Raw genomic sequence first — 72,089 nt, forward strand, 5'->3', positions numbered from 1 at the left:
AGTAAGACATCAGATCTCAGAACCAACCAGGAACAGTCATACTCGCAATGGCTGGAGGTCTCACTGGGCGGAACTCTGAAGGTGTTCCAGACCAACTCAGTGGAGATAAATTCTCAGTGAACTCAAAGCAGTGCCAAGGAATGTAGCAGTGTTCCACAGCAATGACAGAATATAGGTTTTAAAACAACAAAATTCAGTACCAGTCACTCATAACCCAGACTCTCTAGCTTCCAGTCAACTACATGTTCAGCAGTGTTGTCTCATAGAAAATATTTAATATACTTGAAATACTAACAGAAAAGATTTGACAAAAGTAACAAGCTGCATACCAAAATTTCTAAACTACTACCAAAAGAGATTCAAGTCTATGTAGACTGGCAAAACAAAGTGTCCATAGATGAGAGCACCCAATGTTGCCAAGAAGTCAAGACAGCCTACACTGGTCTACAAAGTCAGGGTGTATCTATCAGAGCCACTGCTGGGTTCTGGATTGAAATGATCACAAAGTTTATATTCAATTTTAGGGGACACTGACTAATACTCATTCTAAAACAAACAAACAGAAATCAATAAAATTTAGAACAAAATAAGAAGAGACACAGCTCCAGAGTTTTATAGCTTTCTGTAGTTATAGTGATGAAAACAGTATAGCACTGGCCTAGAACAGACACTCCAGGCCCACACGTGGATCTGTCTGTAGGATTTCACAAATAGAATGATAATAGTTAAAAATCAAACAACAACAACAACAAATACCATTCAGTGAAGGCTTGGCTCTCGGCTCAGTGGGACTGTTAAGCGTGGTGTCTTCTGGGAGAGTTTTGGGTCCTAAGGGAAGAGTTCATGACTGACTTTCTTTCTTCTCTGCTTCCAGCAGGACCTGCTGTCTCACAGCAGCGCCACACAGAACCCCACCTGCTGTGGAATGCACACGAGCCATTTTAGAGCATGGGGGAAATGTGGTAAAATCCTTTAAAATCTTCCTGACGAGTAAATTCCTGGAAAGCAATTAATGTGGAAGGCTTTCAGGGACCAGAGGGAGTGGCAGATAGCTTGAATCCTGTTTCCTGAGTGGTCAGCCACGGACATCACTCCAAACCAGGTAGCAAAGAGTGTGCTTTTTACATCTCTGTTCTAGGAAGAACATTTGCACAACTTCTAGCAACATTCTTGGGTCAGTGGCCATGACCCTGAGGCAATGCTTAGCGCTACAGTGATCGTTTGACTCCACACGGTACTACAAAAAGTGAAGCAGTGAAAGCCCTGGGCCACACCAACAAGCACGTGACAAGAGAGACGCTTGCTCATACGACAGAGGCCTGCATCCCTTAGGCAGAGTACTGACCATGATTGGATGCGAATGGAAGAATGTCAACTAAGGATTGTGTCTATATAGAAAATCATTAGCCAAACACCACAGGGCTAATTAATGTCATTTGAAATACTTTCTGTGTATGTTGAATAGAGTGCCGCCATTATCATCTGGCCAAACGAAATGCCTGCCCATAAACAACATGGAGCTATTTAACAGGATAGCTAATTACATCTCGTCTCACAGCCCCAACTGATCCTAAGCAACAACTCCCTAAGCTGTGTTGTAGTGCAAGGTAGCCTAAGGCTCTGGGGCAGTTACTGAATCATGAGATTTTACTGTTAGAACTTGTTCGGTGTGTTTAAAAACCACCAAAATATTGAATGGAGTAAAGTTACTAGGGAGACCGCAGCTTGGAAAGAGGCAGAGGAGATCAAGATAGAGAGGGACACTTCAAAAGCCACGCTCGGGCTCACAGGCACCTGGCACGAAGCTAAGAATGCTGGGGGAATGGGAGGGAAAGTACCAAGCCCTGTGCTTTGCTCCAGGTCACCTGGTTCTATGCGGCACCCTTGTGGGTGGCCTGTGGCATCTATGGCTGGAGGCAGCTGCATGTGTTTCCATGGTCTTCAGGTGGCAGGTTCTCTTTTTACCAAGCACTTTGTATAAACTGTTCCCTTCAGCCTTCCTTCTTCACATACATTCTATAGGAGGTTTATTTTGGGCCCAAGGCGTGCTTCTCTCTGCATTTGATCTCAAAGCAAGCTCGTTGAAAAGAGGACCAGAGACCTAGACAAACCTTATGGACTTGTGTCATCCTTCTATGTATGCAAGAGACACATTCCAGGTCCCCCCATAGGCACCCAAGTTCTCACATGCTCCGCTGTGGCATTGCCATAGATCTGTACACATCCCAGTGTGTGTATTTTGAATTGTCTCTAGACAAGTTTTGATGATATTGCTGTGTCCATGCCAGGGAGACATTTGTTAATGCTGCATTGTGTTGGGGATAAAGACAAGGGGAAAGCCACTCATGCTCTGTGCAGAGGCATTTTCAGTAATCCCCCACCATGGGGGAGGGAGGTCAGTTAAACCCTAGTGTCCAGGTTGGCTTTTTACTGCTGTGATAAACACCATGACCAAAAGCAAATTGGGGAGAAAAGACTTCATCTTATGGCTTATCGTGCATCATCCAGCAAGGCCAGGGCAGGAACTTGAGACAGGGACCTGGAAGGACGTACGAACTAAAGCAGAGACCATAGAGGAATGCTACTTACTCTCTTGCCTCCACTGCTTGTTCATACAGCTCAGGACCACCTCCCACAACGAACTCCATCCCCCAACCCACGTCCACCTTTAATCAAGAGTCTTTCCTACAAACCAATCTAATGGAGGTAGTTTCTCAGCTGAGTGCTACTCCTCTACTAGTTTGTGTCAGGTTGACAAATACTAACTAGCACCCTGGATACAGCAGATGTCATGGATACAAAGGGCTGGCTGCAGTGATGGGACACTGGCCACCTTACTACCTTACTTCCTACCTACGATGTGTCAAAGTCCATCTCACTTTAAACCTAAAGGAGAAAATAATTTTGAATATTTTTCTTGATTTTTTTCCCCAAATGGGATATGGGAAAAAAGTACAACATTACTGGGTCATTATTGTTCGTTTTCAGAACAATGACAGAATCTGAAATCATATGGGAAATGGACTCTGGGTTGGAACCCAGAACCTTGTCCCTCCCACTTAGGCATGTGCTCTTACACTGAGCTACACCCTTGGCCTCATACCTTCATTTCTAAAAATAATGCCAATGTGTAATTGTGAGGATTAAAGTAACATGGAGACAAATGAGTACACACTTCATGTGCATCAAAGCGGAGTCATGCTAGGAATTGCCTGGAGTGGACATCTGTCTTAGGAGTTGCCAGGGATGCTCATAATGACTCACAAAGTCTTCAGTGTGCTCCTTGACATACAGTTTGTGTCACTGGTATGGTCTTGGCCAGCTGCTCTCCAATGTTTCCTCTAACTGGCTGCTCTCTGGACATACCATGAACCCCTCTGAGAACAAGCTTTTGCAGTGTATCAGGGCCAACACCACTTGGCTTTTGAGATGCTATCTATGTTTTCCAGCTACAGTGGTTTGTGACATGCCTGGGCCTGTCCCAGTCTATCCTATGGAGACTGTTTACCTGCCTTTTTAATGCTACATACATATTCAGGTAAGCAGCCTGACGATGAATGATGGCTGTAAGAAGCCATTTCCAACAGTAGGTTGGGGTCTTGGTGGATCTCATGATGCTCTTCTGTGGGGCTTCTGTAGACTTCAAGGACCAGTAAGCAGTTTTCACCCACATGGGGGTATGAGATGTGAGAGGTGTTTTCTTGCTTTGTTCTCTTACAACTTTTCAAATTATATGAATGTAATAAAAAGCATACATTATTAAAAATTTTAACTAGGTATTTCACATATGGAGCTGTGAAGAATTTCTTTTGGTGCCAAAATGTCATAAGGAAAAAAAGTATGAGCTTTGTGATTTGTGGACCTGCTATGTAGGCAATCTTTTTCAAAGTTGTATTTTTCAAGAGGTGTTGGAACATTTTTCTCCATAAGGATCACAGGTGGGAAACTCTTCATATACTGCTTCTACAAGTTGGAAATTTTCCTTGTTTGAGGATAATGCAGAAAACATTCAGTCCTCCATGTTTGGTTGCTTTATTTCTTCCTTTAGCCACATTGCAGAGAACTTTCTAGAAAAGAATTAAGAATATGCACCAAGAAACTCATCACCACAACTGAGCACACAATGGTGAGCAAGGTTATCTCTAAAATTGTACTCTATACATTTTTAATACTCAAAAAGAAACATCAATGTGTCTCATTTTCTAATTTGTTAGAGAACATGTCTGGTAACTGATTAAACAAGCTATAAAACACGGGGACCAAAGAGCCTCCAAGAACTTGAAAGACATATTACTTGGATAAGCAAGTAACTCATGAAAGTGATGCTATAGGAAAGAATTTCTGTACATCCTCCATGGCTTGGTCCAAGTGATGAGCCCTTTTCCAGTCCTTCTCAACAGACTTTATGACCTACGTCGCCTATTCCTCTCCTTAATTCATTAAACTGCATTAATTCAAACTAATTATCATTTAAGCCTTTGACTCTAAATTTCCTGGATGAAAATTTTGGAATCTCTGAGTCAGATGAACGTATTACATAAGTGCGCCCCAAGGATTCACAAGCAGAAAACACATCTTAGCGCTCAGTAATGCCAGGGGACATTCTTTTAGGGCATCATTCCTCCCTGATTATCATTTTATCTTCGCTCTTCAGTTGCAAGTCTTTCATGAAGAATTTGGGCAACGTTTTAATTTAAAAAAATTCCACCATGCTACTTACAAACATCATTTTAAAAAACCTTTTATTCAATGGTATACACATTCAAGTAACATTTGAAATTTTTAAAATATATGCTCAGAAGCATGTGAACCTGCTGCTCTTGGTTATTTACCTCACACACCCGGCTCATGGTCACGTGCCCTTCAGGAGCCTATTCCTGGAACCCCATTTGGCAGTTTACCCAACAGAGCAAAATTAAAATTTAGATCCTAGCCCCAAAATGTTATGTAACCAAAGCTTTGGTTTTTTGTGACCTTGAAGCGCTAGGTCAAGCCAAACAGCTTGAATGTAATTGTGTTTAACTGGAAACTCTGTGTCTGTACATTTTTAATGTCCCCAGATTGCCACATGAGACTCAGTCTTTAAATGGGATCCTTCTGAAGAGCAGATTTCTTTGGGAGACAGGATGAGGTAAATATGTAGAGACTAATATGACACATGACTGTTTTGCAGGATGACGCAACCATGCAGTTGTTTTGTGATTACCAAGCTCATGAAGAATGAACAATAGACATTGGATGCATTGGTTCATGCTGTAGCCGCTGTAATCAGGAAGCTGTGGGAGGAAGAACCCAAGTAGGAAGCCAATCTGGATACATAGGGATAGCCTGTCTAAGAAAACTAAAAAACTGTATTCTGAATACAACCCAATGGCTTAAAGTATCACTTATAAGGAAACTGTAAACTTGCAAAACACTTAGATTATTTTTCTAAGGTTCCAAAGTAAGTGTAATCGGTAAAGTTAAAAACTGTGGAGACAATTAAGAGCATGTATGAGTCAGATACTGGAAGCCTAGAAAGGATCAAAATTTAGATCAAACATGGGTTCTACTAAGGATATGCCCCCTAGCACTGTTTGGTCAAAGACCCACTAATATATCCACCAATAATAAAGAGAACCTGTTCAAGTGTGTGTGTGCTGGAATGACGCTCTTTGCTTTTCCATTTTTTCCTGTCCATTTGCCAGTACCATTCCTTCTTAGTATTTGTCGTGGTGGAATGATGTTCTGAGGACGTCTGAGGTTGGTACTATGAGAGTTATTTGTAATGCTCAACTTGACACAGTGAAGGGAGGGTCAATGTGGAAACTTCTGGGCTAGGATGGCCTATCAGGGGTGTTTGTGGGCAACTGTCATGGTTACCTGCACATGTGGGAAGATCCGTGTGCAGCATCTATCTGTGACTTTGGATCCTGAACTGTTGAGTGATCAGAAAGTAGCTCATTGATTTCTGCTCCCATTACTGCGTCTTCTCAGCTATGTTGAACTGTGACCAGGAATTGTGAGCCAAAATAAAAATTGCTTTTTAGGGTTCTTTATCACAGCAACAAGAAATAAAACTAATCTAGAAACTGAACTTTAAGAATTTATTTAAACTCCACCTAGCCCAGAAGTTTCCACATGGATCCCAGCAGCCAGGAAATGGAAGGAAAAAATATTCATTCATGGGGAGACAATTATACTTTCTTGAGCCACTGTACTTTCCGGAGTTATGTCATTTTACTGAAATGGAGCCTTATAAATGGCATAGCCCTGGTGTTTAAAAATAATGTAATATTCTTTGCAGCATTCTTACAGAATGAATGAAGCACAGATCCTGCTCATTCTTCCTGTGTCCACTATCCACACCAAAAGAAGATCTACCCAAGTCGAAACCATCACTCCATCTGTTACTATCACTCTTTGGAGTTCAGGACCCCATCTGCTCCCAAGAGAGCATGGTTGAAGGTCAGGGGTGGAGTCAGGAACATTGGTTAGCATGTTCAGCCCGAGTAGCTGCTGAGTCAGCATCCATTACATCATTTCTGCTCATTCCCCAGGCCCTTCTCCAGGTCATGCTGGACTCCTCCCTGCCATGTGTCCTGCTCTTGGTGTCACCCTGTTCTTTGGCCCCAGTCTCCTCCTGCCGTCCTCAGATGGAGGCAGACTCCATGGTAAGAGTTGTTTGCTCTGTCCAGTTTTTGGAGTTTTTTTTTTTTTTTATTTAACCTTTCAGCTTAGCAAGATGCCATGTTGGGCTTTGTCCCACTAACTGCCAACTAGAACAGAACAACACAGTGGTAACCAGCTACGTTTTTGGCAATGGTATTAGAGCTAGTGATACTTTCTAGAAAGGGTCCCTGAGACCCTCACTTGGGATTCCAACTATTATTTTCTTCCCAGCTATTGGGAGATGCTAGATAATGCAGAAAAGGAAGCCTGTCCTTCCCTGAATACATTCTTGCTAATAAGTTTTACTTTTGCTTTGGAATAATATTCTCTGTTATCTTTAATTCTTTAATTGACCAAATAGACAAACTCAAACCCTATATGGTAACATCCAATGCTCCTCGATTCCCTGCTGTTACTACCACCTGAACCCACTGCCGTGCTCATAGACTAATAAACTTAGTCTAGTTTATTAGAATTGAAGTCCTGTGTGTGTGTGTGTGTGTGAGAGAGAGAGAGAGAGAGAGAGACAGAGACAGAGACAGAGACAGAGACAGAGACAGAGAGACAGAGACAGAGAGACAGAGACAGAGAGAAACAGATAGGCAGGCAGACAGACAGACAGACAGACACAGACAGAGTTGTTCACCTGTCCCTCCCTACTCAGTTTGTTAAGAACCACAGGCTGGTTTCTCTTCTTTCAAGATGAATTTTAGTTCTTTGTATCCTAGGAAATACTGGAAAAAATTCTTTCCCTTAACTTTCACTTGAAAATGAGAGCTCTATGTCTTAATCTTTCTCCAGGATGCCTGTCTTCTGTATCTGGTAAACAGACACAGGAAAATTGCTAGTTCAAAGTCAGCTAGAGCCACAAGGTGAGAACTTCTCAAAAACATTTTTTTTCACCAAATGCTTGAGAATTTAAAAATGGTTTAGTTTTAGGCCATTCTGTCTCCACTAAGTTAAACCAAAACAGTGGTCGTCCAACTTTCCATATCTATAAATCAATGTTTTGAAAATGTGAGGGAAAGTGGTAAGAGGATTTTTGACTGTGGAGTCAGGGATCAGCTCCGTCACTCCCACCTGTGAAGGAGGCTGGCAATAAGTATCGCCATTTTAATCAACCTCTCTCTTACATGGGATGGATATCACATTGAGGGACAGGCACCCAAAAGGAAGGGATACAGACTGTCCTTATTCTGAAGAGCTCAGCACAGGATGAAGACAATAGTCTTAAGTCACTTAGGTATGACCCAGCAGTGATTGTCTTAAATACATGGCAGAAAGGCTAAAGGCCACCTTCTTAAACATGCTAGACATTTTCTGGAGCTTTAACAAATCCCACTGTCCAGCCCACTGCCATCCCTAACTGGGGCAGGACACTAACAAGGAGGAATTCTGAACACCCAGATGCTTTCATGGCACATCTGGGCTTGGGAACATTTCCTTGGTCAGAGAATATTGCTGATGGTAGCATCAGAAGGAGGTGCCATCTCATGTGACACATAACTGTGTGAGAGGAGAGGTGTTTCTGTCACATAAAGAAAGATGTGGTTCGTGGAGGTCATATGTGTGAGTCTACTGAGTTTGCTTGGCTGAGAAACATGTCTCCAGATTAAAGAAGAGCTGCAAGCTGTCTTGTGGTTCACATAGCCAGGAGGACCTTGTAATATGCCACTCAAGGGTAGGCAAGTACGTTCCCAGACTCTCTAGCCAGCCGTGAGCTGAGCACGTTTTCTCATTCTCTTTTAACTACAGAGTCCACAGTCACCTTTATTAAATATGCCAATTCTGCTACTAGCTTCCTAGGGGTATAATTTTTGTCTTGCATTTCCCATGCCTTTATCATTTGTTAGCTATCTGTGTGGACAAACTATTTCTTCCCAAAATCCATGTATAAGAATCCTAAACTCTTAGTGCCTCAGAATGTGACTGTCATTAACCCAGTAACTAAGTTAAAATGGATCACCAGAATGATCTCTAAACCAGTCCAACTGCTGTCCCTATCTGAAGGAGATATAAGGACATACGCAGAGGGATGCCCCAGGGATACAATGCCATCTTCAAGTCAATCAGACAGGTCTTGGGGGAAACCAACCTCGGTTCTCAATTAACACTTGCGTTGTTGAAGTTTCCCAATCTGTGATCCTTGTGCAATAGCCTTCCTTAGCAACCTGTTATATATTCCTTTAAAAAAATTAATAGACTTTAAATGAGCATTTCCTTAGTGCTTCCAAACATAGCAGGAATTTGGTGGAGAAACACCTAATTCCCTTCGGCATTGATGATTGTAATTCCTGGAATATGATTTCCTCAAGACAAAATCAGATGTCTCTTTGTGGTTTTTCTTCTCTAGAACCTATGCTGTACACAGGACTGTGTTTTCTAATTTCCAATACTCACTGCCATGTGATGTCAATTAGAAATGAAAATAGACTCTTTCTGTGCATCACTGTGCCCACATTGAACAGCTCAGTGCTTAGTTGGGACATGTGTATGCCTGGGGCATTGTGAGATTGTTTACAAATTATTTTATACATGTCACTCATTTAATTACAATTTATCTGGCTTGTTTTATCCACATGGTTTCTTAACTATAAAACCCTTTTAAAGAGTACTGACTTTGGTTGCCTCCAGGGAGTTTTCACTGTGTGATATTAAACTAGAATCCCACACAAATTTCCCTATGAAAATCACATTCTTTTATCAAAACAATAAAATTGTCTCCCAATCCCTAGGTGCAGTGCTCAGTGCCATGCTTCTAAACGTAGAATGTCTGAAGTGCCACGTTCAACTTGCTGAATTTGTTGGACGTTTTTCTCACACAGGTCCCACTTCACATTCTGAGTAACTGTCCCAGCTTCTGGAGAGCAAACAGAACATGTAAGTGAGGAAACTTCCTTTTATGGGTTTCTGTAATTCTTTAGAGCAGACCATGTGAGTTTCTAGATTGAAGCAGACACTAAACCCAACATGGTTAATGGGAAGTGTTTCAAACTGAGTCATTTGAAACTCCAAACAAATGGGGACAAAAGCGATTCTAAAAGCTTTTGAAAGAACAAACCCAAATGACAACAGCAGCAAAGTTAGAAGGAATCCCAGACAGGAAGGAGATGGGAACCTAGGATAGGCAGGAGATGGGAAACCAGTATGGGCAGGAGATGGGAACTCAGTTTTGTCTTTTCCACACAGGAGCATTAGGAGGTCGACTGCAAAGAAAGGATTCTTTTAATCCTTTAATTATTTTAAAGGAAAAGTATTCCCAACCTGGAACTATTCGAAGCAAAATTTTCAAGTAGGAGAATGCAATATTGGTTTATAGTCTTTCTTAAGAAGGTAGTAGAAATTAATGGTAGTGATGGATATGTATTTCAGAAGTTAAAACCCAAAACCCAGTGAAGACAAATACTGACTGAGAAGCTGGATTGAGAAAGAATGGAGAATAAAGCCACAAGAAGATGGTGGATGGAGATCCACCAATGGCTGCTCTACAGCAGGGATGAGGAGCGGGTGTAGAGATGGGCGAACCTGTGACTGACAGACGAGGAGAAGCATGCTGATCTTTATTCTCTACCACCTTACAGGCTAAGGACCGTGACATGGGAAGGTCAGTAGAGACATCTATTCTCCCAGTGATGCTCATACGGAAACAATGTGTGACTGAAGTCAAATGGAAATACAAAAGCGTATTTATTCCTGGTCTATGCAGTTCCTTGGACACCTGATACCTCTCTCCTGCTAACAAGAGTTTCAACAATGTTCACACACACAGATGCCCCCAACTGGAGACATATCTATAAAAAAAATCTATGTAAGTTGAAAGCACCATTAAATCATGTGTTGATTACATCTCACCCACTGAATATCTGCTCAGCCTAGTGGCCCTCCACTCTCCTTAGAACATTCAGTTAGCCTACTCTTATAATAGAGTATTGACTACTTCCTGTGGTTACCTAATATGGCACTGACAGCAAAGAGCATGGTTGTGCAGATATGCACATCACAAGGTTAAAGTTAGAACAGAATGGCTGTAAGTTAGGAATGCTGATTGGTGGGAAACCTCATCAGAAACTGGCGCCCTGGAGAGGAGAGAGCAGCATGGTTGGAGGAAACTGTGCTAACATATTCTTCACATATATATTTTTTAGGATGAATTTTACTTGGAGCTATAACAGCAAAAGTTCAAACAATATGCATTCTTGAAAAACAGAAGAGTAAAAAATAAAAGATTACTGTAATATCCCAAACAAACAGAGAAGTGGTTGATATATTTCTCTGAAGACTCTGGCTTGATTCATGTGTCCCACAGAGCACCAGGGATCAGGTACCAATAGGCTGGGTCTCAAGACTTTAGAGTCCCGAGGGTGCAGGGCGTGAGGAGACAAGGTTGAGCTGTATGAAACATAATAGAAAACTTAAAAATGAAACGAAGAGCGAAACAGCAGAAGTCAAGCAAATGGCGGACACGGAGAGACACAGTAAGAAAATGGCAACATATTTAGATGTTGCTGCCTGCCGTGTGCTGTGGCTGCTGTGGCTACTGCTGTGGGACCAAGAGGTGAGTGACCTTCCTTTGGAACATGGAAGCTTTGGCTAGATGCCAGTATCCAAACATGGTAAACATGAGACAGACACTGTCACTGCTATTGTTGCAAAGGACAGATTTTCAGCACTCGCTGTTGTAGAATTTATTTAATCCCATTCTAGGGTTCCTACCCTGCCTTGATTATTTAGGTTTTGGATAAAAGACATATATAACTTTATATTTATCATAAGCTTTAAACTGCAAAAGAGCCTGGCAGATATCTATCCTCTATGTTATTAGAATTTTTTGATAAACCTGAGTTATTATTTGTTGGGTTTTATTTAGGCTGTTTTTAATTTCAATTGACCAGCTCTCAGGGCCTTACCTAACCCATTGTGGCTATTCATTTATTTATTGTTTTTTTTTAATCCTCCAAAGCCCAGGAACACTAAACCCTAAAGGGGGTAGATATCTGCTTAGCTTATGTGCTGTTTCAGGTTTATTATAAAAATGAAAGGTATATGTTTTCTATCCAGGAACTAAATGATCAAGGCAGTGTAGAAACCCTGGATTGAAATTAAAATCTTGTATAACAACTTGCCATTCAGTCATCAATATAGTTTACTTTCCTCTTGCATCTTGCATCTTGTTCATAATTTTTAAGATTATATTTTATTCTAAAGAGAATTCATTTCTTTCTTCACATGAACATTCTTTATCTTTGTGGTGCTGGGGAACTGAACTTGGGCCATCCATATGCTAAGCAGTGTTATACTCCCAGCCAAGATCCAATATCTGAATGCTCTTAAGGAAACACTGCTGGAAATTCCTGCTTGTGAGTCTTGAACAGGTTGGCTGGTCAGGTACCTCAGAAAGATAGCCTATGGGGATGGGACTCTTGGGCAGAAATCTCACCAGACTTCTGAGAACAAGTTGAAAAAGAAGTTGGCATCTCATTCTTTGGAATTCCATACAGACAGATAAAAACCACCTCAAATCTAGTATATGGAATTCCATACAGACACATAAAAGTCACCTCAAATCTAGTCTGGAACAGAACTTTTTGCGTAATGTGATTCATACCTTCCCTGAGGAATTTACAATTCCTGGCCAGTGTTTAAGCAGTTAGCTGACAAAGTTGGATGGAATGAAAATCTCTGCTGGGACATGAATTTCTTATTTCTCCTTCTGTCAGGAACCTTAACATTAAGAACATCTCACCAAATAGCCTTTCCTTACAGTCACAGACAGTTCTGAATAATTGTTTATCCCGAAACTGTTCCTACTGTTACACTGAATTAAGTTTGGCCTAAATTTCTTTCCATACTTTGATGATAATACTTGGTCCAAAGTGGTTTCTGTACTTCGTGAACTGGACTCTAGCTTGATCCATAAACACTCTAAAGATTAACCCAAAACCGTGTACCTAAGCATGAAGTACCCTGCCAGTCATACCAACCAAACGCAAAGCCAATCCTAATCTTAAAGCTGCTAGATGATGGGTAGCATGAATATGCTACACTATCGGGAGACCTCTGTGTCAGTGTCTCTTTTCCAGCTAGAGAAAAATATCCCAGCAGTTGAGGAGGTGCATTTGGGAGCATGTTTGGCCTAGAAAAATATGATTCTAGACCATTTTCTTGCTCAAATAATTTAAAAATAACAGGTCTCTTGAGATGTTTATGCTTTGTTTTGTTTTGTTTATTGTTTATCTTCTTTTTTTAAGCTATAATCAAGAGTTAATAATTAATAGGTAACTAATTACTGGTCTTTCTCCTTAGAGAAAGTTGGAAAGAATTAATTGGTTTGTCAGTATCATTAAGGAGTGTGAACATTTGAAAACAATGCTTCCAGTTAATTTCCTTGTTTTTGGTGTAAACCAACTAGGTTTGTAACCGAAGAAATTTACTGTTAGCACCATAAAGGACAAAAACCCTCCAAAGTTCTGTCTAGTTATAGAACCCTCCAAAGGTTCCAAAGCCCATTTTTATTTTGGCCACAACTTCCTCATCTCTGTCTTAATACACTCAAGTTCTGTCAACTTTGCATGTTCTGGTAGTAGCCCACCGCCATCTGAGACTTTCATCTCTCTGGTAGCCCACTGGCACCCTGCGGTGTCCCACATCTCTGGTAGCCACTGCCACCTGAATCTTTTCTGTTTCAGGGCAATAGAATGCACTGTTCTCCACCAGGGCTTACAGGGCCCTTCTTCTATCATCCCTCCCAGTGTTGACTGCTTCTCCCTCTTTTCTGTGGGCTGGTAGATGTGGGAGAGAAGATTAGCCACCTAAAGACTCTGAACTTACTCATATGTATCATGTTTTAATTCCCATGCTCTACTCTAAAATCTGATCAAGTTGAAGGTAACAGCACCAACTTACATCATGGGAGCCTCTTTTCTCTCATTGTGTTCTATGTTCTCCCATTTTCCTGACAATATTGCATCACCATTCTGTCCAATTGCAGCATACTTAGTAGGCTCGTCTGTCTCTCTCTTCCTTGTTTAGAACCCGCTCACACACTGCCACTGTGACTTTCCAATCTCCATATATGACTCTCTCTAAAATCTGAGAAATGTGTGTCTCCACTCACACACTGCTGCCCCTTCAGTGGCCGATTGGCAGAATAGCACACTGTCCTTCTGTACTCAAAGATGCTAAGACAAGACTTCACTGAAACCTGTGTTCACCTGAGCCAAAGGATGCTGAAGTCCTCAGAAGAACACACCTTCTGGAGATCTTCCTAACTCTTTGCAACAGGAGGTTTAAATACTTCAACGATGTGGTGATGGAGTGGCTACTTCTGCTGTAAAGTGTTAAGTCATACTCTAATGCCTATGAATTAAAGAGAAGAAAAGACAACAGTCTTAAGTCACCGCAGCCACAGTGGTGGCTCACACTCCACAGGCTGTTCTAGTCACACAGAAACTGCACAACCTCCCTGGATATTTCAACTATACTTCATTGCAGCATCACAGGGAGTTTGAGCCACACATTCAAGTCTAACAGGCAGGTTCTACATCCAATTTTGGGTTTAGCATATTACAATGCCATCAGTCATTTCGGCCACATTGGTCATACCAGTCTTGCATGGTTTCAGCTATGGGCAGTTATAGCAACATGGTCTGGTTTTGCTGAGCATTTCAGCAGCCTGGCTACTGAACTGGGTCTTATGCATTCCAGTCTCACTTTCGTTGCTGAGGTGGCCCGATTAGGCCTGACCAGTCATCAGAATCTTTATCCCTCCTGAGTCAGCTGCTAGAGCTCACCGGAAACTGGGCTCTGTCTTTAAAACTCCATTTCTTTCTGCGTCTCTATCGCATTACACTTAATGTGAGTGTTGTGGGCGCCTTAATGTTCTTCCAGCATCTCATACCATTTCTCAAATGTTTTCAGTTTGGCTAAACCCCAGATGTCTTCTTGCCAAACTCCTTTCTCTTCAATCTGTCTGTGTTTCAAAGAAAATTTGAGCCATCTGTTTCTATTCCGTTGGCTTCACTACTTACTGTTCTCCTTGGTAGAAACAGAGTGCAAGAAGTCTTTTAAATCCTGGACCCAGCTTTCCATGCCCTTCTCTGAAACACCTCGTAATGAAGTCATTCACAGGATCAAGGTCTTTTTAGAACTCTTAGCTTTGGCTAAATGTCCTCCCACCTCTTCTGAAGTTGCGCTGCTTCCGTAGGAAAGACCCAGAGAGCTGGCACTCCCTTACCGAGTATGAACTCTTGATCCAAATTACCCTCCTTTCTCCACACATTTGATCTATTCTGTTTGGTTCAAGGGATTTACTTTACACCCACACGGAATTTCCTTTTTGCAGTCTTTTTTATATTTTTGATAAATGCTCTAAAATATGGGTCATTTATATTATGATACTAAATAGGAACGAAAAGAATAAAATGGCACAATTGTTTCTTATTTTAAGCACCATCTGCAGGGGAAGTAGTTTGTTTCATACCAGATTAAGCAAACTTACTGAAAATGTTATAAGTGTGTGTGTGTGTGTGTGTGTATGTGTACACATGTGCACACATGTGCATGCACATGTATGACCTGCAATCTTTTCATAATCACTTTTAAGAAACCTAGTTTCTAAAAAAATATTTATGACTATATATAGCATTTAATGAAATGGTTATCCTTTAATCTCCATTATTATCTTCATAAATCATACTCAGAAATACCTTCTAGGGAAGAAGCCTGCCTAACTCTGATCATTTCCTTAGGACAGATTCTTGGAACAGGGCTTGCTAGATGAAAGTTTGGAAACACTACAAAAATACTTATGCCTGACTTACAGTCACCATAATACACAGCTAGGTAACATATCAACAGTTCTTCCAGAACACCATGCATTTAGTCCTCATAGATTCTCTTCTATAAGCAAGAAAATGCTTGGGACATAAATTTTAATGCACATCTATTTTATTCAACCATAAAGATTAAATGAGTACAGAGATGTCTTCTGATCTTCCTTGGAATACTTGAAGAGCAAACAAAAGAAATACCCTCCTGTGCCACTTAGATTTCATTCACCCTGCACACAACAGAGCTGTACTATGTCACCTCAGTGTGTCTAGACTACGTTACCCAGATTGTATTGGTGTGTGCACTGAGGAGACCCTGAGAAGGAAAATCACCAAGTGCATGTTCTTCAGAATGGGTCCTTGCCATTAAACAACATGTCGAGGTGGATTCTGCTTAGGAAGCTAGCCTGAAAAGACAATGAAAACTTATTCATTGAGATTAGCCAAAAGAGACAAATCATATAACAATAAATGAACATGTTTGTCTATTAATACATTTCAAAGCTGAGGTAGAAATAGCATAGCATGGGCATATGATACAGAGACAATTCAATAAACCTATCAAGGTAAATGATAAAATGAAGACAAACAAGTATTAATTCATAACCAAGATGATGTGTGGAATTTAAAAAGCAGATGATAATGGTGGTGGTGGTGGTGGTGGTGGTGGTGGTGGTGGTGGTGGTGGTGGTGGTGGTGATAATGATGATGATGATATCACAGTGATTTATAAAAGGCTCATTTAACAAGATGCAAATGATGACAGAGGTTGACACAGTAATGAGAGACTGGAGGGTAAGAGTCAACTGGGGCTGAATGTGAACTGACTGTTCTGTTGGATAATTTACATGGACAATTCACATTTTTACAATATAGCCCTAATGGGCAACCTAAAGCTGTAATGATTGAAGAAGAGATGGAAGTTCTGTGGCAGGAAATTAGGCAAAAGATTTTCTGGAAGGTGAGCTGACAAGAAGCCAAGCACAAGCCTCTGAATTGTTTAAAGAGCTGCACGCATGGCCCTGGATTAAGAGGAGGGAGGGAAGGAGGGAGGGAAAGAGGGAGGGAGGAGGAGAGGGAGGGAGGAGGAAAGAGAGGAGGAGGAGGAGGAAGAAGAGGAGGAGGAGGAGGAAGAAGAGGAGGAAGAAGAGGAGGAGGAAGAAGAGGAGGAGGAGGAAGAAGAGGAGGAGGAGGAAGAAGAGGAGGAGGAGGAAGAAGAGGAGGAGGGAGAGGAGGAGGGCGGAGATCATTGAGAAAACACTAGACCAGTGATCTCAACCTTCTTAATGCTCAGACCCTTTGATACAGTTGCTCTTCATGTTGTGGTGACCCTTAACCATAAAATTATTTTTGTTGCTGCTTCATAACCAGTTATGCTACTATTGTGAATCGTAATGTAAATAGCAGATATGCAAGCTATCCAATATGTGGTCCCTGTGAAAATGTTGTTTGTCGTGGTCCCCTCACCCCACCCTCAGGTCCTGACCTACAGGTTGAGAGGCACTGCGCTACAGCGTGGGACTTGGCTCTCCTAGACTTGCAGTATGGACTTGATAGCACCTGCCTGAGTGCTGTGAGGGGCTGTGCGTGTGTGCTCTGGGGTTCCTGTCGCTCTCCTGAAGGCCTGGGGGATTCTTGGGGGTCAGCTCTGAGAGGTTGGTTTTAGGTGAGAGGCAGGACAAAGAGTAAGCTTCCTGGCCTTTGTCTCAAGAGAGACAACAACTCACTCTGACAGGAGTGGAACTGCCAGCCTTATAGAAGACCCTCATCAGAGAGATGGAGGCGAGCTACACATGCTAAATCCAAGAGTCTAACAAACCTTGCTGTGCTATTTCCCCCAAATTCTGTCTCATGGCTCACATCTTACCCTTCCATGGCACAAAGCTGACCCTTCCATTGTTCTTTGACCCCATCCTCTTAGGATGTCCCCTTCCCTCACTCCTATGCATCATATACAGCTGTCTGCTTTCTAAATTCCAACCCACAACATTAGGAGCAAAATTCCCTAAATATCCCCAGGAGCACCTCACCCTTCCATAACGGGACATGCTTTCTTTAGACCAAGGAAGAGAAAAACAAAACAAAACAGACAAAGAGACACCCTTACACAGAAAACAAAACTAGAATTGTTAAATTATTTTATCAGAATATTATGCAAACAATCTATTCATTTAAAATTATTATTGGGTGGGGGCATTGTAGAAAGAATGAAATGAATCAAGTAGTAAAAAACAAAAACAAACAAAACAAAACAAAAAAGAACACCCCCCCCACAAAAAACCCACAACACTTGAGTTGAGCCTTTACTATTCAAAACGAAGGTGCCAGAGTCAGGAAATTCCAAGTCATACAGGCAGCACTGAGCACACATCTCGGCAGCTACTTTGCCTAGTTTTCCTGAATGAGTCATACCAACCTGGAGACTGTCTGCTGGAACTTTCCATCTATATTTGGAAAACCCTTATGTGTTGGTAAGGTGTTTTTGTTGTTTGTGTGTTTGTTTGTTTTGTCAATTTGACACAAGCTAGGTCATTTCGGAAGAGAGAGTCTCAACTGAGGAAATACCTCTATCAGATTGGCCTGTAGGCAAGTCTATGGGGCATTTTCTTGATGAATGATTGAGATGGGAGGACCTGGCTTCCTGTGAGTGGTACCACACCTGAACAGATGGACCTGGGTTGTATAAGAAAGCAGGCTGAGCTAGCCATGGGGAGCAAGCCAATACACATCATTCCTCCATGATTTCTGCTCCAGTGCCTGCCTCCTACTTTGAGTTTCTGCCCTGAGTTCCCTCAGTAATGGAAAGCAACCTGAAAGTTACAAGATAAAATAAATCCTCTCCTGTCCAAGTTTGCTTTGGGTCACAGTGTTTTACCATATTAATAGAAAAACCAAACTCAAGCACCCACTACTGCAAGAAGAAGACTTCTCAGAAAACAAAGTTGATGCTGCAAAATCCAGTTGCTGTCTCAGGGGCTATGACCCAGGCAGTGGGTGGGTAGGGACTGCCTGGAGTGCTTACAGTTGGGCAATCTGGGGAAGTTCAGAAAGAGGTGTCATTGCTTTCTGTTGAGTCCACCTTTCCAGCAGCTTCTCCCCATGGAAGTGCTGAAGCAAGCAGAGGGAAAAAGAAGCTACAGGGAGTTCACCTCTAGGTGAAGTGAAGACGCATAGAGCACTCACCATAAGATGGGGAACCTGAAGGCAGTGCAGAGTCACTAGCTCCTGGCAAAGCCACCATTAGCCACAGTCCTCACACTGGGGAAGCCAAACCAAGAGGGTCCCGAGTTTGAAGCCTACATGACCTATATAATGATATCCTGTTTGAAAAACCAAGCCAAAATGAAGAAAAACCTCGATGTGTTCCTCCCTAACATGGGTTTAGACACTCTGTAGGGTTTTAGTAAGACTTTTGGGGCTTGTAATCCAGTTTATTTTGAAGAAGCTTAGACACAGGCCAACAGTTTTCTGAAAAAGTCGTCATTGGTTCCTTCTCTGGAGAAGTCCTATGTCTGTCCCTTCCCAGGGAGTCAGCCATACAACTTCATCAGCTGAGCCTGCAGACCTTAGAGCATGTTGCCCTCCTGGCATACCCTTGGCCATGGAAATCACACGGGCAGCATTCGGGCTGCTTCAAGCATGGCTTCTTTAATGAGGAAGAAGTCTATGCTTGTAAATAAGCTCAATTCATTGCTGTAATGTTTCTAGTCCACAATGAGAATAGCTACTGCTTAACGGGGCATTTATAGTTGTTTTAATGAGTAAAGCATAACCTTTCAACAAATCAGGGGATGCCTTGTGCTTGCCATTAGTTTTTTTTTAACTAATCATATTTATTAAACTGACACTAGCTTTCCCTTCTTTACTCTGTCTTCATTTAGTGTTGTCTGGAAGGACAGAACACAGCACTGAAAAATTTTGGTTTCATGGAGGAAAAGAAGTTAAAGGAGAGATGGTGTGGAGGAGAGATGTGTGAAAATAACAAAGGAATATAAAGAGTCATCAACAAGATCACGGGTGAGACACTGAAGTAGGAAAGCAACCCATTCATTCTAGAATAAAAATAGCATCACACAAGTATAAAGAAGACTCACCCCAGTGGAGAAATGGGCCCTCTGGGCATCAAGAAGGGGCAGGTACTTGGGAATGCGCCCCCCCAACCCCCGAGCGCCCCAGTCTTTGTACCTTTCTGTTGACAAAGGCCCAGCTTCCCTGCAGCTCAACGAACACTTGCTGTTTGAGGCTAAACTGGGAACCAGATGAAAAAAAGAGGAGTAACCGACCAGCATCTAAACAAACAAGAATAAATTACTTTTACAAGTCGTTACATGTGTTCATGTCTTAATGATTTGATAGAAGAATTTCACAACTAATTATGTCTTGCTGTTAAGAAGCTAATTTTATTTTTAAATCTCTGCCAATTACCAGTCCCTAACAACATGAAGACAGATATATAATCATGTACTTTTATATTATAATAGTACAGTATTAAGATACAGTGCATGTTATGCATCACATAAACTTAAGTATACTTTCTCAAAGTTTCCACTATCTAGTCCATGTAAGCCAGGATTGTGAATTAATTCCCCCTTAATTGAATCTTATTACTATCAATTAAGTATATTAAGCCAAGCGTTTCCAAGGAGTTTCACTTTGTATTTATGAAAAGATCCCGTGTAGAAGATGGAGTAACTTGGGGAGGGTTGTTTTTATTTTGTTTTGTTTTGTTTTGTTTTGTTTGCAGTAAGGATACAGATGGGTAAGAAATAGTGGTACTGAGTTCTTAAGCTAAACTGGGTAAAAAGAGTGACTCTGATTTTTCAGATAACTGAGAAGCCAGGCAGTGCTTGGATTTGCCTGAAGTCTCTAGATTAGCACTGTTTGTGGAAACAGAACAAGAAACCAAGGTGTGCCATTTTAAATGCTACAGTACACTGGCCAACTGTGCCAACTATGCATATAGCGCTTGGCAGGACCTCCAGCAGACTCACAGACACATGGACACACACAGACACACAAACACATACACACCACATCTCACTAGCCACATTTTTTTTGATGAAATGGAAAAATTTATTTTTAACAATACACTTCATTTAATCCAAAATACCATTCTTTAACCTTACAGTCAATTAAAAGTAGTGGTATTGTACATGCAAAGTCTGATACTATAACTTGGCTGAGGCCTTCTCAAGATACTCAAGAACTGCTGGATTTCTGTATTGATTAATGGCTATCATAAATACCTGCATAAGCCTGCTCTTAAAGACAGATGTAGGATTATATCACCCTTTCAACTACTGATTTGCGTTTTAAAAATTTACAGGAAAGACAGAACGCAAACAAAAGAGGTTGGTGTGATTAAATATGTTTTAATTCTAGTATTTTAATACTGCTTGGGAAGATTACCATATTAATTATGTTTGCTTCCCTCTGACAAAACTACCTGATCAGATCAGCTTAAGAGTGAAGACTCGCTTTGCTCATTTTAGTTCAGAGTCACTTGTCTTCATGGTCTTGGGCCATCAGGACAGCTTGAGTGTGGTGGACAGTGGTTCACGTTTTGATGGACAGGAAATAGGTGCTGAAGCAGGAAGTGGCCTGAGGATGCTTCGGTCACCTATCTCCTGCATCTAGGTCCCACCTTATAAAGTTCCCACAACCTTCTACAATTGTAACACCTGCTGAGGTCAAAGTGTTCAAAACATGAATTTGGTGGGGGCACATTTCATATTAAACCCTGTGAGGGTTAACTAGATACAACTTAGACTTCAGGGGAAAGTGCTTCAATGGAGGATTGTCTAGATCAGTGGCCTGTATACATGTCTGTGGAGAATTGTCCTGATTATTAATTGTTTACAGGGGTTTAATTGGCATCACTTCATGGGCAAGGCCCTTCACTATATAAGAGCAGAGAAAGCTGGATAAGGAGGCCAACAGAATGATGTATGTATCTTCTCTTTGTGCTTGATGGTGGGTGTGATGTGACTAGTGGATTGAGTCCCTGCTTTCACTTCCACAAGCTGATGAACTTTGACCCAGAACTGAATAATTCCATTTTTCCCAAGTTTCTTTTTGCCAGGGTGTTTTATTACAGCAACAGAAAGGAAACTGGAACAAGCCTGTCACAATGGTCGTAGGTGGAAATACAGTAAAGGACTAAAGTCCTAATAATGGAATTAATTCATTAGCAATAACATTTACTACTTTCTTTCATACAAAAATAGACTCTACAGAGAAACATCTCACCAGAAATAATTGTGTATAATAATCTTTGTAAAGCTTCAATTTATTTTTAATGTAGCTATAACTTATAATTTCTAAATTGTAAATATTGGCAAGATTTTTCTGAGATGCCTTAAGAAAGGCTGGAAACTCAAATCAATATCCTATCAAGAAGATGAGAAAAATGAAAATATGTAAGACAACCATTGGATAAACTTAGCAAAATGCTGTCATTTGTTATTAAAGGGTCAATTGGAAGGACGTGACTCCTGAGCGTCTACTGACTACAGATCAGTGGCTATGGATTAGGGAAAGGTAAGTTCACCCCTAGGGTTTAGGGGTGACTCATCCTTGGGATGGTTCCATGAGCTTTAGATGTTCTAGAACATAGATCCAGCCTCTGTGAGGATGAACGGGCTGTTCCTCATCCACGCTCTGCTTTGAACAGAAAGTCATTCTGACAAAGCTCTGAAAATTGGTCCTGAATTCACTGCACATGTTATAAAGGTTATAAAGGCTTTGGGACTCTGGGCTTAGACTTCCTGGCCAGTTTCACATGTTGTAAATGTCAATGCTTCCATAGATCACTGAGTTTAGGAAAAAACCCCAAAAACAAACAAACAAAAAAACTCCAATCCACTATGTGACCATCTAGTGTCCCAAACAGCAGGTCAATGGAAGAAATAATTAGTCTTGGAGTCTAAACCTCCAAACCTCTGGATTTCAAAAGGCCAAAGACCCACTTTTGACAAATAATATGACAGTGGGGGTGACTTAGGGTCAAACCCTATGGCCTTTATTTACTAATTGAACATTTGTACTTCAGTGTGATTTGACCTTCAGTTTTCCAACCTATAAGTAGAAATGTCACAGAGAAATTAGACATACTAGATAAGATGACATATGGCAAACCTTGAGCATGCCATCTGCCATGTAAATATACTAAACAGTAAATGGCATTAACCCTTATTGATTAATTAACTCTATAATCAATAAGCTTTAAAAAGTTATCTTCAACTCTCTACTATGTCGGTTATCTGTCACTATAATAAATATCTAAGGTAATCAACTTACTGAGTGAAAAGCCTTGTTTGCACTCATGATTTTGGAGTGTCTAGTTTGTGGCGGGTTGACACATTACATTTCTGCACTGAGAAGGCACAGCAAGGCTGAAAGGCACACAGAGCAAACCATGTACCTCCTGATTCAGAAGAAAAGGCAAGGTTTCAATCCTACAATCCCATTGAATATCATGCTGCTAATGCTCTGAAGATACCCCATTATGTCCTGCCCCTCAAAATTCTACTCCCTCCCCACTCTGCTGCACACTGGGAACCAACCTTTTAGGCACTTATCCAAACCACAGTGGCATATACTGAAACAAAATAACAACAACAAAAAAACTTCAGAAAATCAGCCAAAACAGTTGATTTTTATTAGAATAGCCACCTTACTTGCTAGTGTTTAGTTGCTCAAAAATTCTCATGAAGAATGTGGTGTCTCAGGTAACGAGATGCCAGAGTCTTGGAGGAATCCTAGGAGATGAGTGTGGCTTTTCCTATTAGAATGTGGAAACAGGCTCTCGTTACCAGACCTATCCAAGAGATGCACGCAGATCCCTTGTTAGGCAAGGTGTGGTGGTAGACATCAGATTCTACATTCAAAGGGAGGACTCCTCTTAGAGAAGGTTCTTACCTGGGCCCATTGCTATATACATGTGCAATTGTCCAGCCCAAGTGGCATCAGGGTCAAGGAATCAGGAGGTCTGCTACCTTGTGTTGTACGAAGTGTTGACAGTGGACTGGAGAGGGCCGCTTAGATGTAGCATCAACTAAGGACTCCTCTCTCCTCTTCATTCATTTCCTTTGACTTGACATGTATGAAAATGGTGGGTAGGAAAGTCCTAATAAAGGCAGCTGTTATCACTCCCACTTAAATGAAATCATCCCAGAGTCAAAGTAGCTCCCTCAAGAAAACTCCATCACCATCGTAAGAGATGATATAAACTTAATTCTAACCCTTGAGCATGCCTACCTATTCTTAATGGGAAATTTATGAGCACATCATGATGGCAAAGCTTGGTTGTTAACATGTCTGGATTGATCTGGAATCGAATGTAAAGTGAGCCACTGGGCACTAGTGTAAGGTACTTTCTTGAGCAGATTATTTGGAGTGGGAAGACCCATCCTAACTGTGGGCAGTACCTTTTGGTAGTTCCCTACCCTGATAAAAGGACATGGAAGAAGGAAGCTGTGGTCTTTGGGTGCTTGCTAACACTGTGCTAGCAAATGCATTTATCTCGTTGCTATGAGAGCCAATATTAGAGCCAGTTTTTTGGGCCTTTTAACACAGCTAAAGACCAGGTTCTCAGCCTCTCTGAAATGAGATAGCCACTGCTAGACAACCCTATCTTGTCGCCCCATATAATAAATCCCTTTTGACACTCATCCTATGAGTTCTGATTCTCTAGAGAACCGTTATGTTGATATGAGGGTAGGTAAGTTCTACATGTTCATCTGGGCAGATTTGGAGCACTGAGCTTCTCAGTCCATTGGAAGTAAAGCCCTTGCCCTCTTCACCAACCTCTTCCAAGGCACCAGATTGGCAGCTCCTAGTACTCAGGGGCATCATCTGTCCAGATCTTCTGTTCATTTCCAAACCTTGTGGCACAGTGCCTGAGTCTTTCTACCCTGCGTAGGTTCCCTGAGGCTACTCAATTGAGTGAACACAGACGGATGCCAAAATCACTGCAGTTATATCAGCTACCAGTCTCAGGGTCCAGGACTTCAATACAGGCCTCACTGGGTTAAAATGCAGGGGTCAGTAGGCGTTCAGGAATCCTAAGAGTCACGGGTATCCACTTCTTTGCCTTTTGTTGAAGTTTAGTCTGTTGCTATGCATTGTAATCCTAAATGCTGTACCTGAAGGTCTAGATGCCTACAAGTAAGTTCTCATGGTTACCAAGGTTTTTTTTTTTTTTGTGAAAACCTTGTTCCTTAATTTAAAACTATTGGTTAAATAAAAATATTATGTCCAATTACTGGAGATGTTAAAATTGTTTCAACTACAGCCTTTTCCAGGTAGACACTGCCCATATCCCATGAACACGATCTTCTTTTTCATTTGTCTCTGTCACACTTTCTGGCTGGAGTCCTTCTGCTTCCCGAGATAAGGGCCCAGTGATTACATAGAATCCTACAGGATCAGCTTACCACTGTAAAAGCCTTGGCCACGTCTATGAAAACTCTTCGTCATTCAAGGTGGCATAGACACAGGTTTCAAGGATCAGGACATGGACATCTCTGAAAGTCAGTGCTTAGCTAACCAGAGGGGTGAAGGTAAAGGCTCCAGGGTGTCCTTGGAATATATCTCCTGTCAGGGCAGTTTCATCAGTGAGGGTGTCTGGAAGTTTACCATCCCACCCTTTGGAGGGCTTAGCTGCCCACTTATGCCAAATGAATAACTCCATTGGAATGCCTCGAATCTATTCAGACAGAGAAATGAGTGTAAGAAAGGAGCATTCATCACACCTATAAAGTCTAAGTCACTCAAAAAAAAAGGAGTAAGATAAAGAGTGGGTGCATAATAGTAAAAGATCTAATCTGATGTTTTCCAATGATTGAACACTGTGCTTGTTTACATTTATGCATTACAGAATCTTTCCTGTCACAGAAATTGTTCTGACATTTTCAGAGCCATTAAGTTTGTTCCCACATCTATTTTTCTCGAGAGTCAATAAGGAAAAATAATAGAACCTAATTGTAAAATAAAACAGAGGTGAGCCCAGAACATCTCAGTTACTGAGAAATAGATATTATATTGACTTTATTATGTAAATAACATTGGCCCTCGATAGTAATTAACAAAGAAGGAGACTGCTTGTTTAGTCATCCAATAAGACATGTGCCTACATTTATAGTATTAACCTACAAAGGGCTATTTGTATCCAGGAAGCCATTGATGTGTTCACTAGAATTAAAGTGGATAAAATCTTAGCAGCTTTGTCATGAAACCACACTTTGACATGAGAAAACTGCTGTAGTTGGTGAGAAGGAAACGCTCTGGCTAGATGGGTGTCCTAAGCTGGGATTTCTCTTTTAGATCTATCATGGTTTATAAGATGGTTTATAGTCACTTATACATTCTATAGAACTATGACAATGATCCAAAAAAAAGAATAAAGACGACTTTCTATGTTCAGCATGCACCAAGCTTGAATAGGACAGCACAATCGTAAGCAGCGCATCCAGGATTATGCTTTGAATGTGTTGCAGGATGATCCTCCTCGAGACCAGGAGCATCCTCTCAGCATAGCAAAAGGCACCCTGGGCTGATCTTTCGTCTTCAGTGCAGTCCAGGAAATGGTACCTTTGGGCAGCTCTCAAGATTTTCCAGTTTCTCCAAAGAACCTACCATTTGATTAGTCTTTAATTTCCTTTTTGTACTCGCTGACACTTTCATATACAGTGAACTTCTGTCATTTTCATGCCATAACCCTTTCACACTACCCTGGTCCTCCTGCTAAGACATTTTTCTTCTCAATGTTAATAAGTCACCTTTCTATTATCATGTCTTCTTTCTGCATCTGACCTACTGAATTTAATTAAATGTGCTTGAGTGAGCATGGGTGACTCCAAGAGCACCAGAATGTGGGCGATTTATCAGTGGCTAAATCACTGAAGAGAATGATACCCTGTCTTCCATCAACCATTAACTACCAATATATTCAGGGAAGTCTGGGGCCTCATAGATCCCTTCTCTATCCATAATGAAAGGTTGAGAGGTCCAATCTTGAGCTAGTTTTCTGCCAGCACCAACAGCTACATACATTCATGAATGTAGTGGCTGTGTTGTATCCAGAGTTACTACAAATCTGCTCATCCTATTCATTCTTTCTGCTCCCCTCTTTTGGTGTGTTCTTTGAGCTTTGTACATTGTGCTTATTTTTGATTGGTTGACAATTTTAAATGAAGAAATAAAAGACTCAATCCATTGACCCTGAAGAGTCAGAAACTGTCTTAGTTAGGGTTTCTAGTGCTGTGATAAACACAACTAAAGCAATTTTGTTGGGGAGGTTTATTGCATCTTATAGCCTGTGGTACATCATGAAGTAAAATCCAGGTAGGAACTCAAGGCAGGAACTCAGAGCCAGGAACTGAAACAGGCCATGGAGAAGCTCTGTTTACAGTCTTGCTCACCATTGCTTGCTCGCCCTGCTTTATTATACAGCCAAGAACTACCAACCTGCGGGTGGCACCTCCCTCAGTGATCTAAGTGATACACTCAGCCCCATCAATCATTAATCAAGAAAATATTCCATAGGCTTGCCTATAGGCAACACAATGGAGGGATTTTCTCAATTGAGGCTCCTTCTTCCCATATGACCATAGCGTGTGTCAAGTTGACAAAAGCAAACAAACAACAAACAAACCACAAAAATAAGAAACAAAACAAACAAACGAACAAGTGCAACTACTTCCTATTCTGGGATCCTTAAATATCACATTGTCATGGTTTTGAATTTCTCAGGTATTACTAAGTGATAGATCAGAAATGGAGTTGATGTGATCTTTTTAAGAACATATAATGTACTACAGAATAAAATCTATCGTTATTTTAAAATGTTACATTTGCCTGCATATGAATTCAATTTCATACTAGTACATGCTGGTTAAGACAAGGAAAGTAATGCGATGTAACAGAACACTGGATAGAAAACAGTGCAGCACACATGCATCCTGGGCAGTTGGCACTGTCATCCTTTGGTTGACACTAGACACAGAACACAAGATAACGTAGTCATTGTTTCTGACCTCAAAAAGCTGAAAATAGAAATAATACTACAGCAAAGGGAAAATGTAGCAAAATACTATTCATGTCTAAGGAACCAAATCAATTATAAAGGAAATAATGTTTTACCTGCATATGTAAGATCAATCTATCAATGGGAAAAAGGTGAAGGAAGTTCTACCTAGAGACAAGAGGAGGTCAAGTCAAAGTCAGGGAAGGGCTGCAGTGTGTAAACAGGATGCTGTCCATTAAGAACCTGGGGTTGATGTACCATTGTAAGACTACAGCCACAAGTCTTCTAGCGGTGAGCATTGGAACAGGGAAATTTGTAGCCATATCTATTCTTCACAAGGTCTTGTAGAATGCTAAGAAGAAAAATTAGAAGGTAGAAAGATTAGTAATGGAAAAGCCAGTTAGGAAGATGAGAATTCAGACAAGTTAGATTTGGAGAAAGGCCAAGTACATAAGACAGTACATTAGTATGGAAAAGTTGAAAGAGAGCAGTCCCATGTTCCTGGTGTGCAAAAGTAAATATGAGGTCTAGAGAGATGGCTCCATGGTTAAAAGTTCTTATTGCTTTATGTAGGTTCAGTTTCTAGTACCCTCACCAGATGGCTCACAGCCATGTGCAATTTCTTATCATGTTCAATATCTTCTTCTGGCCTTCTTGGACACCTGAACATAACTGATAGACATAAATTCATACAGGTCCTCTCTCTCTCTCTCTCTCTCTCTCTCTCTCTCTCTCTCTCTCTCTCTCTTTCACACACACACACACACACACACACACACACACGCAAACACACACACACACACACATCTTTTATAGAAAAAAAGAAGTAGATATGTCAGGGCCAAATAAGATAGTTTTGAGGCAGAGATGACTCTCCTGGTATATGAGGGTACTTGAGGAAAAAAATAGGTAACAGGAAACATGACTGGGACACAATGACTTTACAGAGGTAATTGTTACCACAGGAAAAGAGGGCACATTCAAAACATGATAAGGACTTCATACATTTCTATCTAGCACTAAAACAAAGAGCAGGGAAAAACACACTTAGAAGTCCTTCAGCAAGCAAATGGGTACATGTTTCTTAAAAACAAAATTTCAAGAGACATCAAGAGTCTCCTAGAAATTTTGTTTCTAAGATTTGTTCTAAAAACCAATAGAAAAAGTTACCACAATTATTTCCTTAGGCAAATATCAGAAACCACGTAGAAGTCAACAAAAGGAATGTTAAAAGTGTGATATTTCTACACAGTACAATATTATATCATAGCTAAAAATTATTATTATAAATTTTGATAGTTAATGCCATGGGAAAAATCCTCTTATTATAAAAGTCTGTTATGAGGGCATTGACCTATCATAGAATTTGCAAGCCTAGAAACATCATTAAAAGGTAGAGTGATTTTTAATATCTTTAATATTTAGCAGGTAATTTTAATAACTTTAATTCTTACATTTGAGCTGTACAGTTTTAAAGCTATGCAATTATTTTTATAGAAAGAACAATGTCATAAACATATGCATATATACTCTAGATAAAGAAAGGAGAGAAGCAAAGATATTTTGAAGAAATGGAGATATTGAAGAACCACCACCAAATCTGAACAGGCCACAGACTAAAACTGAACTACTACCAGAATAGAGATCTCCTTTCTTCTCTGAGGTTTCTCCACTTTTGAAAAGTATAAATTCTGTAATAGAGGAAAACTACCTCTCTTAACCCAGCTTGACACAGGAGTGGTGTGCACATCCCGCCCACTCGCCCACTCTCTCAGTTATTTCTCATATGTAATTACAAGTTCCCGTTTTAGGATAAAACCCAAAAGACACACAGTAAAAATCCATACTGGGCCTAGGGCAAAGCCAGTTAACAGATTGCTGGCAAACTTAGGTGGCGTCTTCTTGTTTGTTAACTAGTATTGATCGCAAGACCAGTGACTTCTCGCTGGCTGTGTGTTGACAAACCGTCCGGCTCACTATTTGTTCAATCAATTGATAATATCCCGGTGCCTAAGTATCATAAAATGAAATGGTCTGTGGAAATTCAACATTAAGATTTTAGTAGCTTTCCCTCTCCACTTTAAAACAAATCTGATTCGATTATCAATGACGCCAGGCTACATTAGAAGGAACTGAACCAGTATGATGAAGAAAGTGGATTGTTTCTGCTGACAGCTTTCTTACATTTCACAATCACCTGTCCAAGGATACTTTGCTATTGTATCTCCTCTTTGATACTTATGTTCAATTGCTTTCCTCTTTTGTTTATTGTCTCTTTATAATCCAACAATTAGTTAACTATGTAACTTGCACTTATTACAAGACTTTAAAGGCTAGTTAACCAGGAAGTACTAGATACTGGAAAGCTGAAGACTAATGAAACATAAGCCTCACAGAAGGCTTAAAAAAGTCACCCTCGGGGGGGGGGGGAGAGAAAAAAGTCACCCTCCTCCTTCTCTGCTGGGGGCTCATTTATTAAGGTCTATAGAAGAAATGCATGGAGGCAGTACCAAAGGATATGACAGCGACAGTGGGAACTCTCTGGACAGATTAGGAGGGGGTCACTAGAACTAGAGGTTTATCTATAAATAGAAGGTAAGTATTTGAGGAAGATTTGGAAAGTCAGGAAATCATGTGAGGCGACAGATGACACAGAGTGAAACAAGTCAGACAAATGCAAATACTGCATTATGGCGCTGAGGTGTGGCATCTAAAAAGGAGAATTTCATACTGGGTGAGAGTTGAGTAACTCAGGAGAGTAGAGGGGAGTGGGAGACAGGGTAAAGCTGATTGATGGGTATTCCTCAGTTAGATAGGAGGAATAAGTTCTGGTGATCTGAGGCAGCAGAGAGAACACAACTAATGTGTATGAGAAGATAGAAGAGCGTTTGGAAAATCTTAGCATAAAGAAGTGACGGGTATGCTAATTATCCTGAGTTGATCATTATGATACCTACGTGAGTCAAAAATGATGCTGGTGCAATGGTACCTCATTATCTATCAGTTAGAAAGTTGTAAAAAATCCTACTGTACCTCTTAAATATACACAAATGGTTTGTGTCAATCAAAAGTAAAATTCAGTCGGGCGTGAACCTGCACGCCTGTAGTCTTTGCTTTAGGGAGGATCAGGAGTCTGAGGCCAATCTAGGCTACACAGTGAGATACTGTCTCATAAAAGCAATGAAGGGGAGGGGGTGGGGATAGAAAGGAGAGGAAGTGTTCTTCCTTTAGCAGTCGGCAGGAGCTCTTTGCTGGACAGCAGACTGATGAGCTTGAAAGAGTTCTCAGAAATGCTGTAGACTGGGAAGCAGGGACTCCGAGTCCTAGGAGGAAGGCAGCCAGGGAGCCATAGGAAATTCTTCATTGAGGAAGTTAGAAGCTGAAGAGAAGAGTTTTGAGAAGGTAGGTTGTATTAGAACCCAGTGGTGGCTGTAAGGAAAGAAGACGAGGACTTAAGTCTAAATCTGGGGTCGAGACAACAGAATCTAGGACAGTCTCACACGGATAAGAGGCGACACCGGAGCAGGAAGAAACCTAATCAATGACCACTTTAGACATTGGGAGGAGACAGTAGGGACCTAGTAAGAGTGTGGCTTCAGTGCATGCTAATCTTGAATGGGTTTCCATTATTCTCATTCACTACATGAGACTATGAATGAATGACTGAAAAAGAGTGACTGCCAAGGGCAGTGTGTAAATGTGCTGGTTTCAAATCATCACAGCTTAGAGTACCCTGGGTTGGTTGTTTTCTTAATTGCCAATGTTAATAAAATTTTTTGAGTTCCCAACTTGCATTTTATTGAAAACTGTCAATTATTAATAACACTTATAACTGGTGACTGTGTCTTTGGGAGATATTATTTTAAGTGCTGTGATCTCACATGGCAGTCTAAGGTGGGGAGCATGTGGTGAAGAATCCTGGTGACTGTACGATAAAAAGCACTGTGTATGCAAGTGTGCAGTGGGAACTCGGAGAGCCGCGCAAGCGCCCCTTGGATCTTGAAAGCACAGCGCCCCTAATATCAGCCTCACTGAACGGGCATCGCTTTCACTCTTTTCATTTGCTTTGAAAAAAAAATAAAGTGGAGGATTTTAACAGAATTAAAAAATTCAGGAATTTCGCCATGAAAATAATGAAGCTGGAGGTTCTCGGCCCTCACTGCATGTCTCACTCAGCCACTTTGGGTTATAGTTTATATACAGACCCTGACGCGAAGACTGAAAGGTGGGGAAGCATCAGAAAACACAAAGGCTTCATAGGGAAGTCAAAGAGTGTGAAGGAGCAGAAAGAAGCACCTCCCCCCACCCCACCCCCGGAAACAAGGTGGGGTGGGGGTGGGAGGGTCCAGACACCAGGCAGCTCCCAGCAGAGGCGGGAAGCAGATACTTCAGTCACAAGGTAGACCAGCCAGCCAGTCCTGGTGGAAAGAAACCTGTAGCCCTGCCCACTGTGTGATGACTCCTCCAGCACCGATACTGGAGAACTTAGAGCCAAAGTCTGAACCCTGGCAGTTCTAACAGGCGAGGCCTGGCTACCAGTCGTAAAGAGGCCAATTAAGATAAGTATTAATGAAAATCAGAGAGCGGAGATTTAATCAATTTAGCCATGTGCAGAAGAAGGATGCTAGACGTTTTTCTCACACTCTGAAAAAAAAAGTCAATTAAAAACAAACCAATACTATAGTTTGAGACTTTTAGTGAAAATCCAGGGAAAGCACTCAAAGTTACACATGTAAGCAAGGATTTTCTGAAGAGGACTCCAACAGCGCAGGGAAGAATAGCAGGAAAGGAAAAACAGTATCACTCGAATACAGGTTTCTATCCAGAAACAAAACAACAACAAACACATCCGCTAAGCGAAAAGAACCTGCAGAGAGGGAGAAACTTCACAGCTGTACATCTGATGGGGAGTTAAGATCTAAACTCCTGAAGGAATCACAAAAGTAAATTATCTAAACAACCAAGCAATTCGTGAATTAAAGGCCAATTTTCAGAAGAAAAACAAATGGCCAGTAAAAGTATGGAAAATGTGTTCAATGTCCTTAGCCATCAGAGATGTGCAAATCCAAGCTGTTTGAGATTCCATTCCATCTTGCCCCTGTCAGAACGGTTGTCGCCAGAATGACAAGGACAAACACTGGTGATGATGTAGAAGAGGGGCCCTCGGACACTGCTGGTGGGACTGTAAAACTAGCCCGGCCACTATAGAATCAATATGAGGTTCCTCCTAGAAGTTGAAAATAGAGTTACCATATGGTCAGGCTTTGTGATTCGTGAGCCTCTACCTAAGGAAATTAAGTCAGCACACCACAGAGATGCTTGAGCCTCCATGATTATAGCTGCACCACTCACAGTAGGTGTGGAATCTGCCTAAGCAGATGAGTTATAAAGAAAGGTTGGACATATTCACCACAGAGTTCTGTCCAGTCATACAAGAGGAAGAAATTATGATTTGTTTACCCTGATTTAAAAATCAATTTAAAAATTCTAACATTAGGAGCTGTCAGGATTGTTCAGTGGTTAAAACACTGACGTCACAGGCCTGATGACAGAACCCACAGAAAGGTAGGAGGAGGGAACAGACTTCACACAGTTGGCCTCCAAGGCCCACGCTTGTGCCGCTGCACCTAAGCCTACACATGCACACAGCAACAATATGCATAATTTTTAATTTTAATAATCTAGCCATAACAAGAACCCTAGAGAAAGGTGTTTATTAAATATACTTTGATTCATTCGCCACACCACACTTAGCCTTTTATTTTACATTGCTGCTTTTCCTGATCTTGAATTTTCAGATGCATTCTTCAAAGAGCTCTGTGTGTTTCCAGCATGAAGATACAGTGATTATCATTTGTTTGACTCTTGTATCGGTGCAGTGTGTGTGTGTGTGTGTGTGTGTGTGTGTGTGTGTGTGTGTGTGTAGTAATTGAGGTCAGAATCTTTGGGTTATAATTCTTTTCCAAGACTGAACACATCACCACGTGGACTCTTGATGCTTTATACTATAAAGAGCCTACCAATGTGTTTTTAATACATAAGTTATGTTAAAATATTATTTATACCTGAAGGATGTATCTTCATTCTTGAATTTAAAATTAAAAAATTTTGTTTAAAAAAAAAAGATGAGAAATTTCAGGCCCCGCTCCAAAAGTTTTGATTGAACTCAAATGTCAAAATTGTGCCCTGGTGACAACCACTTGGAAAAGAGCCCATACAAAGCCAGTGACAGTACAGTGAAGTGATAGCCACCCTTAAAGAATGGATACAAGTTATGAGCCACTTTACCTCTGAATACACTAAAATCCCCTTGGTCCTGAGCTGTTTGTTTTTTGTTGTCTTTGCACCACAGCCAAAGACAACACTGTACCAGTTAGAAACTCAGCATACATGGGTGGGTCCTGGAGTTCTGTGGATGGGAACCTTCAACTTGAGCCCTTGGCATCAAAGCACATAAATACCTTTTGAGCCCCACCCGTCATCCCTACCTGAGGTACTCACTCTCAGTATGATTGACAGCTCCAATTTTCACGTTCACACCTACTTCTGCAGAGTCTAATGGATGAGTTAGTCTTAAATGCCCCAGGGCTTCTTTGAGAAGGCCATCAGTACACTGTGCCAAGCAAAGCTTACAACATCCCAGAGGAGTCTGACACTGACAGGTCCCAGGGTTGAGAAACCCTGATTGTGAAACAGAGGTAGAGTTTTGATACTGTATTTATTTTTGTATTGGTACTATATTTATTGCTGTAAGCAAAGATATGGTGATACTACAATATTGCTTCATGGAGGACATGTCCTCAGCAACTGCAAACACAAAAGAGAAAGCACCAGAGACACCTGCTAGAGTTTCTTTAAGTGTAAACAGATTTGATATCTTTACATTATAGAGAATGTACGTGTGGTACCGGGCACCGGTGTCATTCCTGGACAGCCTCGGCTCCTGGACCTCTATGAGTTCATTCGAGGAACCAATACTATTTTTCTAAAGGACCTCCATTTAACCAAAATACTTGGAGAGAGAGCTGGAGTCGGCTTTCAAGTTGTATGTTCAGCAAACAATGCTACCGTTTCACAGAGCTATTATCCTCTATCCCAATCTGCTCAACTCAGATATTTTTCCCCAGGAGCCTTCTTTCCATGATTCTAAGATACATCTAGAAAGGAACCAGTATTCTTCACTACTATGATATTACATCAACTTCCTGCCACTCCCTGCTTACTCTGTCTTCCTTGATGCGTTCTCTCTCTCTCTCTCACTCTCTCTCTCTCTCTCTCTCTCTGTGTGTGTCTGTCTCTTTCTCTCTGTCTCTGTCTCTCTCTCTCTGTTTCTGTCTCTCTCTCTCTTTCACGCACACACACACACACACACACACACACACACACACACACACACAAATGTCCTTTGTACTTATATTCTTTGAGCCAATGATGAGGAAGAAAATAGAAAGAAATATACAAATTGGATACTGGTCATTCTCCTTGGACCCAACTTAGAGAGGCCCAGCCTCAACCATAGATTGCCATTTTGTGAAGCCTAAAAAAAACTACCCTGAGAGCCAATACTAGACTGGTAGCCCTTCTGCCTTCCACACCCTGAACAGACATTGCCCAGTACTCTGTAGACAGAGGCACTACTCTTAGGAGCCTGACTTGTGCAGTTATTGTGCTCAGGAATGTTTCATTGCCACATAGTGAATGAACATCCCTGCACTCAGGACCACCCAGGCTCCCTCAAAGACAATCAGCTTTTGGGAAGATTGAGCATGATACCCAGTTCCTTTGGCTTATGACCCTGACAACTGTGTACTTGGTTCAGCCCACTCAAGTGCAGGCTCGGACCCTTCCTAACTTCTCCTCACATTGGACTTGTGCTCAGATTTCAACCAGATCCGCATGATAAGGGGCATGGGGTATAATTTTTTTCTAAATTGTCCTCTGAAGGCTGAAGATGAATGTGGCAGTGTCAGGGGTTGGAGCAGCCTAAGGATCCTGTTCTACCATCCTAGAGGGACTGTGAATGAGTATCCTGCTTAGAATGAGGAGGCTGGGGACTTGGAAGTCAGTAAGACCTGACTTTCCTTTTCTTATTTGAGTTGGCTTAATTGATAATATAGAGACATTAGAAAAGATAAGCCCACACTGGATCCTGATTGGCTTCTCTCTGGGTATGTGACCCTGAGAGCATTCTGTATTTTCTGTTTAGGTTCCTCATCTATGAGATGTGGAGAACAATGGTGCCTACCTCATAACGATGTGGCTAAAGAATTATTGGAGCTGGAACAGAGTCTAGGAGGGAAGGAAAATGGAAGAAGGTAATGAATGAAGCCATCTAAGTACCCATCCTATACACAAAGACCCTGAGACACCAAGACAGAAGGAATGGAACCAAGGAGCTTCTCACAAAGAGGAAGTGAACGTCAATCTTGATCCCTTCTCTGTTCCCTGAGAAGTGTGTAATTGGTAGAATTCACTTCATCTGCTCTGCGAGAGGCTGAGAAGGAGACAAAAAAGACAGACTGGGCCCACAAAACCTGCTCCCAAGTATGGAGTTGGATGTCAAATCCAAAGTACCCACTCCAGCTGGCTAATCCGCAGCCTTGTCCTCCACAGAGAACCCAAGGTTTGTTCTTAGAATGTACACCAGGAGACTCAGTCGTCTAGAACTTCAGCTTCAGAGCAAAGTTGGCATCTCTGGGCTCCAAAGACTACTGCAAAAACCTGCATGTATCTGTTGGCTGTTCACTGGCCTAAATCATAGCAAGCCTTTCAGCCCCAAGGGATTTGAACTTGCCACAGAAACCCAGCAATCCCTGAGCTCTCCCTAGCTCAGAACTTGAAACTCTACCAATCCTTACCCTGAAAAGCTCGCCCCTGGTGAGCTCTGCTCACAAAGAAATCATATACAAGCCCTGCCTACTGCTGAGTTTCCTGCTATCTTTTCCCTGGAGCAGAAGCAGCAGCAACCCCGGATTTGTTCCTCCCATTAAATCTCTTTTATGAGATCTGCTGCCTGGTGTGACTCTCTCCTTGGAAGAAGCCAAGAAGTGAAGCCAGGAAGAAGTCAAGATGTAGTGTGGAGCAGAGACTCCAGGGCTTTTCAGCTCAGTTGGGGATACCCTCCCATGGGAGTTGCATGCCTCTGCTAAGATGGCTTCCTCTCAGAGCTGTGGGGTTCGTATGCTCCAAGGATACCTTTCCACCCAAGCAGCAATGCCAACCATATCAAGTACAGACATATACTCACACATGTACATAACCAAAAATAATAAAAATAAAATATTTAAAAAGGAGAAAATGAGGAAAGATAAGGTTGAAATAAAACTACAGTAAGTATAGCAGGGCAAACATCTAGCTTGGTGTTTAGGATCTAATATTCTTAGGGGCTTTGCCAGTGCAGGCTTAGGGAGCCCTGTCCCTCCAGCTTCACTGCTAAAATAAATATAACCTCTCTTTTTCTATAGCTCCACTTGTTTTCACCTTTCCTTGATGAGGAGTCCATATGTCTGCATTTCCAGTATCTTGGAGTCTTCTGATATCTTAAGCTTCATCTTCACATCTTTAAGCAATGGTCCTCAGGCTGTACTTAAGATAGCCTTACTCTGCAGCTCACTGCAGCATTCTCAAGTCAGGGCTCTCCCACGGCAAATTAATTCTCCTCTTTACAAGTTGGAGCGCTGCACGAGTGGAACCTTACCGTCAAGGCATTTCCCCCAGCTGTCCTTCTGTGAAATGCATGCCTTGTCTTTGCTAGTGCCATCTCTAACTAGTATGGATACTTGGTCCTTCCTACAAACTTCCACCATCTTTCTTCAGTCTCAGCCATGTCCACATTCCTGTCCTCATTAAACTGCAAATCTTCATATTTTCCTACTTTGAATTTTCATTATAAACCTCACTAAACACAGTGAGAAGCAGCTGTCACACAGCCTGGCCATTAGACTCTCTTGAAACTTCCTCTGCCAAACAATTTAGCCCATCTACTTTTGAATTCAAATGGCTCAAAAGTGGCTGGGACCCAGGCAGAATACATCCAGATTTCTTGTGAGAATGTGACACAAATGGCTTCTAATCTAATTCCTAATAGAAAGTCCTCTTCTGAAACCTTGTAAGAAGACTGCACTCTTCAGCCCTTTGTTAGCATTCTGTTTTTCAGTTCTCCCAGAATGTTCCAGAGTTCTGCATTCTAGGACGTCTCTAGCCCACAGCATTAAACCCTCCTGCATTCCTCCTGCATTCCAGAGTTCCATACACAAAGTGTTTGGGTTTATTGATGTAATGACCCTACTTCTCAGCACCAGTTTTATACATTACTTTCCTGAACACTTTACAAGGAGCAACTTGGGGGAAGAAGGGTCTTCTTTAACTGAAGAGCTTGGCAGCACATCTGAGTGCTAACCTTGGTATGGGAGCTTGCCCCTGGCCACATGTGTAACATAGTATTGGACCAGGCTATAACAGAAGCCCACCTTCAGGGGCCAGCTTCCGCCAGCTAGGCCCCACCTGTTAAAGGTTCTATAAACTCCTAAAACAGCACCACTATCTGGGGACCAGGTATGAGCTGGGGACCAAGCGTCTAACATATGAGCTTGTAGAGACATTCCTCATTCCAACTATTACAAAAATCAACTTACCCCCCTCCACATACACACACATACACACCAATAACATACATTTAATAAGACAAAGAAGTAGGATTTCCAGTAATGTTGGTGTGGCATGTTGCTCATGTCCACCATTAACTTCCATCTATCTGTACAAGTCCATGTGCCCCATGCTCTTCTCTGTGCCCTTATGAAGAAAAGAGCACAGCAGACTCGTGGCAGGATGAACCAATTCCAACCCGCTTCTTCCCCCAGCTGCCTAGGCGTGGATCTTGGCAGTGACTTCTCCAGGTGATAGAGAGGAGGATATTATCTTCTCAGGTACCTGAGCCTAAGAGGGCAAAGACTTGGGTTTAGGATCAGAGCCCCAACCCAGTTCCCACTAACAGAGCATCGGAGAGTAAAGACAGGAAGACCAACTAACATGAGACTTGAAGTCACTTTCCCCTACCCCAGAGCATACTGATATCTCAGTGCCTCCTTCAAAGATCACACCCCTATCTGGTGGGCAGAACTCTGATGGAATGGGCTCCAGGTGGACAGGCCAAGCAGACACCTGCCTAGAAACCCTGCAGTCCACCACGTAGAGTCACATGACTTACAAGCGGGGTAGACATGGAGCAAGTGTCTGGCTGGCATGGACACTGGCCTCTCTAAGTATTCATAGTAACACCCCCAAAGTGGCAGATCAGAATGCAGTAACTGAATATAGTTTGTCACTCATAGATGCTCTGTTCCATGTCACTGGAACCCTATCGGGAGGCAACAGAGCCATCAGGAGACAAAGAAGTGGAGATGGTGATCAAAAGCCTTTATTGCAGTTTACAGGGGAAGTACCAGGCAGTCAAAGATGAACAGACTTTGGATATGATGACTTGAAAACTGCTGGAACTCTGGAGCACAGGGCTATGCCTTGTGCTCTGGCAGCAGAAAGGGATAGCTATGCCTTTGTAAATGCCCCTGGGGGGACATTGTGTTACAAGTGGATGCTCCTCAGAAAAAGTGAGGATGGGTGGGAACAGCTCCCTCTGGACATCAAGTATTTCCCACATGGAAAAAATGCCACAGATTCAACAATTCAAATCCTCAGCGAGAACCTTCAGTTTCTACTTCTCCACTGCCACTTGAAGCAAATGTATAGAGGACACTTATCACAGGCCATCTGGCTCTCCGGGTGAAAACTACCCCATCAGGCCTCCATCCTAGGCCATGTCATCACAGCAAAATTCTTTGATGCCTCAAAGCTGGTCATGGGCTAAGGCCCAAACACTGCACTTGGCTCACATATTCCCAGATGGGGGATGCTGTGGTCCAGGTGGTGGTGACTATCTGCATTTTCCTCATAGGAAACCTCCAAAAAGCTCCGTGTGCTACATACAGCACTGGCCTAGTCATCATAACAGGTCACAGGAGGTTGTTGAAGCAGTGCTGTTCTGAGCCAAGAAGACCTAAGTTCTCCATGAGGTGCCATATGTCAGTCTTACAACCCCAGCAAAGCACCAGCCTCTCCCCATTCAGTTTCCTTATGTGAGAAGTAATGATTTAAGTTTCCATGTGTTCCCCTAGCCATGTTGTAGCCACATGTTGAGAGCAGACTAGTAAATGGCTTCAACTCTTCTGCTCTTTGTCCCTCCATATGCAGCATGTTCCCCAGAGTCCAATATAACCAGAAGGTTACTGCTAGCTATTCTGATAAAATTCCACTTTCTTACCATTTCCTGAATGCTCACCTCCTTTGTATGACCTTTGCAAGAGTGAGCACAGTGTGTTTAATTCAGGATGCAGAGTAACCAAAACATCACAGATACTTATTAAACAGTAGGATCTGGGTATGGACGCTGTGCTCTAGCCTCCAGGAGTCCAGCCTGTTTCCACAGTGAGTGGGTCTTCTCTTCATTCATTTCTCATTATTTTAGCACCAATCCGAGCCAGTGAATTTCTCTTGATGTTTTTGGTGTATAAAAAGGAAGCTAACAAGAATCAGGGACAGGAGAGATGGAGGCAGAAGGAAAGGAGCCAAGGGTGCAGGAGGTAGGGGAGAGAGGGGGGAGCAGCTGGAAGCAGGTGTGTCAGCTGTGGGCCAGAGGCATTTCCAACTTTACTGGCTATCGTCTGTGTGATTTTCCTGTGGTAAAAGTCTACACTCATTAGATATATCTAAGAACTCTCTGGCCCATCATGACCCACCATGGCCCACCTAAATCCTACCCACTCTCAGATGCCAACAGGCTAGTGATGAAGGGTGTGGTGAGAGCATCTCGTAGTCATGGCAATTTCTGTTTTGTTCCCTTTGAATTTCCTACTCATATCGTTGGCCCATATCTAAGCTGTTCTTTCCACAACCCCCTCTTTTTTGTTGTTAATCTCTTTGAGGATATGTTTTACCAGGGACATTTGCCTGGTTTATTTATTGTAAACAACTTCCCTCAGCCTGGGACTTGTGCAGTGCTCCTGTGTAGACGTACGACATGCATCCTGGGTATGTTGTAATTCCTAGCATAGTTGTGAGTGGGGTTTTCTCAGAGACTGATGTTGGTGATACATGGAGATTCTATTTATTTGAGGTTTGATACTTAATTCAACAAACAGTGGCCTATCCTTTAAAAACTTGGGGACAGCATCAATTATACATACCTATTCTTTTCTAAGTCTCAAGCTCCTTTTTTCTTTCTAGTTCACCTTTCTAAAAATTAATTTTATTTGACAATTCCATGCACGTATGTAATATATTCCCATTATATTCCCTTCTCTCTCTTTTATCTCTCTCATCCTTATCAGCACTCCCCATCTCTCCCCATCTTTTCTCAGTTTCATGACTTCTGGTTTGGTTTTATGACTCATTTAGTTTAATGTGTGACTGTTGGATTGGTATTTTCTTCAGAGCCTGGTGAGGTCTGCGGATCTGGTTGGCAATGATTTTCCCTCTCCCTGAGTCTGTAAGTAGCAAATAGTTCAGCAGTGGGGGGTAGGCCCCCAAACCCATGCTCATCCATTTCTGACTGTTGAGGACCCATTCTTGTGCAGACACAAGGAGAGGATCCAAGGGTGCTCTGGGTTCATGGTTGCAAGCGTTGGGCCTTGTGGAGGAGAGAGTATTTGCAGTCTTTCTCCTAATAAACCAGTTCTCACACTTAGTGCACCTTCTTCTACAATTTCCCCCCAGCCCTAGAGGAGATGGTATAAATGTCTTGGTTGGGGTTGAGCACACATTGATCACTTACTGTCAGCATTCTGTGCAGCCTCTTTTTTTTTTTTTTAATTTTTTTCCTCCATCTTTATTAAGTTGGGTATTTCTAATTTACATTTCAATTGTTATTTCCTTTCCCAGTTTCCGGGCCAACATCCCCCTAAGCCCTCCTCCCCCCCTTCTATATGGGTGTTCCCCTCCACATCCTCCCCCCATTACTGCCCTCTCCCCAACAATCACATTCATTGGGGGTTCAGTCTTGGCAGGACCCAGGGCTTCCCCTTCCACTGGTGCTCTTACTAGGATATTCATTGCAACCTATGAGGTTGGAGCCCAGGGTCAGTCCATGTATAGTCTTTGGGTAGTGGCTTAGTCCCTGGCCTCTTAATTCATCACTGATCACTGGAAAGAGGACTTTTCTAAGTAAAGCTGAGAGTAATGTTTGCCTATGTGCTGGTTACTTTTTGTTGACAAAACCAGTCACCTGGGGAGAAGGAACTTCAGTTGAAAAACTGCCTCCATCTGATGGTCTCTGAGGCATTTACTTGATTAACGGGCTGATAGTCCTGGGGTATATAAGAAAGCAGGCTGGGCGAGCCATGCAGAACAGGCCAGTAAGCATCGATCTTCCATGGTCTCTGATTCAGTTCCTGCTTCCAGGTCCCTGCTTGAGTTTCTTCTCTGACTTCACTCTGTAATGGACTATGTTATGGAATTACAGGCCAAATAAACCCTTTCTTTCTCAGTTATTTTTGTTTACCACGGCAACAGAAACAAAATTAAAGGTTTTTACTAAGACACTGGGTATAAACATAGGCATTAAGAAAGCAGCTTAACAATGTGAGAATTTCACTGAACTTATTTTACCCTAAGGCCTGTGACTTCTCTGGCCATGGGGTTTTGACCGTGCTTATATACCAGACATTGATTCCCTTGTGTGGAGTTGGTCTCAAATCCAATTAGCTGCAGCTTATTACACATGAAGACACTTCTTACCTGACAGGTTGGTCTCAAAGACTGTGAGACTCACAGATAGGTGAGACCACTGATGCTTTTACTCCCCGAGAAGTCTGTGTAACAGTTTGGGGGGCTGTGAAGGCTAGCAGGCGGCTAGCCATTCATCTCCACTCCAGTTTGATTTCTTTATGCATCTAAACCGTGGGGTATATTCAACAGTAGGGTCTCATCATCTCATTTTGGTGAGCAACCAAGAGGAATGAAGACTCCCATTCAGAGAATTTAGAAAGAAGCATTGGGAAGATGGTGGCTTAAGAGAAGGTGATGATAGTAGAATGTATATGATGTAAAAACAGAGGAGCAAATCCTGGGGATGGAAATGTCTAAGCAAGAAGGCAATGGAAAAGCAGGAGAAGGAAGATGAGAGGTTGAGATTAGCCAAAATGAAGGGTGTATGAAGAGCTGCATGGAAACCTATGGTTGTGCAACCAAACCAAAAGTATAATGAATATATTTTAATATTTATTTTATTTTTATACATGACTGTGTGTGTGTGTGTGTGTGTGTGTGCGCGCGCGCGCACGCGCGCGCGCGTGCATGCATACCTTTTTTCTACAAAGTTCAGAAGAGGGAGGTCAGATCCCCTAGAACAGGAATTATACATAGTTATGAGCCATCAGGTGATGTGGGTTCTGGGACCAAACATGGGTCCTCTTCCAGAGTGACAAGTACTCTTTTCTACTGTCATCTCTCCACTCCAATTTATACAAATTTCAAAGGGACAGAAGGGAGAAACTCCATGTATTACCATTCTGTGACTGTGATAAAACATTATGACCTAGGAAACTTAAAGAACAAGAGGTTTGCTTGGACTTATGGTTCCAGAGTGACAAATGTCCATCACCATTGAGGCAGTGTGGCAATAGGCATGTATGGTGGCAGGAATGGCAACTGAGAGCTCACATCTTAAACCACAACCAGGAAGCCAAGAGAGAACTGGGAATGTGGCTTTGCAAGTGATATAATTCCTCCCGCAAAACCAGACCTACTAAGCCTCCCCAAGCAATAACACCAACTGGGACCACGTACACAGATGACCAAGATTAATGGAGATATTACACTAAACAACCACAGTCTAGTACAACTTCAAAAGTTTGTACATTCTTTCACAGTTACAAAACTGCTTAAAAATCCAAAGTCACTTCTGAAATGCAAATCAAATTGTTAATTGTAAGACCCTTTAAATAAAATAGCAAATTACATATTACCAACATACAATGATACAATGGATATATATATATATATATATATATATATATATATATATATTACCATTACAAGAGGAAGAAATGGATGCATGACAAGTAATACTGGACCAAAGCAGGACCCAAACCCAGAAAACAACCCCACACCCTATAGCTCCATGTCTAATGTCAAAGGGCTTAGATGGTCCTGTTCCTTGAGCTTTGTTGCCTAAAAAATTCATCTTTCATGAGCTGCTTCCACTTCCTGTGTGCAGCTCTCTTTGGCAGATGGCCCACAGCTCTGACATCTCCAAAGTTTTGGGGTATCCAGTACAACCTTGGCTTTATTTTCACAGATTCACACAATGGTCTTTTAGGGACCCAATGCAGGGAATCCCCTGCCACACAGCTGGCTTCAACAGCTCTCTCAAACCAACGACAAAGAGTCCACGACCCTTTTACTTGTATATACTTAATGACTTGGTGTGTCCCAAATAGCACTTTTTAATATTGAACTAACATTCTGGACTCAACCCAGCTTCTTCATCTTGGATTATTACGTTGTCTACAGTGGGTGGACTTTCTTTTAAGAAGCTCATTTTCTCTTCTTTTCAGCATGTTGAGGATATATATTTGCATAAATTTGGGGCAATTTCAGAGGTCACTCCTTCAAGTACTTTCTTATCTGTCTTTCATGAATCTGCAGCATTCACACTATGTTTGTGATAGACTGTCAGAGTTAGAAAGGACTTCTGTGTGTTCTCTCACTTTATCCTTTCTGCCTTGCATGAGGTCATTCACAGGTGGTCTTTAAGTGCACTTTAAACCCCTGTCTATTCTGTTCATGTTCACTGAAATGATTGAGACTGTATAAATGTCAGATGTACTTTATGTTCCAGGAATTTCATTCATGTTCTAAGATCTGTGTCTGCATATATAGTTCTAGCTGGCAATACACGGGAGGGATTGTGGATAATGGTATCTTTCTTTGATGAGTGTTAAAACACCCTGACAGAGAGTACAAGCTCTCATGACTTTGTCATGCTTTGTTTAGTTCTTGGCTGTATGTATCTGTTTTGTGTGCTCAGTCAGGCTGTGGACATCTCTATGAGGTGGTCTTGATGCAGGGCTCTCACTTGAGCATCCAATGTACTCCATATACTCTGTCTTCCATCCAGGTCACAGCCCTTTCCCTTCTCTCCATTATGCAAACTCCAGCATCCTACCAGCTCTTCAACCCCATAGCACCCATTTGCTCTCAGAGATAGCAGGCCTTCTGGGGTATCATCTGTAAACCGTAAAACAAACCTGAGCCACGGGCACACAGGTGACCTCCACACTGACCTTCAGGCCCTTCTTACACGGTCGGTCCTCCTCTCTGCTAACTCTTCCTGAACTGGTTTAGCAATAAGCTGTGCATCCATGTCCCAACTGAGTAATCTTCAGAGTACCCAGGCGCTGCAAGAACTTAGAGTTCACACTCCCTGTGGGGCAGTGAGCTGTGAAAGGTAACCTGATTCCCGACAGGTTAAATCCCCAGAAACCCTAATAGGGATGGCAGGCGCATTTCCAGCCCCCCAGATCAAGGCCACACTAGCTGCAGCCTCCCACAAACCCCTGTAGAGAGGTTTGAGACAGACTAGTCACATAGAGCAATGCCCCAAGCCCCTCCTCCACAGGTGAGGACATTACCACAGGTCACACAGGCTCAAGAGAGATCAGTTGTAGAGACAGGACCACGCCCCCAAATATGTAGATGAGGTCTTCCCAAGCTCTCAGGCCAAACCAATAGAAGTACCTGCTGTCAGACACTGACCCACGCAAAAAAAAAAAACTGTTTAAGAGCTGTGTTCAGAATTAATGGGTTGCAGGAATTATTCCATTGTCTGAGAGCTTCTGTCATAAGAGCTGTAATACCTCTGCTTGGGGAAGAGATTTGCACTCTGCACCCTTCCTGGCTAGTCAGTCTCCTGCTGGCTCAGCCCAGACAAGCAACCTAAGTGGCAACAGCAGAAAGGAGCAGGACCAGCAGTAGAGGCTGCAGAAGCAGCCCCCCACGCCCCTTGCCTGAGTTCTCTCCACCTCACCGGAACCCATGCACCTAGCCAGCTGAGAGATCTCCATGGGGAGCCCCATGCGCCAGAGCTCCGCATCTGGGTTCTCTGCCCCTTTGCCTGAACCCCAGGCACCTAGCCTGTCCAGAGATTACTGAGGAAAGCCCCAGGTGCCAGAACCCCACAACTCCCCAAGGGACCATCTTCTAAATCACAGACTTGGCTACCCAGGAAGTGGGTCCCATGGGACATCCTTAGTGTATCCCCCATCATCTCTTCTCTCCGTGTGCTTTTATTAAGGGTATGACCACTATTCTGACACACTTTGACTATTACCACTTGATCTTGGACTAGAATTTCCAAATCTGTGAGTAGATAAAACTTTCCCCTGGAGAAAGTTAGCTACCTCAGGTATTTTATTTTGCTGTAGACATGTGAACCCAATTGACACTGAAAGCCAAGGCAATCATGCTGCCCGGTGCATGTATCCTTGTTTTAAGGGTCACCACCATGAACTACCTTATGCTCAGCTGCTCACGTGTTTAGTTCAGTTTTGTAGTTGCTAAGTACACAACTGGCTGATCCCAGTGACTTGAGCAAGGCTAGGTGTACTGAGCCTGGGTTTCACACCAAGCTATAGACTGACTCCATCCCCTTACTTATTTATTTGGGCTGCTTAGAAAGCACTTAGTCCCACGCTGAGAAGCAGAGCAGAGTACCTCCACCTCCCTCCTAGCCTGCTGTACTGCCAGTGTCTGATTCAGTCACTTTATCAGACAAGATTACATTTCTTGGGCTTGGAGGTAAGGCTAGTGAAACACGTCCACCTCACAGGATTGCCATGGGAGTTAGACGCATTCATCCATGGAAGAAGGACTGCATTGCTTTTCTTTTCCACACATATTAGTTGTTGTCAAGTACCCTGCTTGGCGCCATCTTGTCCGAATTCATCTGTTTTCACTCTGAGTTTTAAGTTTATTTCAGAATAGTTTTAGAGTTACAGAAGAATCTTTGAAATAATGAGGCAGTTGTCTGTATTTCACACCACTTCTCCATTTGTATCTGCTACCAGATACATATGGCTTCTTGGCTGCTCTTCAACATCCGATGTGACCATCAGATAGGGACCATGCTTTATTCACATTGTCTCAGCCTATACCCGGCGTACTCTTCACCAGGGTGCCATCCAGGGTACCATTTGGTCAATAGTTAAGCTTGCTTGGCGCTGGCAGTTTCTCAGAACCCCTCTTGTTTTAGATTCTCTGGGCAGTTCTGAGGTTTCCTGCTCTGGGAACTTCACAGAAAGTCTGGAGGTGGAGGCTTTGTCACTTTGCTGTTGCAGTTAACTGGGTTCCCAAAATTATGTCAGGTTTTTTGAGATCTTGGAGGAGTGAAGTGCCCATATCATCACACTGTGCAGTGACTGTGTGATGTGACTGTGTTCTGTTTCTGTGAGCTGTGCCCACATCATCACACTGCGCTGCCAACACAAAGCACTTCTGTTACCGTTGCCCTCCATTACCGAGCCACAGTACATTCTGCAGTTGACTTCAGCGTTTCAGAAAAGTTGCTCACACTTGCAATCATAGTACTTAGGAGGCTGTGGCTCTAGGATTGCCACCCTAAACAACAGATTGAGACTGCCTTCAAAGTCCAAACAAATATATCTAGCATTTATAATGCTCTGGTCTTTCTCCAGCCAATAGGAGAACTTTCTGAGACCCTGAGCATGTGCCTATTGTTATCTGCCTCAGACTCCCCACTGCTGTGCACATGCGTTAGTTATCTCTTAGGCTAGACAATAAGAAAGCAGTAGGTTGGATTCTGGAGAAGGAGAGGAGGGAGTTTGTGGCCAGCATCTATCCACTGCCCAGGCTGGTGCTCCGGGGAATGTGACACCAGTGAGACAGACAAAGCTGTCCTTATGATCAGTAAAAGATACAACTCCAAGTTTGCCTCTAGTTCTGGTCCTGCCCTTGTCACAACTCCAGACAAAGATGTGGAGTATATGGAAAATAAGGGAAGACAAAATATGAAGGTTTACCAACTCTGCCGCCATCAGACAAAGCCACTTTCTCAATGTTTGAAATCTAAGTAATTCTGCCTTGAAAACCCTAGGGTATTTTGCTTCCTTCTGACTAATCATCGTGTTTTAGTTGATTCTATCTTTAACTTAAACTATCAGTCAGTTCTTGACCTTCCTTTGGGGAAAATATTGGAGTGGAAATTTTTAGTAAATACCTGGAAATTTTCCATTAAGACTTGCGGCCTCAAAGCAGCTGATAACATTTAAATAGCTTCATCATAGTGAAATTTTGTTCATGATCGTGCATTTTAAAACATCTAGCCAGGGGCTTTGAAAGTAATACTATAACCATGTAATGGTCCTCAACTCATTAAGGTACAAAAATGTGCCACAGAAAATGCTTTACAGAACTTGTTACATGTTTACCAGATTGTTTTTATTCATTGTAAGACATAAAAATAAACTTTATATTGCCTCTGTTTTGTCCTTTTGACTCTTGTTAATATTGCAACTGCTTCCTAGAACTTAAAATTTAGAAATAGCTTAATGATTATTTTCATTTGTTGATTACCATGTAAAATGTCTTGGTAGTGATCATTCCCATAGAAAAGATAAGAGATTCCGGCTGCGGAAAAAGGAAATCTCAGGGCACAGGGTCACTTGCTATTTTCTTTACCACATATGAGCTCTGCAGATCCACGAGTCTATGAGTTCCCTTCAGAAGCAAGGATGTGACTCCAGAACAGAAGACACTTATCTCTCCAAGTTCTGAGGTCTTCTGAATCTCATGCTGTCAACAGCGTCTTTCAGGAAAATAAGTGTCACCCAATGTTGTGCACAAACTATTGCAACCTATGCAATGCTGTGTCCTGCTTTGCTTCAGGAACTTCTCATAGTGCAACAGAATGCAGCCCACATGAGGAAACCTCCTTTAAAGAGAAATGAGAGCCCTTGAGAGCTGCCCATAAGTGAAAATCTGGTGAAGTCAGATCCCTCAACCTTTCCCTCTTTTTCAGCTTCCTTCAAGCCCTTTCTCTTTCTTCTGATCCTAGAGTCACTGTGTGGATGTAAATATCTTCCTTCAATCTCATATTATTAAATATATAATATTTACAAATAATATAAGAAGGACACTAAAGCCGTGTGCAGGTTTCCTGATTCTAAGCAAGTCACTACTTTCAGAGTAAGTGAGTGGGGCTCTCGAACATGCCCAACTTTATTGATGTGATGATAAAAGTATCAGCTTGGAGGTGCCCTTATTTAATTCGTTGCTCTCAATGTTATGAGAACCTTCTTGCTTCCTGGTATCAAGGAACTTGCTTACCTGAATGTCCATTTTCATTCTGAAATGTATCCTGCTTTCCTAGACACTCCCTTGTATCTGAGATGAGAATGTAACGTTACACCCATTTCCAATTTCTCTTCTGGGAAAACAGAACAGAAAAGCTTCCCATGCCTTTGGAGGAAGCCCTAATGAGCAACGTGATTTACCCTGCTCAGGCTTTGGCCTTCACCTCCGGCCCTCTCGGATCACAGAGAACCTGCCAGGTTTTCAAAGTCTGCCCGTTGCCAGTGCGTAATTTAATGCCACCATAGCCATGTAAGATGATATGAACCCTGTAATGGCTAGAACACACACAGCCAAGGAGGACTGCTTCTCTCACACTGGATATCATTAGATAGCAGAGAGCCATGTAGAACCATGTGAGTTCAGCTTGCATGAAGTGAATCTGTGAAGTTCAAGGCTTTTAGAAGTTGGGCCTGGAGAGATTTCTTTCAGCTCTTGGGTTCAAAAATCAAATTTGAGTGCTTGGCAGACTGAGTCAGGAGAAAAATGAGTTCAAGGCCAGTCTGGGCAGCACAGGGAAACCCTCTCAAAAAGCAAATAAATAAATGTCAATGATTAAGATGAGAAAGCTTATGTCTAAAAATTATGCAATTTCAATCTTTCATACTTCACCAATTTATCACATAGTTAATTGGGCCCACCCATGATTAACCTTTCATATTTTCCAGAAAGGGCCCTGGGAGGAGACAGCCTCATATTTTTTTTTAATGGTGAATGAAGTTTGGGATGGTTCTGGATTGCTTGAATCCTTCTCCAACTTCCCTAAGCACTCCATTTAAAAAACAAGCAAACAAAAAACAAAAACAAAAAAATCAAAAACAAAAACAAATAGAAAAACTGAACTCACAAAATGAGAAACTTTTCCAGAAGCCTTATGCTTGTTGCTTTTTGCCAATGTGACACATATCTGGGAAGAAACATTTTTTTATTTAGAAAATGTCTCCTAATATTGGCTTGTAGGCAAGTCTATGGGTTAATTTCTTGAATTATGGTTGAAATGGGAGGACCATGTCCACTATACATAGTACCATCCCTGGGCAGGTGGTCCTGGATGCTATAAGAAAGCAGGCTGAGCAAGCCATGAGGAGCAAACCAGTAAGCAGCACCCTTCCATGGTCTCTGCATCAGCTCCTGACTCCAATTTCCCTCACTGAGTTCCTGCCCTGATTTCCCTCAGTGATGTATTGTAATGTGGAACTGAAAGGGAAATAAACCCTTGCCTTTTCAAGCTGCTTTTAGTCATTGTATTTTATCACAGCAATAGAAATTTTAACTACGATAAACCCAAAGGGGAAAATATTGCCGTCAAAACCATGTTTTGAAATCCTAATCTCTGTTGAAGCTGAAAGGAAGCTGCTGCAGAAAGTAGCCCACTGGAGAATGTGTAGCAGAGCCACTGGCTTTGGTCTCGGCTTTCTTCCCTTCCCTCTGCTCATCCTCAACCTCCTTTCCCCGTGGTGCCTACCAGGCTGTGAATCTGGCTGTTTTACTATACCTTTCTTTCTTCCCTCACTCTGTCTTCTATGCCTCATATCCATGACACTTCACATGACCACTACTTACTCTTGCTTTTCAAGGCATAGCAAGGCATGCCTAGACCTGTCCACTGAGCACTGCAATTTTCAGACCATCCTGGCTTTCCTTCTGCCAGAGGATATGTCTGCCTCTTCCTTCGTTAACTAACTTTAAATATCTTTCAAGAGTCAACTTGGGACTCGAGGGATGATGGCTCAGTTCTTAAGAGCACTTGCTGTTCTTCCAGAGGACTCGGGTTTAATTCTCAGCACACCCCCATGGAGGCCCAGAGCTGTCTGTAGTTCTATCTCCAGTGGATCTGATGCCCCATTCTGAACAGGCATGCACACACATGGTTCACAGACATGTATGAAGGCAAATCACCCAAACAACATTTTCTTTTTAAAGAACCAAGTCTTGTTTCTTCACAGATGTCCCCTGCCCTGCCTCTCCTGGGCCAGTTGTTCTTATCAGCTCTTAGGAGGTGTTCCTATTGCATCCCCTGGGTGGCTTTGTCACTTCCTCTTGATGAGGAGAAGAGCTATTGTCTGTTTCTTGATGTCTAACATTCTTGACTAATACACACAGAAACTCAATTTCGAATTTGACAAGTTACTTATGCCTTTAAAACTCCAAAACAATTATCACAACTATGACCTCAGGAGAGGGAGGGATGTGGAAATTTCAAATGAAGTCAGCTTCCACAGATACATGTTACTAAGAGATCCCAGGGTGTGGCCAGTCAACCAACAAGGTCTTCTATATCCAATCCAGGATGTTGTCATCTTAGGGGAATCCACAAATGTTATTCCTGCAAAGTCATCCAATTCCAAGGCACCAGTGCACACAAAACAGCAGCCTGAATATTTGAGCACCTTCAAGAACTTTTGCACCAAAGAATTAGTTTGTCTACCAATACTAAGGAATAACAGAGGTAAGAGAGCCTTGACATCTATTGAGCCCTCTTCCCAGTGTCTAATAGAGTGACAGATGGGCACCAAAGGAATAGACTTTTGTGTATTGTCCAAGTAGAAGGGGCTGAGGAGAGGAAGTCTAGTCTGTAGCTACCCCTATGTGCTAGCAATGACATCATTCAGTGCTTGGGTAGACATTCTGCCTTGAAATTTTAAATACCCAGATCCTACTCACCCACCTGTCATTGTGAATGCCTTTTTAATTTGTACTTAGAACTTTGTTCTTTCAAGAGTGCACTTGAAAGACAATGGCTTCAAGACAAGATTATCATGAAGTAGTATCTGTGGCCTCTATCTGTGGTTTATTGTCCAGACAGTGGAAGTTAAAGAGTAAAGAACAGAAGAAAGGCTTAGGATAGGTCAATGACAGACCTTTATCTCTCTTATCTAGCAGGTGCGAGACTTGTGTTTGAGTCTCAAGATCACAAGGAAGAGATGCAGGGCTAAAGGAAGGGAAGTAGAGAGGAAGGGGGTAAAAAGAAAGGGTGTTGGGAGAGGGGAAAGGGAAAAGGAGAAAGGGGAAGGAGGGAGGAAAATGAATGTTAAAGCTGCTGCTGCTTTAGGTCAAGGAATGAGGCCCCTTTCTGTGGGTACATACAATCAAGGAATTAAGAATCTATGAAGGACATCTATGTTTATAAAGCCCCAGCTCTGTTGAAGACCATGGATTGCTCACTACATAGAGGTAATGGGAACAAGGGGAGTAAGCAGTTTATTTCTTCAGTGAACACACATGTGTTGATTCATAACTAATTCTACTGGACAGTTCTATTACTAGGCAAATGCTATTGCAACCAGCAATGGAGACTCTGCCTTCGTTTAGAGTGACCTGTGTGATAAGAGTTGTTTCGGAGTCAAAGGCGCCATGGCTATTGATAAGTCAGGAAAAGGGCTTTGATTCATTCAGGAGATATAGATCCAGAGGCTGACAACGTTCCCATACTCCCATTTCCCCGAAGCTACTATGCAGCTTCCTGACTGTGTGGCTTCATTGTTGGAGGTTTCTAGAATGTGGCCTAGGAAAAGCACAGATGGAGTAGACCCTTAGGTCCAAGAGTGTCCCGATGCAAATGCAAGAAGCCAAACAAGTGCCAGAGGGAAGATTCTGATGAGGGGGTTCATAGCATTGAGCATCGGAACCAATATTCTGGCTTTGATATCTACATCCTAGTTATGAGGCTTCAGGTAACTCAGTTTGTTTTCCCAAACCTCATCTGTTTCCCAAGTATCTATATGCCCTTACTTAGGTAGCCAGATGTTCCCTCTAGCCCTAGAAGGAGCTTAAGTGGAGATCAGGGCTCAGGCCACTACTGTCAGTGAAACTCTGCAGTAACAGAGAACACAGTGATATCAAAACTCTCATGGAGAATAAGAAAACGTGCAGAAATCATCCCGGGTTTTTCCAGCACATTCATTGGCTAAAAAAATGAAAAGAAATAAATTAATCTTTCCTAATTAGAGTAAATATTTGAGTCATGATATATCCTCTGAGGCCTGAGTGAACAGAAGGGTCCCATGCACAGAATGAGTTTCCGAAGTTTCTGACTCACGCAAACATTACATGAGCTATTGAGCATACTTACTGGAGAATAAGTCTATGAAGTGAGAGCCAGTTAAAACTACCTTTTCCACAAGAAAAACTTGTAGTTAGCCCTAGAGTGGCCTGCACTTGGGTTCTACTTGGAAGCCCCAACTTGGTCCTTGCTTGCCTGCCTGTGGGGCATAAAGTTAGATGCTATCAAGTTGAATTATTATTTGTGGGTTCACATGTTTCCTCTCACTTCTGTTTCAACCCAGAGGATGCCTGTTCATATTTTTGTTCTCTGTATGTTCCAATCAAGTGTTCACGAAATGTTTTACAAATAAAATATCTAATAAAATAGCCAAGAGTCAAAATTTCACGACTTTAGTGAATTAAAGTGATGGGGTAGCTTACGACATAGAGGTGACAACACTACAGTGTGAAACACATTAAAAGTGAGAGTCTTAGAAGTCAGCCCGGTTCTGGCAAGACAGGCTCTGAGACAGTAGAACGTACTTCTTCCCTTTAGGTACCCAGTGAGGCTGTGTGATATCAGAGATAATTATGTCAGAGCAGTGTGGAAGAAAGGGAAAATAACAACTTGGCATACAGAAACCACCCTGGGTTTTTTTCCAACACATTCATCAGTAAAAATCACTTCCCGTTACTGGGCTGGAATAAGGTGATGAATCCACTCTTAAGTCACCCAGGTAGCCAGATGGTCTCTCTGTTCCTGGGGAGAAGCCAGAGGAGGGAGCAGCCACCAGAGCTCAAGCCGCTGCTGTCCTCTTGTGGCCTGCTGGATGCTGTGCTCTCAAATCCATTCAAGAAAGGAGAAGCCATCAGCCTACCTGCAGCTCTGAAAGCTACCATAGAAACGGGGTTTCTTTTCCAAAAGGGCTGAAAATGAAGAATATCTATGCATGGGACACTGCCCAGCAGGTATTTCTTGCCCAGACTGGGCATGAGTGGATGGAAACATCCATTCCTGAGAAGGAGGGAGGCTGCATCTTTGAGTGGAATTTCCCCACCTCTTAGTGCTGGTAGAACAGTGCTCTTCCACAGGACAGTATATACTGGTTTATTCACTGGGGAGTGATGGGCAAGCTGGAGCAAACGTGGACTAGAAACAAGCAGCTGAACAAGTCTAGATCCAAACTTCCCTCTGCTAAACTCAGAACTACAGAGCTGCTAACAGTCTACCCTGTCTGACCATGAGTCCCGTATTCTGAGTTTAATCAAAATGTACTCACATAATAAACAGCATCAAGTACCAATAATATACAGGTTGCCTCAGGGGCTCATCGTTTAGGACCACACTGCCCCCTTGGAGTTTAGGGTTTGTGTTGTCAAATATCAGAGTTGGGACCCATCTTTCAATATGAAATTCATTCATGCATCACAGCATGAGGTAACTTATATAACATTTTCAACGTGCCAGTGTCTGATTGTCATCTATCACTTGAGGTCAATACGGAATTTTCCATTTGTGGTATCTTAGTGCTGCTAATTTCTGATTTCAAAAACTCCAGTTGGGGAGTTTCTTGTAATGAGTGCTGAGCATAGAGCGTGTGAAATGTTCTGTGCCTTCTAATCCAGGGAGCAAGCTTACTTGCCTTTTTCTGGGTCTAACAGCAAAGTCTTTTGTGCCACAGAGAACTCAAGTCCCTGCCTGACTGGCAAGCAGCTCATGAAGGACAGACCCAACAGACACGCTGATGTTCTCCTGCCCCAAGAATCCCAGTTGAAGACTCCACAAGAACATGTAGAAAGTGGAATCAGCAGGAGAAATACACGAGATTTTCAAAGAACTATAACAGTGCCAACTATAGCTGGCACTGTCCAGAGGCCTGGACCCCACCCCTAGGGTGGCACAGGGAACTGCAGGTGCCACCAGCCCGCTGACCATCAGGGAGACACTCCCATGAATCTAAAGTTAGGGGACAATCTATTTGAAAGGCACCATTCAAAGGCAGCACTGTGTGATGTTCTGAAGGAAGTCACTGGGTACAGAAAAGGTGACTCACAGGCAGATCTGAGAGGCCTATGGGTTATTTTGTCTACACTGAGGGAAGGTTACAATAAGCTGATGTCATTGTGACGGGCATAGTCTGTTTCCCTCTGAAAGAATTCATTTCCAGCGGCGGGGGGTAAGTGTTAGATCTTTTGTTTACCTTGCAGTGGAATTCCCAGCCGTGCCCATGGAGTTCTGAATTGCCAACTTTTGTGAAGTAATCCAGAAGGGTAAAGAATTCTGTTTCCCTTACTGATACAAGAAGCCTTTCTTTATTAATTCATGAGAGGAAAAACAATTATCTTCCTATGAATTTTTTTTCTGGTTACTTTCAAATGAACCAGAAAGAGGGGATACTTGGATGCTCTCAACAATGGAAGCAAGTGGCTGGCCTCATTTTTCAGATACTCCACGAAAGGCAAGCATAGAACTCAAATGCCAGGCAACTTGTTCTGAAGAAGTGTGCTGATTTACCCAAGTTGTGTAGTAACTATACAGCAATCAGTGAGAGATAGATAGATAGATAGATAGATAGATAGATAGATAGATAGATAGATGGATGCTGACACACACAGTTGACTCATGGTGCATGTGTAGAGTCCTTATTGAAAAGCAGTAAGCATATAGCAGATGGGTATATGACTAAGAGGACTAAATATAATGCCATGATTTTTGATGGTAGAATTTCTGATCATTTTGATTCTGGATAAGTAGGAGTTGATAATGGAGAATAGATGATAGATAACTCATCAAATGTAGTTAATGTAATTGAGATGTTCTTGAATATAGAATGTAGTACAAATATATTCAATGTAGATCAGATTAAATATAGTCAACGTAATGTTGTGATAACAGTGAATTAGAAATAAAAAGAGCTAGGCATAGTCACACACCCCCATTAACTCCAGCATTTTAGGTAGCTGGGCAGCCAGAGTCAGAAAGTCCAATGTAGCCAGAGTACATAGCAAGAGCCGTGCCAAAACTCAAGCAAATATATAAAAATAAAAGATGTCTTAAAGTGCAGGAGCTTACGATGGGAAGAATCCTCCATCTTTCTTGGTGAGATTCCTCTGTTCTACCACAGCAGCACTGTACTGGTTGTTCCCATCCAGGATTTGTCAGAATCAACTCTGCCTTGCAGCTTTCTCATTGAGAAGCAATGAATTGGCCTGGAAACAATTATGAATTGTTTAGGCGATTCTGGGCAGGCGGATCTAAACAGAAACGCTCTTGTAAAGTGGACAGATGTAGGTTATTTCACTTACTGTCAGCTTCATCCCTTCACTGAGCAGACAAGGATATAATGGCTTGAATGCCGAACCCACCTTGTGACCATAACAAAAGAACATACACCTTACAGATAGGAGAGTGGGGACCGGGGGGACACACTTGACCTACGGTGCATATGTGGAGATCAGAGGACAACTTGGAGGGCTTGGTTTTCTCCTCTACCATGTGGGTTTGGGAGACTGAACTCAAGCAGCCAAGCTCAGCTGGGGGAAGGATCTCTTACGTTCTTCTACCCACACAGGGAGGAAAAGGAGGAGAGGAGGGAATGGAGAGGAGGAGGGAGAGGAGGAGAAAGAGGAGGAGAAAGCCTGTACACAAGCTCACAGAGGGCGGGAGAGACAGAGAGATAGAGAGACACAGAGAGATGGGGACAGAGCATATCATACATCCAGAGCTTTTGACATACACATACTTGAGAGTTTTTACTGTACTCATCGATATCCAGAGGACATTTTATGGCGAGAAGGATTTTGTTACATCTTTTATAGAGCATTAAAGATTTCTTTAAAATGTTCCTTCAGCGCTGTATATACTGGGCAAGAAATCCTTAATGTTCCTGAATTTGTTTCGGCCTCAATTTAAGATTGCCCCGTTAAATAAAGTGTCTTAAAAGCCGCATGCCTGTGTGTTTTGACTTAAAATTAAAAGAACTCTGTGATTCTTTTGATTTTGTTAATATTCCAAAAATAAATATTTGACTCATAAAGGTTAGGGGATTCGTTCCTGTTTACAGCTGTGCACATGTCTTGTGCCGGTGCCAGTTCTGTCAGCCACACAGCTGTCCCTCCAGTGGGCTGTGGCCAGCCAGCTGTGTGCCCTAGGTTGTTTGAAGACTGTTAAAAAGGGAGTTCGGACTTTCATGTGGACAGGTGTCCCGGCGTAAAGCAAAGTTGCCTTCTAAAGAATGTAATAAGAGGGATCCCGTGCTGGACTCCATAAAACACTTGAAATTGAATGCAGGTAATGAAACAAAGGGGTGCCTACAACTTGAACAATAGACTTTTTTTTCCCAATTTGCCTTTTGCCTTTTATGAGCAGGTACCTGATGTGGTTTGGCCCCACCCAGGGCATCCTCCTCCGCCACTCGGGTTTCTTCACCTCCCAGGAGGTTAGGCTTCCTCAGTCATGCAGGGCTTCTGCGGGACTGTCTTTGGCTCTCATCGCTCCTGTGTTGCTGGGCTTTCTTAGCTGCAGGGCTAAGACACAGGGAATGCTCGCCTGCTTCAGCCAGCACCCTGGCTAGACGAGGCTGTGTGCTACAAATATGCTGGTGCCATTCGGTTAGGAGGCTACGCTGCTGTGGCTTGCAATTCCTTTCCACAAATCATGAGCCACCTGGCCAGCAGCATTTGAAAAGAAATTGAACATGGATGTATAAAAATTTAGCCAACAGGATTTTAGCATTTGGTTTCAAAACAGTGGCAAATTTATTGGTGAATTGCCAAAAGGATACAAAACAGCTTCCTCCTGAATATTCCTCACCCAGACTCCAGATTTGCTAATATTTTATCATAGTGAAAATATTCTTTGTATGTCTGTGGTGGTGTGTGATGTGTTTGTGTGTGTGTGATACATGTTGCATTTATACAGTATGTGTGTATGTATAGACAATATATGCTGTAAGGTTTGTTTGGTATATATGATATCTATGGTATGTTTGGTGCATATATATGTGTGTGTGCAATGTGGAATGTGTGTGTATGTGTGTAGGATATGTAAGGTGTGTGTATATGTGTGGTGTTCATAGCATGTATGTGGTATGTGAGCAGAATATGTATGTTATGTCTGTAGTATGTTTGATGTGTTTATGGTGTATGTATGTGGTGTGTCTGTGTGGGCTGTGTTGGTGTATACAGTGTGTGTGCTAGTAGAGTTTATGGTACATGTATTGATTTTTTCTTCTATGTGTGTCTTAGGGTTTCTATTGCTGCGATGAAATGCCATGATCAAAGTATGTTGAGGAGGAAAGGGTTTATTTAACTTACACTTCTACATCAAAGTCTATCATCGAAGGACATAGCAAGAGCTATGGACAAGGACTCACACAGAGCAGGAACCCAGAGACAGGAGCTGATGCAGAGCCTTGGAGGGGTACTGATTACTGGCTTGCTCAGCCTGCTTCTTATAGAAACCATGACTGCCATCCCAAGCGTAGCGTGACCTACAATGGCTGTCTTCTCCTCTATCAATCACTAATTTAGAAAATGCCTTACAGGCTTGTCTACACTACATCTTATAGAGGCATTTTCTCAATTGGAGGTCCCTCTTCAATTAGCTTATGCCAAGTTGACATAAAACTATCCAGTACAGTGTGTGTGGCACATGTAGTGTGTGTGGTGTGTATACTGTTTGTGTGTATATCTGTGTGATGTGAATATATATGGTATGCAAGACATTTTTGTATGTATTGTATATAATTGTAGGTAGTATGTATAGAATATGTGGTATGTATATGATATATACAATACATGTACATATCATATATAGTGTATATATGTGTGTGGTATGTGTAATGTGTGTGGTGTGCCTTGTGTGTGTCTGTGTGTGTGCATCTGTGCAAATGTTTTTTTTTTGTTCTGGTCAAATTTTTATTATAAGATTTAAATTTACATAATGAGAATTAATGAAGGTTGAAAGACATAAAGATCAAAATAAAAGGAAGCAACAGAAATAGTTAATGTGTAGAAATGATGTGCAAATGTTTCTTAACTATCCAGTAACAGTTTGTAGCCCAAACCTTAGGCTCCTTACTCCTTAAATACCATACTGTGTGCAAACATAAACATCTATCTACATAACTAGTACGCAACCATAAAGCCCAAGATTTCCAGGATGATCTTAGTACCACTAAGTTTCTCGGCACACCTCCATGCAGCATCACAGGCCTATAGTTTCTTGTCCCTAGAAAAATCTCCTCCAGGAGGTTCAGTACCAGGTGACAAGCCACCTGTAGTTTCTCAGCATCTGGCCTTCTATATATATGGAAGCTCCTGCTTACATACATATAGATATATACATATATGTGTACACACAGAGAGGGGGTGTTATTGGGAAGCTGCTCTCAAGACCCTAGAAAGGAGGCCAGTGAAGTTGCCATGGAGAAGGAGACAGAGGGAGAAGGGAAAGAAGGAGAAAAAGTACATGGACAGAGAGAGAGAGAGAGAGAGAGAGAGAGAGAGAGAGGAAGAAGAATCTTCTTTCATTTTAAACACTTATTAAGTCTTTCTATTCCTTTTATAAATGACATTGAAAACAAGATATTTCTAAAAAATCTTTGTAATTACTAGTTTATAAGTATTGTACAGGAATCATATCCTCCTCAAATTGCATATACAAATACAAATTGGAAAAATTCTAGTTAAAATTATATAACAAAACATTGCTCTATCACAAACATATATGAAGTTACAAGACCTCTATTTTAAAATGCTGTTGCTTAAAGAGAATGATAATCTCAAACCTAGAGAATTGGCAAATATTTCTCTAAACTGCTAGGCAAATAAAGACTACTCTAATCAATGAATTTGGATTTTATAAAGAGAAAGAAGTCGGCAATTGGTCCTAAGATGCAGAGTTTATCTTCTATCCTTGTGTCTTATTTATAAAGGGACAAATCACAATACAAGAAAACATACTCTAATGTGATATCATTTTAATAAAAGCTGTCCTGAAAAACTAGAAACATTTCTCAATGGAGTCTTGAGTTTCCTGAGCAATCCATATTTAGGTTAATGGGCAAAGACATTATGCTAGTGTTTCCAGGACCTTCCACGGCAATGATGTTAACCAAGCTTTAATACAGCCGTCTTCCATTTTAAGACCATGCTTTGGGAGACACATTCTCAGGTCTTCTTTAAGAGGGCAACTACAGAATATGGCTGCCGTTACATGGTCATGATAGTTAAAGATCACACAGTGTGTAAAGATTAGAACAAAGTTTTTTTTTATTATTCTTTCAAGGAGAGACTTTCAAATTGCCTGCTTCTGATAATTCTATTCTGTGAACAGAATGAGTTATTCTTGCTTTCATAAATGTAAGTGGCCTGTGTGAAATCTCTTATCAAATTGATGCAGATTTTGGAGTTTCAATTACGAGTGAAAATGGCCTGGAACTTTTAGTACCCACATCACCATATGCAGAGCGTATATGAATCACACTGTAGTAGTTAACTATAAGAAAAGATAAACACTACAGTAATCCACATGACCCAAAACAAACAGAAGCAAAAGACTAGTTGCCCCTTGAGAAGAAAACGGCCAGACTAAAACTGTATTTATTTAGAAGTATTCAGAACATCAACAAAGCATCTCCATTTGTTTGCATTTACAGAATAGAATTGAGCTAACAGAACAAAAATGATTTCTGTATAAGGTACATCAGAGAGAACTGAAGATGAAAAAACACCTGCCTTACATATATGTATATATGTATATATATATACACACACATATATAGATACACATATACACACACATATATGTGTATATATAACTAACCTGTGCTGTACACCAACAAAACTGATTTATATATCCACTCTAATTTATTATCCCCATACTGTACCAGGCAAGATTAGTGACCACTGAAACTACTAGAGCTGGAGAGATGGCTCAGTGGTCAGGAGCACAGGTTGCTCTTCCAGAACACCCAGGGCTTGATTCCAAACACCCACATGGAGGCTCACAAGCTCCTCAGTTCCAGGAGCTCCAGTCCCCTCGTCTGGCCTCTGTGGACAACACGTGCATACATTGTGCATAGACACACAAGTGACCAAATAACCGTTCACATTAACTAGATAGAAGATAGATAGATAGGAAGGCAGATAATAGATGATAGGTTGATAGATGATAGATTTTTAAAAGAAAGAAAATATCGCCAAGAGAGGCTATCTAAAGGCAGAGTTGGTAGTTTGTCAACTATAAAAAGGGGCACTAAACAGTTGACAAACAAATCTTCCAGAACCTCACGTTTATATTTTTTTCTTTAAACAAGTTGAGTTGTACTTGAAGGTTACATGCATTATGGGCAGAAAGAAAGCTGAGCCTACGTATTCATCATCTTCCTCTTCTTTCTTTTCATTGCTCACTCAGCCTTAAGACATAGCTTTTTGTAAGCTTATAAAATGTATGGGTTTTGTACTTTTTGAGATTACAATGTACATCATTTCCCCTTCCCGTCCCTCCCTGAGGACCCTCTCTTCTAACAGCTTCCTCTTTCGTCATCAGCTTCTCCTTTAGCTCTGAAGGCTGCAGGACCCTGTTTGTATTTTTCCTTCTGCAGCCTTCCTCTTCCAGGGCTGTTCATCATCCATGGCAGGGTCCCCCACACCTCTCCCGGCTTCTTTGCATCTCCACCAGGGCTTGGGAGCCAGGCTCAGAATAGAAGGCCAGAGGAGCATTGGGATTCCTTGACACCTTTGATGCCTTTTTGCTGTCCTCTTTAGAACTGATCTAGGCTTCCACTTCTCTTTCATGAGTCTCATCCACCATTGCTGTCTTCTAATTTCTCTTTCTCTTTACAGCCAAGATCTTCCATCTCTCTGAGAACTTCACAGAAGACTGAGAAGACTTTTTCCCACGCAGGTTTGCACAAAGAAATGTGACCTTTTCCCTCTTGGATTCTTAGCGTCTCTTTTGCCCACCTCCAGCTGTGGTTTTCTTCAGAGTTGTCCCCACCCCTCTAGTGCCCATATGATTCTCTCTTACCCTGGCTGTCTCTATGGAATTCAATGTACTGGATGTAATGGCTATGCCAAGACTAACAAATCTGTACTTGATTCAAATGTCCCCTGGGTTGGTCTTGCTCTATACTTCCTTGTCATTTGGGCACCAAAGACAGAACTATCTCATAAGTAACACAGTTCTCAGTGTGCCATGTCCCATGTCCATGACACCCAATGTTAAATCATCCTGGCACTAACAATGTTCATTTTGCCATTTGGTTAAGATACAAGCTGCTAAGTTTCACCCCTGGACACCGCATACCCTATTCTTATTCATAGTTAGATAATTAGTGAATATTTGCCTAAGAATATTCTGTCAGAGGGCACATGGTGCTCTTCTCCCATTGTATACATTTATGGGCACCTATGGTGTTCGAAAGGTTACAAAGCATGACCATCACTATTTGGATGCAGAATAGTCCATATGGCCAGGTGAATTCCTTTGAACTGGCTTCCTATATTTTGGGAACTCTATAATTTCTAAACCAAATTAAATGCCCCAGGTTGACCTTGTATTCCCTTATCCATCCTTGAAGTCAGTCATACCTCCAAAGATTCTTGGTTCCTTTAAGTTAGGTGTGGCATCTAAAACCCAAACTACAGGAACTGGAGCTGTTCTCTGTCATTAGGGCACCATGGTTTCTAGGCCTGCCCAGCTCACACCCAGAAACTAGATGCATACATGTAAGTTATTAAGTGTAAAATGCCCCTCATAGGCATATGTGTTTCAAACCTTGCTCCCCAGCTAGTGAGATGTTTTAGAGAGGTTATGGAACCTGTAGGACAAGGGTCCTAGCTGGTGAAAATAGGCCATGATGGGCCTTAAAGGACATGCCAACAACTAGATTCAGTCTTGAACTCTCTGCTTCCAGGTTCCCTAAGAGTTGAACGTGATTTGACCATGTTCACCACCAAGAACAGAATCTTCCCCATATCTTCTCTGCCATAGTGAACTGACATCCCCTGAGACTCTGAGCCAAATTAAGCCCGCCCTTCCTCCATCACTCCCTTCCTTCCAACTTTCCTTCATTCCTTCCTTATGTTGTCAGAAAACACACACCCTTTGTTTTACCTCTGTCTGTACTAAAATCCCAAGCTTACAGCACTGTGTCCAGTTTACCCTAACATTAAAGGGTTTATTTTGAACTATGCCTCTTTCCACTCATGTAACTTCCTTCTTCAACACTAAACATACTTATTTAGCCTTCATTGATTGGCACCATCTGAGGTATAGAACCAATCTCAATTGAAATGACTAAAGCTAGGCCCACGTACCAATGGTCAATTCCTAGCCCAGTGCTGATTTGCTAAGAACAAACATAAGAGACAAGGGTGAGAAAGGCAAGATGGGTAAAGGTGGGAGGGGGAGGGAGGGCAAGGAGGATAAGTGCCACTTGCATACAGTGATTGGACAAAGTGGGTTCATGCCTTGGGTCTCATGGTAAATGATGATGTTTGTTAGCATTTTATCTAAGCTCCGCCCCACAGTTACCTGTCAGCAGACAGGTATGCCTGACTCACTATAAAAGGGGCTGCTTGCCACTTCCTCTCTTGCCTTCTTACTCCCATTCTGTCCTCTCTCCCCTTCCCCCTTTCTCCCCATTCCTCTCTCCCTTCTCTCTTCATGTGCTCATAACTGGCCCTCTACTCCTCTCCTCTTCCTCCTCCTCCTCTTCCTCCTCCTCCTCCTCCTCCTCCTCTTCTCTCTCTCTCTCTCTCTCTCTCTCTCTCTCTCTCTCTCTCTCTCTCCCCCTTCCTCTGCCTCTACTACCCTCTCAATTCCCCTCCCCATGCCCTGAATAAACTCTATTCTATACTATACCATCATGCGGCTGGTCCCTCAGGGGGAGGGGATGCCTCAGCATGGGCCTGCAGAGGCACCCCCTTCCCCCATACCTTACCACACATCCACCAAACATATCCCTTCTCTCCTTATCTTTTTATAAAGCACAACAATGTTTCTGTTACAGATCTTCAGTTTATTTCTACTAACTCATTGTACTGTATTTTGCAAAGCTGAAAGCCTGTCCTGAGTTTGAAATAAAGATTCCACAGCAGCCTATCACAGCAGGTAACCTGAAAATTCATCGAACTTTAGCTGTCACTTAAAGCAAAGGACCACTGGGAACCACCATAGGTACTTACAGTCCCTGCTACATGGAAGAGATATGTAGGCTGTTTACAAAGTCTGAAGTCTTTGGGAAAATAGTCGGATTGGAGGTTGAGGGTCTCTGGAGGTATATCCTCAGAGGGGACTATGGTTCCCTGATCTCTTCTTCTTCTTTCTTGCATGCTCAGCCGTGACTTTGGTAGGCTTTCTCTGTCCTGAATGCTTACCATGATACCACCATAGTCCCAAAGGTACAGGGGTGAGAACTGGAGCCTCTAAATCTGGGAGTCAAAATAAAATACTCGCTCCTTGAGTGGATTTCTCTCAGACCTTGTTATAACAATAGAAAGCTGTCAGCCACAGGATCACTAATGGTGCTGGCTTTAGACATGTTAAATGTCAGCTTCATCTCATGACAGAGACACCCAGGTCTTCCATCTCTGTTAGTGCCCAGTCAACATCCCTTCTCACTGGCCAGCTCACTGCTAGTGTTGGGCCGGTGTACTCACCAGACTCCTAATTTCAGACTCAGTTGACTGCCCTTGTTTGAGGCCAAGATTCTATTTACGTAGTTTGTAGTCCACAAATATTAATACAAGTAGCAAGACTTTTTAAATTCCCTAGAAAAGAAGGACTAAATGTACATTTGTGGGTATAGAGGCTACCAGAGTCTCAGATTCAAACAACTGTAAAAAGCCCAGCAAGACTCATGCCTGAAGTGACTTGTCCCAGAGACGTGAAAGGACCATCCTTTAGTTAGTGGCCCCAGGTCACATCCTAAAAGTGACCATCTCTGGTTGCTTGCTTGGAGCACAGCTAGAATGTTCTTAATAAAACAGAATGAACTGCCCCTATTTGGCCTTCACTGTGAAAAGAAAAGAGATCACTAGGAAGAGGGGTAAGGGGCGTAGATGACAACATCTGCTGGGTGTGCATTATCTACTTGCATGATACATGGTGGGGGATATTCGTGATTCTGAAGGGTATTGGGTTGTAAGTCATATCATGGGTAGGTATGACTTACCTATCCATCACTTACTTAGCTTTTTAGGGAAAAAATAAATGTCCTTGCAGTAAGTGTATACATCAGCTAAAGAAGAAATAAAATTGCAGAGATCACAATGGGCAAGTAAAGAGAGATAAATTATTTTTAAAAATATATAGTCTCCTCTGTGGATCTCTGCACCACACCCAGATGCCAGAGCCACCTGCTCAGGTCCCTGTGTCATCCCCTGCACTGATCTGAGCAGTTGCTAGTGGTCTGGCCCTTGATCCTGTGTGTATCTGCACTGTGGGAAGAAGGTAAACTCCTGCTCCTGCATGTCTGTGGTCACCCTGATTTTTTATGTGCTCTTTTCTCGCTTTTCTACCTCAGGGTGAGAAGGGAAAAGACTACATGTTTTAGCATTGGACCAGTTTGGGGACAGGTGTGGGAGGAAAGCTAATGACTCATGGAACAAGCCTGCCACGTCAGCGGCCTTCAGCTCCCACTTTTCATTAATGCATGCCACGCTTAACTAAATGTGAGTGCTACCTGTCCCAGACGCTTGGCAAGGCACTGTCTGACCGTCTAGGTAAGGCTAGAGAGTCTAAGCAAGAGATGTATCATAGACCTCTGCTGTAGATGCATTCTCAAATACAGGAGACATTGGCAGGAAAGGAAGCTAGCACCTTGTGAGGCTCTAATTTAGAAAAACGTAAAATTGGGGTGAAGTTGGTAGAAATAAAAAAAAGCCATGCCAGAACCAGAAGGATAGTTTAGTGGGCAAAGGTGCTTGTCACTGGGCCTGGCCACCTTGGGTCAATCCCTGAGACACACATGGTGGAAGGAAAGGAAGTCGAGCAAGATGCCCTCTGACCTGCACGCATGCACCTGGTATACAGACCACTCTACACATAAACAAACATTTTAAATTAAAAACTAGAGTGAAGAAACTAACCATATGCCAAAAACTGGAAGTTGCCACTAACCCTGAGGCTGGAGGGACAATGGTCTGCCAGACTCCAGAAGCTGGAGCTTCAGGAACAACACCACAGACGGACTTACATGAAGGGGGTTGAGCCACACCTATGAAGCTGGCAGCGAGGCACCTTGGCTCTGCCCTGCTCCTGCATAATGGTCACCTGATGGTCACCTGACACCTGACGAGGTGGCCCAGGAAGGTCAGTTCCCAGCACACATCAGAGGGGGCTATTGGCAAGAGGCATAAGGTAAAAGCTCGGAGACTAGAAAGGCAGCCCCATGCCTGAACCATGTGCCTCAACCAGGACAAGTGAGTCTTAGGGTGCAAAGAAGGGAAAGATGGGATAGTAAAATCATGTGATCTGAGAGGAAATGAAGTAGGCCTCGGCCAGCTCACGTCACCACACTCTTTGCCAGGACATACATTAGAGTAAAGTAACACCAGATTCCGGCAATGCAGCCCTCATGTGCTTTCCTCAGACAACTTGCCATTAACACCTCCAAACATCTTTGCAGAGAAATTCCAAAATGCGGCCTCCTAAGAAACATTCATAGCTAGAGTATTCACCCCCAAAATGCCTGCTCCAAGAGAAAAAAACAAGTGAGTATTTGTGTTCTCCATGTCCCTTCAGGAAGTGCAATCCAGTTCCCTCCATGATGGGGGTGAAGAAGGTTGGGGTGGGATGTTAACCTGTGAGGCCACCTAGAAGGCAGGTGCGGACTGATATTCAGTACACTGAGCAAGGGAGAGCTCAAACCTGTCTCGTACTCAGCACCATGGCTTTCATCTGTGCCCTCCACACTTCCTCCATGACTCCAGTCAAGATCTGAAGGCAGCTCTAGTTCTTTGAACAGCAGAGAGGGGGCATCCCACCAGGTGGACCACCCACTCAGTACTGGCCTCACTCCCCATCCAAGTGTGTGCACTGCAAGTGCAACACTCTGGGTCTGGTAGATTTTGAGTGATTTTCATTAGAGTAACAGGATTTTGATTAAAGCACTTTAGTATTCCATATTTTTTTAAAAAAAAGAGTCCAAGGGCCCATCAAGATGATCAATGCCCTTGATTGATGCCCTCAATGTCTGTGAGCTGTTCTTCTTCCACAGCAGAGGAAATCTCAAATGTTTCACACATTTTTCTCTTGTTTTAGATTTTTTTAATGTATATTTTCATGCAATATATTTTGTTTCCCCTCCCCTGAGCCTTCCCAGATCCTCCTCATTTTCCTACCCACCAAGTTTGTGCTCTCTCTGTCTTTCTCTCTCCCTCTGTGTATGTGTGTGTGCGCGCGCATGTGTGTGTCTCGAAACAAATGCACAAAGAATGGAAATCAAAGCAAATAAGCAAAGACCAATGAAAGAAAGAAGAAAGAAAAGCAGAGACGAAAACATAAAGGAGAAGAAAAGAGAGGAGAGGAGAGGAGAGGAGAGGAGAAGAGAAGAGAAGAGAAGAGAAGAGAAGAGAAGAGAAGAGAAGAGAAGAGAAGAGAAGAGAAGAGAAGAGAAGAGAAGAGAAAGGAAAGTCCACAACGCTGCATGAACTTAGTTTTGTGTTGGTCCGCTTCTCTGGCATGGAGCCTGCCCGGGAGTGTGGGTGATATGCCAGTGACGCTCCACTGGAGATAACTGATTTTTTCATTTGCCAGTGGGCATCAGTTGCAAAGAGCTTCTTGATTAGAAGCGTAACCCAGGGTCCACTTCCTCCACTCAGGGCTGGGACCCCATCTGTATGCTGCCAGAATCTCTTTGGGTTCATATGTGTATCAGCCCTGTGTCTGGAAGATACTGCTTCCTCAACGTCATCCCTCACCTCTGGCTCTCGCAATCTTTCTACTTCCTCTTCTGCATAGGTCCCTGAGCCCTGAGGGAGGGTTTAAAGACATCCCATTTAGGGCTGAGTGTTCCAAAGTCTTTCACTCTTTGCATATTGTCCAGTTGTGAGGCCCTGTGTTGATTTCCATCTACTGCAAAATGAAGCTTCTCTGACATGGATTGAGCAAAGAACTGTTCTGCATCCCAGTCCAATACAGCCACCTTGGGCTCCTGGTAGGAAGTGTTCCTCCAAGTCCAAAGGAACTGAGGTGGACTACACAGGAAGGCTGCAGGGGGCAGCATAAAGGGACCCTAGGGTCTGCATAAACAGGAGGGGAACCCAGAGGATCTCTTCACACATTTTGTTTTATGAATCATTAAAATCAGCATGGATTAGATCTCTAACTCCACAGTAAATTTTGCAAGGCCAAGGATATGGCTCCTGACCTCCAGCCCCTACTCAGAACCAAGCCTGAGAGCACAGGATTCTGGTTGAAAGAAGCAGTGTAGTATGGACCTAAGATATCTCAATGATCCTTGTGTTATACGCTAGGTTCCAAGCCTATGGTTGTGGGAAGGTGGCTAGTAGAAAGGTTAACAAGTGGAACTGAAGGGAAGGTCTTCCAAGCAGTGCCAAGTTCTTGAAGGGATGAGAAACCCCCACGCTGCCATTTTCCCTTGCTTCCTTCTCAATCCCAGCTGTGAGGTGAAGGGTCTGCTGTGTACCACAACTGTGCTAGGCTACCTCACTACAAGCCCAAGCAATGGGCCAATCAATCATAGTTTCCCAAACTGAGCTAGATTTGGAGCGTCCGTCTCCATACGCTGATTGCCTCAGGTGCTTGTTACAGTAGCAGGAAAGCATTCTAAGGAATCTGACTGGTGACAATGATGCTCTGTTTACCCCGTCACTGAGTGGCCAGCATGGGAAGGGACAGAAGCTGGGCAAGCAAGGTGGCTGCCTTAATATAAAATGGAGGGTACTGGGGACAAATGAACATTAAGAGAGCCCCACCCAGCCACCCATCTAGAGGCTGGCCATGGGGTGAGAGAGAGAAGGGACTCTGCCACTCTTTCTTTAGGATGACCTAATTACCACCCAGCTTATTCACTGTGTAGGACAGAGGAGCAAGGACTCACAGATATGACCCAGAGTCTGTCCAGGAGCTGAGGACCCACAGGCAGCTGACCCAGGGAAGGTCTGGGAAGACATCCCAAGATTGCCATGGCTTGTTCCAAATTTTCCTATGAAATTTCTTTCTCCTCATTTCTATTAACTTTGCAAGTTAAACTGTCAGGCCGATTTTGAACGGGTATAAAATCGTTGTCCCTCCTCCTCCTGTGCTGAAGCCAAAATCTATTTTGGTTCACATAAAACTGATCAAATTACAGCTTTTGGCGTGCTCCTTAACTAGGGAAAAAATAGATTGGATTAACTAGTGCCAATAAACTAAGTATTTTCAATTAAATTCGAACATTAGTAAAAATATCAGCCACAGCAGACTAAGCGCAAGCCAGCTTTACAGCGAGCACTGTGACCTCTAAGCAGCTGTCTGCAAACAGCCTCCATTAGTCACTGAAACTCCAGACAATAAAAGGAATTACTTGGAGGGACTCAGCATTCAGGGACAAAGTCAGCTGTGGTAGTCTTGGGCTTTCCCATACCAGGTCATTTGAGCTTTAAAAACACACGCACAAGCACAACAAAACCACCACCACAACAACAACAACTGTACTCGCTCCCATTGTATTTCCAGAGAGCCTCAGCAGGGGCACCCTACTGTCATTGGAGGCTGACAAAGCAATCTTAGCTTCCTTTGGGTTTAGCGACATGAGATGGTAACAGCATGTTCTCACTGCACAGACACCAACCAACAACACCTATCAACATTTAAGTCCCAATACACAGGGAGCCAGGGCTCTGCGGTGTATCTGTAATAGCACACTGTGGGTAGCCGTTTTTCTCATCCATAGCCTCATGCAGGGCTCCAGGTATACATGAACTGTAGAGGTCGCCCAGGGAAACCTTCAACCTTTCAGATGTGTATGGCTGCTGGAGCACACCTCTTCTGGGGTCACCACTGAGTTTCAGGCTCCTTGTATGAATGAGAGCCTTAACTAGCTACTGGTCTTCCTATTCTCCATTCAATAGTGATGTGCCCAGCTTATGATTTATACAGAAAATTGAATAAATATGATCCTGATATAAAGCTATCTATGATTTACTCAGACAATCACCAATAAATGACCGCTCCATAGCCTGGTCAGTACTTTACTCTGTGTGGAGAACATGACCACAGGAATGCACAGAATACCTTTCCCTGGAACAGGGGCCTTACCAACAGAACACAGCACTGTGGATAGGAATAGAGCAAAAGATGCTAGAGGAACATTCTGTATGAGTGTAGGATACTCTGCAAATTCACAGGACACATGATACTTGTGTGACACCCTAGGCAGATGGGATATCATACATGCGTGGGACATATCCTGTGTGGGTGAGGTCTACTGAGTGTCTGTGTGCTCACAGACAGAAGACTGTGGTGTCCTCACACCTCCAGTGCTGACATAGCATGAAATAAATAGAAGACATTCATTAATCAGTATTGGTTCAAATTTTGGAATAAAGATTATAAGCTTACATTAAGATCTCAGTAGATTGTAAATGTCGATTAATGGAAGACTGCTTACATTGAAACTGATTTCAGATTTCAAACCAAAAGCAAGAGAATGGGCAAGTTTACATTTTCCCATTCTAACTGACACACAAAAAGTCCACACTAAAAAATTATTAACATTTATTTTTATGAATGTAAGCTGTTTGACTAATTCTTCTTAGTGGGTTTTTTTTTATTCATTCAATAAATCAGTTTCACAGACTGGAGTGAAAGCTAAATAATTTTTGCATAGAAGTGAGCAGTTTGCTGAACTGCATGGTTTTTTTTTTCAGGGCAGTCAGCAGCTAGAATACTCTTCAGAAGTTAAAGCTTCCGCCTCATCATTTACCAGGCACTGTAATTGTACGGTGGTTATAGTCACTAGCAGGCTCCAGTTTGAAAAACTGAAGCCAGACTAGGTTTTTCCTACAGAGGGAATTTGGCACAAGGACTTCTCCATGTTTCTGTTGGGATTTGACAAGCACACATGCCTACTTCAGTAATCCCGGGATGCTGGCTTAACATCCCCTTGCCAAAAACTTGGGAAAAGAAATGCTTTAGATTGGAGACATTTTTACATTTGGAATGTTTATATATACATGGTGAAGTATCTTAGGGGTGATACCCCAAATCTGAATGTAAAAATCATTTATATTTCATATATGCTTTCAATGCATAGCCTGCAGATCATTTTAAACAGTCTTTTTAGTGCACCTGCCCTTTGACTCAAACCTATCTATGAGGTCATGTGTGCAATTTTCCACTTGTAATATCAAGTCAGCATTCAGAAAGGTTTGAGATATGGAGTTCCTTAGATTCTGAGAAATGTCATTTGGTTTGGGATAATCGTGAGGAATGGCTTTTATTTATGAGCTGTGGACACAGAAAACTTAGATGTCAGTGTCATCAGTACTTCAGACCTCAGAGAGGCAGCTCTGAAGAGCTGGGCTCATGTAGATTGATGTGGAGGGAAGACACCTAGATGATGCTCGTGCCTCTGAGGAGACATGACAAAGCAACTCCAGGAACACAGAAGAAAGGGTAAAAGGGAGCAACCAAGTGCTCACCAGAGCTCTCGGGTGACTTAGGAGTACCTTGCTGCAGAGGAGAAAGTCATGGTCCTCTCTCAGACTCTCAACTTCCTTTCCATATCTCTCACTAACACACTCTGACTAGGAGCTTTCAGGCAAAGGAGAACAAAGCCAAACTCCATACTTACAAAGGAAGCCCACAAGGGAGCATTCAAATGGAAAACACACAAACAAAGGACTACAAGTGTAGCCCAGTGGTCAGGAGCTTGCTTGGATTGTGTGAAGCTTTGCCTTCTATCTCTCTCCAGCATCAGAAAGGAAAGGCAAGGAGTGTGCGTGATCCAACCTGCCATTTTTTTTCTCCCTTCCTCTTCTGCTCCAGGGCTGATTGAAGTCCACTGCTTAGCCTTCTTCTGTGTGTTGGGGACAAATGGTTTGAACCCAAAGGAGTGTAGACAGAAGAAATGGTTTTTGCCACTTCTGAATCTGTGTTATTCCCTGTGGGCATCTCCCTTCCTTCTCCTGGCACAGGTGCGGCTGGTGTCACCACATAC

General features: G+C 42.4%; 2 long non-coding RNA genes across 3 annotated transcripts; both read right to left on the bottom strand.

The window, feature by feature from the left end:
- Positions 1-9,327: 9,327 nt before the first annotated feature.
- Positions 9,328-15,209, bottom strand: LOC134482852 (uncharacterized). Its single transcript, XR_010059468.1, has 2 exons — positions 13,863-15,209; positions 9,328-9,511 (listed from the first exon to the last, which is right to left on the bottom strand). It is a non-coding gene; the product is annotated as an uncharacterized LOC134482852 (long non-coding RNA).
- Positions 15,210-15,328: 119 nt separating this feature from the next.
- LOC103694077 (uncharacterized) lies at positions 15,329-37,645 on the bottom strand. 2 transcript variants are annotated; one of them, XR_596745.4, is made up of 7 exons: positions 36,988-37,645; positions 27,766-27,859; positions 27,624-27,675; positions 23,159-25,188; positions 22,779-22,905; positions 19,665-19,768; positions 15,329-15,886 (listed from the first exon to the last, which is right to left on the bottom strand). It is a non-coding gene; the product is annotated as an uncharacterized LOC103694077 (long non-coding RNA). The 2 variants fall into 2 exon arrangements; XR_005495608.2 differs by having other exon boundaries at positions 27,624-27,859.
- Between the last annotated feature and the right edge of the window lie 34,444 nt (positions 37,646-72,089).

Source organism: Rattus norvegicus, chromosome 17, assembly GCF_036323735.1.
Source record: "Rattus norvegicus strain BN/NHsdMcwi chromosome 17, GRCr8, whole genome shotgun sequence".
Taxonomy (NCBI): domain Eukaryota; kingdom Metazoa; phylum Chordata; class Mammalia; order Rodentia; family Muridae; genus Rattus; species Rattus norvegicus.